This window comes from Oryx dammah, unplaced genomic scaffold, assembly GCF_014754425.2.
Source record: "Oryx dammah isolate SB20612 unplaced genomic scaffold, SCBI_Odam_1.1 HiC_scaffold_28, whole genome shotgun sequence".
Lineage (NCBI taxonomy): Eukaryota > Metazoa > Chordata > Mammalia > Artiodactyla > Bovidae > Oryx > Oryx dammah.
Genome location: NW_024070212.1, coordinates 10,178,229 through 10,250,317, shown reverse-complemented (window position 1 = coordinate 10,250,317; position 72,089 = coordinate 10,178,229). Strand labels below are relative to the sequence as shown.

Genomic DNA, 72,089 nt, shown 5'->3' with positions numbered 1-72,089 from the left:
CAATATTGTATAATAACCTATATAGGAAAAATGTCTAAAAAAGAATGGTATGTATATGTATACATATACATACATATATATGTGTATATATGTATATACATACACTTAGCTGTATACCTGAAACTATATACCTGTATAACACAACATTGTAAATCAACTATACTCCAATATAAAATAAAAATTAAATTTAAAAGATTTAAAAAGAAATAAAATTTGGAAGCAGCTTGAAAGAAGCACAGTCTTTTCATAATCTAATCTTCTGTCACTTGTCTTGGTTCTGCTGTATTCTATTCATTAGTAGCAAGTTAGCCTACAATCAAGGAGAGGAGAACTATTTCAGACATATTTTTAAAACCACCCCAGATGCTTATGACTCAGGATATGCCTGGCACAAGGAAGCCCCAGGACTAGAGAAAGAATAGCTGGCTATGCTTATTACATGGGAACACCATTACCTCTCACCTGAGAGAACAAGAATGGCTATGCAAACCTTTTATTAGAAAAAGAGGATATTACAGGGGTTAGGGTGGTCATTCTCTGATCCTTCTCAATCTTTTAGTCTGGGCCACATGAGGAGAAATACAAAACTTTAGAACAATCTTGGACTTTACTTAGAGAACCAGTTTCTCCCAAACTGAGTTGCTGCTTTTGTGAAATTGCTGAAGTCTAATCCTCAGTTTCTTCACCTATGAAATGTGTATAAGAATGACATCAAACTAGCAAAGAGTTGTTTATGATGATTGAGTGAGATAAGTTTAAGGGAAAAATTTATGATGCAGAAGTGCTACCAAAAAAGCTTGGTTTTTATTAGCAGTTAAAGAGCATTAATGTTCTGGCACCCTTTTTTCCCCTCCCTTTCTGTTATATCCATTAAGCACAACCCCGTCTTCTCAAGTTCGAGACACTTCTCTATTGTATCACTATCAGTGAAAAGTTATTCACAACACCACTCTCTGGCTAACTATGCTATTTTACTCCAGGTCTGTATACTGACAAGGTCAGACATCACGCATCGGGTGATATTTAGATCACTGACATCTCAGAAGATGATCAGCATTGGGAGAGGACAGGATGCTACAAACTTTAACGTTTACACTCCAGGAGCCAGCTGTTTCATTTTCTGTGGCTGGAGTTTGTGTTCTACTTAGATGAAACCTGCAAAGCAGATGACAGTGGGGGTTGCTAGAGGACACCTTTAATTCTCCTTTCTATCAGAACAACTGTATCAAAACCTGCCTTTTAACACATTTTGCTTATGCAAATAATGCACTTATAGGCACCTCGTGAATGCTGAATGTACTCTATCAAGAAGCAGTCCATGATCTGCAGTGAGAGCAAATCAAACAAGAGAACTGAAGACTTTTTGTCATACTGCTTTGTTTTTTTCTCCTCCACAGACTTGAGAGGGAAGGTGTTCATTTTCCCTGAAGAATCAGACACTGCCTACGTGACCCTGATTCCCAGGGTGAGGAAGCCGCTGAGGAGTTTCACTCTGTGCCTGAAAGCCTTCACAGACCTCACTCGCCCCTACAGCCTCTTCTCCTACAACACCAAGTCTAGAGACAATGAGCTGCTTCTCTTTGTCCGCAAAGTGGGAGAGTACGAGCTGTACATCGGGAACACTAAGGTCACTTTCAAGGTCCCCCAACCCCCTTATGGCCCGGTCCATCTCTGTGTCAGCTGGGAGTCTGTCTCTGGGATTGCTGAACTCTGGGTGAACAGTAGGCCCGTGGGGAGGAAGGGCTTGAGGAGAGGGTACACTTTGCGAGAAGATGCAAAAATCATCTTGGGTCAGGAGCAGGATTCATTTGGGGGAAACTTTGATGCCAAACAATCCTTTGTTGGGGAGATCTGGGATGTGTCCTTATGGGATCATGTGGTCTCCTTAAGGAACTTGTGCTCCACCTGTTACACCAGCAACATCTTGAACTGGAAGGCCCTGATTTATCAAGCTAAGGGCTATGTGGTGGTGAAGCCCAAGTTGCAGGCTTAAGCCTCACTCCCTTCAGACATGACTTGTGTTTGATAATAATCATCCACATAGTCTCTTTGAAATTAAATACATTGATTTCAATTTTTCTGGCTCTGTTAAGATGGTGTAAACTACATTAAAGACACAAGGGTCAGGTAGACCTTTAGTATAGTCTCTGTTGTTGCAAACATTACAACATTTTCTTCAGTGTCAAGCTATAGGAACTCCAGGGAACACACGGCTTTCAGTATGCGTGTCAATATTCTAGAGCCCTGGACAGTTCTGAGAGGCCTCACCGAGGTTCTGAGTGCAAAAAGTTCATCAGTCTATAAAAATTATGTGACCACTGGGAGGGGCCTGTTAGGAATGGGTTGCTCTCATGAGCAGGACTGCTTAAGAGACAATCTCAAATCGGGCTGTCTCAGAAGCAAGGTTGTGAGTGTTTCCCTTGAACCTAGCTCAGAAAGGATTCAGAGGTGTTCTCAGGGAACATGAATGAAGGCAAGGATTAATTGCCTTGAAGACCCCTCTTCTCATTCACTCTCTTGCAGGTAGTTGCTCTGGGGAGGCAAAGCTTTTATTCTTTCAGGTAATGTCCCACGAACATGAAGACTTCCCTTCTTGGCTCTGGTACCATTAGGGATTCCCAAGTCCTCTGACAGGCGCTTTCAGTACATCCTTGATGGGGACACTTCAACTGTCCTCAAGAAGAAGAGAGGTGGTGGGTGGATGACATGGATTAATTTTTTTTTCCTTTTAATATCAGCCCTTTATGGACTGGAAGAGATTGGCAATAACAATAAGACTCCCAGACTCTTGTTTAGACAAGTGTTTGATCTCAGAATTTGAATGAGGTACCCAGCAGTTCACAGAAAACAAGTTCATCAGTGTAGAAATGAATAGGGCAAAGGCAAGACCCAGGTATCACCCTGGGCTCCACGTAGAGATGAATGACAATCATGGACTAATTTCCAGATTTAAGACAGCCAGAGTTAGCTGGTATTAATAAATTTAATTTCTTTTTATTTCTCCTTTGGCTGTACCACACAGTTGGCAGGATGTTGCTTCCCCAACCAGGGATCAAACCCAGGTTCCTGGCAGTAGAATCATGTAGTTCTAACCAACCGACCATCAGGGAAGTCCCTTATCAAATTTCATTTCAGAACAGATCTTCAGATATCCCTATACTTCCCTGGTGGCTCAGACAGTAAAGCGTCTGTTTACAATGTGGGAGACCCAGGTTCGATCCCTGGGTTGGGAAGATCCCCTGGAGAAGGAAATGGCAATCCACTCCAGGACTATTGCCTGGAAAATCCCATGGACAGAGGAGCCTGGTAGGCTACAGTCCATGGGGTCACAAAGAGTCGGACACGACTGAGCGACGTCACTTCACTTTGTGAATACAATATAACATACATGTTACTCCCAGAGAAAGCATGTGTAACTCCAGTGAAATTCGGCTGCTGGGTGTGACGTTACTTTTTTGTTTTTGTTTATTTTCTGAAAATTTTTTTTTCTCCCCACAAAAGTCTGGGTCAGACCTAGAGAATATGTTTTGGTCAAGATAATGCTATAGTCCTTAGTGAACCCTTTTATTTTTTTTAATTAATTTATTTTAATTGGAGGTTAATTACTTCACAATATCGTGGTGGGTTTTGCCAGACATTGACATGTCAGCCATGGGCGTACATGTGTCCCCCTATCCCACACCCCCTCCCACCTCCTTCCCCATCGCATCAGTCTATGACCCTCTGGGTAATCCCAGGGCACCAGTGTTGAGTGCCCTGTTTCACACATCGAACTTGGACTGGTCATCTATTTCGTATATGGTAATATACATGTTTCAGTGCTCTTCTCTCAAATCATCCCACCCCTGGCTTCTCCCACAGGGTCCAAAAGTCTGTTCTTTATGTCTTTCTTGTTGTCTTGCACATAGGGCTGTCATTACCATCTTTTGTTACTTTATATTAACATATAAATACACAAAACTAGTCCCAATGTGAGCTTCAACAAAATTGAGGGGAAAATGTCATGGGTCTCCAAGGTAGGTGAGAATGTTTTAGGCTGATAATATTTCTTCTGGAATGTTACTCTTCCACTGTCCAAAAGAAAAAGTGATGATAAGTAAGAAAGGTGGTTTTGACTGTGCTTTCAACACATCCTGTTCACTGATCACACTCTCACTAAGGCTTTAGAGCTCAATATCTATTTGACATTTTAGTTGATCTTTCAACCCATTGCTTCAAGCCGGTGTCACACAGCCCACTTTTCTGCCGTTAACAAAGTGGAAACAATCAGCCACCCTCTTGCTTATTATTCCCTACCAGCTTTCCACCTGGTGAGCAGCCCCTGACCATGTCTCTGGTGGTAACCTCTCAGATGAACAGAGAGTATAGGAGAATGGTGTTAAAAACAAAACTCAAGTCAGGGAAACTCTTAATTCTTTCATTCAGGCTTGCCACCAAATTGTGCAACTCTGTCTAGGTAAAGGAAGAACGATAGGATCAATTTTTTGTATGTGTGATTACAAAAATACCCAGAATATGACAGGCTATATATCAGACTACCAAAGATTCTAAGCAAGAGTTTTTTTGCCAATAGCACGGCAAAGGGCATCCTTGACCTCTTTGTTCCTTAGAGTGTACACCACAGGATTAAGGAGAGGAGTGAACACTGTGTAGGTCACTGAGATCAGCTGGTCCTGATCCCTCATGTTCTCTGACTTGGGCTTGAGGTAGGCGATAGAGGCACAGCCATAGTGGACAATAACCACAGTGAGGTGGGAGGCGCAGGTGGCAAAGGCCTTCTTCCGGCCCTCGGCAGAAGCGATCTTGAGGATGGTGGAGATGATGAGGATATACGAGATGAAGACCAAAACCATGGGCACCACAATGACGAGTGAGCTGATAAGGAAATTAATTATGTCATGTATAGTGGTGTTGGCACAGGAGAGTTTCATGACCGGGCGGATATCACAGAAATAATGGGCCACCTCTCTGTAACAAAAGGGCAGCCTGAACACAGAAGAAATCTGAATTGTGGCCACAAACAACCCAAGGCTGCAGGCCCCCCATACCAGCTGGGCACACACCCTCTTGTTCATGATGATCATGTACCTCAAGGGGTTGCAGATGGCCACATAGCGGTCATATCCCATCGCTGTGAGCAGAAAGCAGTTGTTGATGGCCAAAGTGATAAAAAAGAACATCTGGGTGGCACAGCCAGCCAAGGAGATGGGTTGGCTCAGACCTATGAGGCTGGACAGCATCCGAGGTACAATGACCAATGTGTACAAAGTCTCTGAAGTGGAAAGCACAGTAAGGAAGAAATACATGGGGGTGTGAAGGTGTCGATCAGTGCTGATAATTGTCACAATGATGACATTGCCAGACAAGGTCAAAAGGTACAAGGTAAGGAAAACCACAAAGAGCGTGAGCTTGTGTTCATGAAAACTGGTAAAACCCTGGAAAATAAATTCCCTCACCCCCGTGTGGTTCTCTGTCTTCATTGATAAATTCCAGGAGACTTAGGACAAGCAGTCAGAACACAGTGCCCAGCGCTCTGAGCGGGAGAACACAAAGGCAAGGAAATAATTAGGATCTGCTCCTGATGGATGCCTGGTTAATGGGGTCTGCTGTTCACCTAAAAGATAGAAAAACACAATCAGGAAACAATTTCACATATGGAGACTCATACAAAAGAATGAATGGAGATGGGATGAGATAGAAGGAAGGAAGGCTGGGTCAAACGTGGAAAAGATTTCCTGGTGTGTTAGAAACGTAATGTTGGGAAAAATGGAGGCTGGAGAAATAGGGAATGTGTAGTTAAATTTGGAAAGATTTTCTTTGGATTACAGTTTCAGATTTTTTTTTTTTAACTTAAATGTTCTAACTTTGCCCACAACTCTTCCTCTGTTGTTTAAGGCATGTTCTCAAGTATCTTCCCTGTTAAGTTGCCAAACAAGACAACGCTATCTGCTCCAACAAGACATAAGTGTTTGCTTTCTCCCTGTCCCACTTGTTTGCATCTTTCATGAACCCTTTTCACAAATTATTCAGCAGCTTCCAATCTGATGGCCCCCGACCCGACCCCCACCCCCGCCACATACACATTTTTGTTAACAAGCCACTTTGCTTTCTTTATTTTCCAAGACTCCTCTTGCCCAGCAAGTCTTCTCAGAACTAAATATGACCTATAGAGCCAAGCTGTCTACAGTGTAGTTCAGTTGCTCAGTGCTGCAATGTAACTGGTTCTCATGGACAATGTGTATTTCTGTGTGTATGCTGCCTTACGTTTGGATTTGGATTTTCACAAGCAGTTTGACTCACTACTAGACTCTGAATTCTCTTTTCTGATGCCTTCAGAATTATAAACAGGTTTCTTAGGGAAACCAGTTTGTACAACTATTTCCTACTGGGGAGTTACTAGGGATCAGAAAGTTTTCATTAATAAAAATGTTTAATAATAATAATATCAATAATAATAGTCCCTTATGTCACTTTTTAGTTTATAGAGAATTTTTACCAATATTATTTAACAGCATAGCAGTCTCATATGTTAGATAAGAATTATCTCCATTTTGCAGGTGGGGAAGCTAAAAACACATAGGATTAGGTGATTCAGCCACAATTATTAACTCCTTAGATCCACACTTTTAATTTTAAAGCCAGTGTAATTTGTTCTGCACCATGAGTGCCTGAGAAACATCAAGATTACAAAGCAGATGAGGAAGAAGATACTTTTGTTTTGCTTTTATTAAAAGTAATTAATGCATTTTCCTCACTCTTAGAATGAGATTATATTAGGAAAAACTTGGAAAAGCTGAAAAACTATGTGAAAACTAGAAAAATTTGGAAGTGTCTAAACAAGAGTCCGAAATGCAGTACTTGGATGAAATCTCAAAAACGACAGAATAATCTCTGTTTGTTTCCAAGGCAAACCATTCAGTATCACAGTAATCCAAGTCTATGCCTCAACCAATAACGCTGAAGAAGCTGAAGTTGAATGGTTCAATGAAGACCTACAAGACCTTTTAGAACTAACACCCACAAAAGATGTCCTTTTCATTATAGGGGACTCGAATGCAAAAGTAGGAAGTCAAGAAACGTCTGGAGTAACAGGCAAATTTGGCCTTGGAATGCGGAATGAAGCAGGGCAAAGACTAACAGAGTTTTGCCAAGAAAATGCACTGGTCATAGCAAACACCCTCTTCCAACAACACAAGAGAAGACTCTACACATGGACATCACCAGATGGTCATCAGATTGATTATATTTTTTGCAGCCAAAGATGGAGAAGCTCTATACAGTCAACAAAAACAAGACCAGGAGCTGACTGTGGCTCAGATCATGAACTCCTTATTACCAAATTCAGACTTAAATTTAAGATAATTAGGGAAAACCACGAAACCATTCAGGTATGGCCTAAAGGAAATCCCTTATGATTATACAGTGGAAGTGGGAAATAGATTTAAGGGCATAGATCTGATAGATAGAGTGCCTGATGAACTATGGACAGAGGTTCATGACATTGTACAGGAGACAGGGATCAAGACCATCCCCATGGAAAAGAAATACAAAAAAGGAAAATGGCTGTCTGGGGAGTCCTTACAAATAGCTGTGCAAAAAAGAGAAGCGAAAAGCAAAGGAGAATAGGAAAGATATAAGCATCTGAATGCAGAGGTCCAAAGAATAGCAAGAAGAGATAAGAAAGCCTTCCTCAGCAATCAATGCAAAAAAATAGAGGGAAACAACAGAATAGGAAAGACTAGAGATCTCTTCAAGAAAATTAGAGATACCAAGGGAACATTTCATGCAAAGATGGGCTCAATAAAGGACAGAAATGGTATGGACCTAACAGAAGCAGAAGATATTAAGAAGAGGTGTAAAGAATACACAGAAGAACTGCACAAAAAAGATCTTCAAGACCAAGATAATCATGATGGTGTGATCACTCACCTAGAGCCAGACATCCTGGAATGTGAAGTCAAGTGGGCCTTAGAAAGCATCACTACGAACAAAGCTAGTGGAGGTGATGGAATTCCAGTTGAGCTATTTCAAGTCCTGAAAGAGGATGTTGTCAAAGTGCTGCACTCAATATGCCAGCAAATTTGGAAAACTCAGCAGTGGCCACAGGACTGGAAAAGGTCAGTTTTCATTCCAATCCCAAAGAAAGACAATGCCAAACAATGCTCAAACTACCACACAGTTTCACTCATCTCACACGTTAGTAAAGTAATGCTCAAAATTCTCCAAGCCAGGCTTCAGCAATACGTGAACCGCGAACTTCCAGATGTTCAAGCTGGTTTTAGAAAAAGCACAGGAACCAGAGATCAAATTGCCAACATATGCTGGATCATCAAAAAACCAAGAGAGTTCCAGAAAAACATCTGTTTCTGCTTTATTGACTATGCCAAAGCCTTTGACTGTGTGGATCACAATAAACTGTGGAAAATTCTGAAAGTGATGGGAATACCAGACCACCTAACCTGCCTCTTGAGAAACCTATATGCAGGTCAGAAAGCAACAGTTAGAACTGGACATGGAACAACAGACTGGTTCCACATAGGAAAAGGAGTACATCAAGGCTGTATATTGTCACCCTGCTTATTTAACTTATATGCAGAGTACATCATGAGAAACGCTGGGCTGGAAAAAGCACAAGCTGGAATCAAGATTACTGGGAGAAATATCAATAACCTCAGATATGCAGATGACACCACCGTTATGGCAGAAAGTGAAGAGGAGCTAAAAAGCCTCTTGATGAAAGTGAAAGAGGAGAGTGAAAAAGTTGGCTTAAAGCTCAACATTCAGAAAACAAAGATCATGGCATCTGGTCCCATCACTTCATGGGAAATAGATGGGGAAACTGTGGAAACAGTGTCAGACTTTATTTTTGGGGGTTCCAATATCACTGCAGATGGTGACTGCAGCCATGAAATTAAAAGACGCTTACTCCTTGGAAGAAAAGTTATGACCAACTTAGATAGCATATTGAAAAGCAGAGACATTACTTTGCCAACAAGGTCCGTCTAGTCAAGGCTATGGTTTTTCCTGTGGTCATGTATGGATGTGAGAGTTGGACTGTGAAGAAAGCTGAGCACTGAAGAATTGATGCTTTTGAACTCTTGAGAGTCCCTTGGACTGCAAGGAGATCCAACCAGTCCATTCTGAAGGAGATCAGCCCTGGAATTTCTTTGGAGGGAATGATACTGAAGCTGAAACTCCAGTACTTTGGCCACCTCATGTGAAGAGTTGACTCATTGGAAAAGACTCTGATGCTGGGAGGGATTGGGGGCAGGAGGAGAAGGGGATGACCAAGGATGAGATGGCTGGATGGCATCACTGCCTCAATGGACGTGAGTCTGAGTGAACTCCGGGCGTTGTTGATGACAGGGAGGCCTGGTGTGCTGTGAATCATGGGGTCGGAAAGAGTCGGACACGACTGAGTGACTGAACTGAACTGAGCTGAACTGAAACAAGGATATGAAATACTAGCATATTAGTGTCAATGCATGTCCATTTTCCTTGGCTTTACATTTCCACTTCCAATTATTTAAGTAAATTATCAGAGATAAGCACCTGGATATACAAAAAGCTTTTATGATATTATTTATAATATAATAATGAATACAAAAAATAATGTATGCTTAAATAAGTTATATCCATCTGCTGGCAACCAAAGAGCCATTATATTTAAAAAAGGGGCTGATATGGAAAGATTCAATAGAAAGATAGATACAGAGATAGACAAATAGATCAAATTTTGTACAAAGGAAAGGAATTAACAAAAGAATGAAACACATTCAACAGCACACATGCTTTTGAAAAAGTCTGAAAGTAAACATAACAAAACATTAAAAATATTTTTTCTGAGTAATGAATTAAATTAATTTTCTTTTTATGTTCTCTATGTAATCAAGATTTTCTTCTTAATTATTCTCTTCTAAACACAAAGCAAATTTGTTAAATTTTTGGCCAAAATGGAACTTTCTAATGAGGCTGCAGAGAGGACTACTGAGAAGAAAGGGGGAAAGCAGTGGGTTAATTTACCGTGGAGAAGAAAAAATTGACAGTATAAAGTACCACTAACTTAAAGTCTCTAAACAGGCATTTTATAGAAATTTGAGCACCCAAAGGTGAAAGGAAATTAACTTCCAGTTTTTAAAGGAAGGCCACAGTTGCTAAAAAGGAAATCTTCCTGAACAGTGCTGGAAATAGTGTAGCAAGTGAGGCAGAATTTAAGGGAATACCAAAAATATTTTAAAAATTAAGAAAACAACACAGTAATCAAGATGAATAAGATTTTAATGCAGTGTTTTAAAAAATGAATGCAAAAATCCATAATGAATGAAATATTAAAATCTGAAATAAACACAGAACCAATTTTGACTCTTGTTATTGTGGGATTCAAGTAGTTAAATGAGGGCAGATTTTGAAAAACAGAAAAATAGAAAAGATTTTCAATAACAGAGAAAATGTAGACCAAATATGTGTTCCTTTTCCACTGAGATGTGGTGATGGGCTAATCCTTAACCACTTCTGTTTAACTGAGATTCATGATGTATTACTGAGCAAGATAAAATTCAAAGCTTATATAACTGGAAAAATCAATCCTACCTATATTAAGGGGCATGAAAGAAAAATAAGCTAGGCTATAAGAGAGTGAAGATTGAATTGAGCTTGTGCATACCTGCAATTCCATCTCCTCCCCCTTTATCCTCTAGGGGGAAATGGGGACAAAAAGAACAGGTGGGTGATGACGCCAGGATGGTAAGGTCGGGATAACTGAAACAAAATGGCAGCCTCCTTCTACAGAATTCACCTCACTGAAAAATGCAACACTCCTAACCACTTTCTGTTTCCTTGGATTCTGGATCTTTTGGCCAAAATATCTCTCCGTGAGAAAATATAAAAATATTTCCTTCTAGAGACATCATCTTCTGCTTAGACCTAACAACCAATCCTAGGCAAGGGGTTAACCGTGTTCATCATCCAAGTCTTTGCTTCCAACTGGAACAAGTTGGAAAAATTCATGTAGCTTCAAGTCCTTCAAATATAACTGAATCATAGGACCTTAGAGTTACGAGATAATTTTAAAAGCACAGCACTCCTCACAAATAGCCGCCAAACTCTGCTTCCAATTATTGCAAATTCATTCTCTTACAAGTTAGCATCCGCCTCTTAAGAAATTAAGTTTACTTAAAGAAATAAAGCTGGGCTTTTCATATTATAAAAATGCTTAAGGCAGAAAAAAAAGCTGTCGGAGTAGAAGGGCATAACTAGAAAAGTTAGTTTTCTGTTTCCTTGCTGTGCATTCTCTGGTCCAGAAGTAAACATAATTTATGTTTGTTTGTTTATTTTACCTGGTTTATTTCTGTCTAGAAAATTTCTATGTTCAATTATGTATATTTCTGTATCATTTCAATTTTGTACAAATGGAACTAGACTGCATATACCAATTTACAGCTAGTTTTTTTCCCCTTAATATCTTGAATATTTTCCATACCAGTACTGTAAATCTATCTTACTCTTTTCCTTTCTAATGGTGCATACTACCTCATTACACAGACCCACATAGATATATGGTCATCAATTCTATTTTTGAATGGTCTTAGTTCTTAGAAAATGTTACTTCCTATTGACTCAATACCTGTCTCCCTGCAACTTACCACATCCATACATTATCCCACCTTCTATTTCCTTTTCAATCTGATAATGTTTTAAATACTTGGAGATCATTGTAATGTCTCAGCTAAATTTCATGTCCTTGAATCCATTACCACAACAAGATGAGCATGAAGAAATATAATATTAATGAACATGAGAATCAATACAACCAAAAAATATTGCAAATCATAGAGGGAAAATAATAATATTTTAGAAAATACACATGGCATTCCATTTTCACTTAGTTCTGCCAACAGCTGCTTGCTGTGCCAAACCTTAGCAATAAGGAAAAAGAGTCACTTTTCAGACAGAGACCTTTAAAAGACATTGAAAGGCTGAATCTATTCAGAGGAAACAGGTGAAAACACCATATATTCAAGAGGTGTTTAAAAGGAAAGCTAAAACCCACAAAGCAAGAAAAACTCAGCTCTTCTAGTATCAAAGCATGTTCAGTCTTTCTGACGTCTCCAACTCTTAGAGAATCTCAAATTATTGCTATGTATTCCTTGAAGTTGGGGACAATGGTCCCTTTGGTTTGAGAAGTGACCCAGGGGGAAAAAATGCAGTCTGTTGAACTCCAGATTTCAGGAGTATTTCCTCCAAGACGAGCAAATCCCTCTACCCCAAGTCTCCTGGGACCATCTGTTTCAAAATCCCTCCAGGGTACTAAGAAGGAAAGGATGAGAGAACCCTAGAGCTTATCTCAAGGGCTTTGTTAGGAACTTGGGTGGTAGATGAGAGAGATGCTCTCATTTGCTTGCTAACTGTTGGGGGATTTTGAAAGTTTCACAGACTAATACTGCATTGATTTTAGTCCAGTAATCCATAGGGTTACTGGATGAGCTTACAAAGAGAAGACCCTAAATTTTAGCTTTTCAGTATTAGAAAGCAGCCAACCTCCTGAAACTTATTCAAATCAGATCATGGCAAGGAGAGGGTTACAGGAGCCGGGGCTTCTCTTGTCCAGTTTCAGCTTACAGTCAATTTCTTAACACCTCACTGACATACATCTAAGCCTAACTCTCCCATTTAGAGAGATCCATCTCTTTGTTTGGAGAGAAGATACTTTCATACCCATTCCTCCTGTTCCCTTTGGTTCATTCTTGGCTTATTCTAGAAAGAGAATGAAACAGCAATAGCTTTCCATTTCAGCAAGTTGAGTTTCTGGGTCACCACGACCTCTTCATTGAGAAGGTCTCTGTACTCTGGCCTGATCTTCCCTCTAACTCACGTGGTAAAAAATCTGCCTGCAATGCAGGAGACCTGGGTTTGATCCCTGGGTCGGGAAGATCCTCTGGAAGAGGGAATGGCAGGCCGCTCCAGTATTCTTGCTTGGAGAACTCCATGGACAGAGGAGCCTGGCGGGCTATGGTCCATGGGGTCGCCAAGAGTCAGACACAACTAGCAACTAACACCACTACTACTATTCCTGTTACCTTCTCAAGCCCCTAGTGAGCCAGGGTGGAATCTTCTTGGCAAATTGTATGTGCATCCATTGAGACACTGAACTCATCTGTACCCTTGGGAGTTGCTTGAGAAGCTCTTTTAGAAAAGAAGGCTGAGTGCTGAAGAGCTGATGCTTTCAAACTGTGGTGCTGGAGAAGACTCTTGAGAGACAGCAAAGAGATCAAATCAGTCAATCCTAAAGGAAATCAATCCTGAATATTCATTGGAAGGACTGATGCTGAAGCTGAAGCTCCAATCCTTTGGCCACCTGATGTGAAGAACTGACTCATTTGAAAAGACCCTGATGCTGGGAAAGATTGAAGGCAGGAGGAGAAGGGGACGACAGAGGATGAGATGGTTGGATGGTTTCACCGACTCGATGGACATGAGTTTGAGCAAACTCTGGATGATAGCGAAAGACAGAGAAGTCTGATGTGCTGCAGTCCATAGAGTTGAAAAGAGTCGGACACGACTGAGCGGCTGAACAACAGCAATGTAAAAGAGAATGGCCGTAAGGATCTTCAACTCTAAGAATTTTCTTTCTAAAATAATTGTATTTTCCCTCTGATTAAAATAGCAATATAGATGTCTAATCACCATATATAAACACAAGAAAGGAAAAATAAGACAATGCAAATTAGTTATGATCTCGAACTTAGAAACACGAACACTGAATTTTTTTCAAACATTTAATTCATTATTTTACCTTTTTGGCCACACGGGGTCTTTATTGCTGCCTGTGGGCTTTCTCCAGTTGTGGAGAGTGGGGGCTACTCTTCATTGTGACGCGCAGGCTTCTCATTACGGTGGCTTTTCTTGTGGAGCATGGGCTCCAGGGCACTCAGGCTTCAGCCGGTGCTGCGCAAGGGCTTAGTAACTGCGACTTGGAGTCTCTAGGGCACAGGCTCAAGAGTTGCGGCACATGAGCTCAGTTGCTCCTCAGCATGTGGGGTCTTCCCAGACCAGGGATCAAACCCTTGTCCCCTGCATTGCAAGATGGATTCTTAACCACTGGACAGGGAAGTCCCACCCCTATACACATTTTGATGACTGGTTTTCAGATTATTTTTCTATGCATTTATATGTTTGTAACTGTTTATACATGTACACTTATGTTTATGGAAAAAAAGAGATGGTTATTATTTTTGTATTATTTTGGACTTCCCCGGTGGCTCAGGTGGTAAAGAACCTGCCTGAAATGCAAGAAGCCCAGGTTCTATCCCTGGGTTGGGAAGATCCTCTGGAGGAGGGAACAGCAACCCACTCCAGTATTCTTTCCTGGAGAATCACCATGGACAGAGGAGCCTGGAGAGTTATAGTTCCTGGGGTCTCAAAGAGTCAAAGATGACTGAATGACTAACACACACAGTATTTTTGTAGCCTGTGCTTCTTTTTAACAACATGAGGTTGTGTTATACATATTCTTTATATGCAGCCTGTTTCTCTCTTAGCAATGTCTTATGAACCTTTCCCATATAAATAGCAATTTTTTTCTACAGTATTATTCTTAAATAGCTATCTTGCCTTCTATCACTGAAGTACTCTATATTATAGTATGGTTTCAAGACTTAAATGAGCATCATGTATTACATGTGGTTGGTAAGTCTTCAAGGTCTTTTTTAGTCTATACCAGGGTTTCTAACCAGAAGTACTGTTGATGTTTTAAGCCTCATAATTCTTTGTTGCTTTTTGGGGAGGGGAAAGGGGCATGAGGGGGGAGGCCATCGCTGTGTAAGGTTAAAAGTGTTTAGTAGCTTCCCTGTCCTCTACCTACCGCTTGCTAGTATCATCACTTCTCCCTCCCCTACATTCAGTTCAGTTTAGTTCAGTTCAGTTGCTCAGTCGTGTGCGACTCTTTGCGATCCCATGAATCACAGCATGCCAGGCCTCCCTGTCCATCACCAACTCCCAGAGTTCACTCAAACTCATGTCCATCGAGTCAGTGACGCCATCCAGCCATCTCATCCTCTGTCGTCCCCTTCTCCTCCTGCCCCCAATCCCTCCCAGCATCAAAGTTTTTTCCAATGAGTCAACTCTTCTCATGAGGTGGCCAAAGTACTGGAGTTTCAGCTTTAGCATCATTCCTTCCAAAGAAATCCCAGGGCTGATCTTCAGAATGGACTGGTTGGATCTCCTTGCAGTCCAAGGGACTCTCAAGGGTCTTCTCCAACACCACAGTTCAAAAGCATCAATTCTTCGGTGCTCAGCTTTCTTCATAGTCCAGCTCTCACATCCATACATGACCACTGGAAAAACCATTGGAGAAAACCAAAAAATGTTTCTAAATATTGTCAAATATCCCCTGGGGGTAAAATCATCCTCTTTTGAATATCTTTGATCTGCAGCATTCTGCCATTCTCCTCCCCACCACCCAAATCTTTTTCCATTTCATTGACAGGTGTAAAAACCAGGTCAAAACTTCACTTTTGGATATCAATTTACTCATTGTATCATTTAATTTGTTCTTCTATATCCTGTGTTTTTTGCAGATTAAAAGTCAGTTCTAAAGTTTTAATTAGAGGTAAGTTCAATTTATTAAACTATATTAAACATATGTACTATAAAATGTATTATACTACATTAAACCATATGTAGTTAGATATAGCTGTGCAAGATTATATAATATATATTAAAATCTTGTACCATATCAAGTAGGATTATCAAATTTAACACATCCATATACAAATGCATGCTTGTGTTTAACATTTTGTGACCTTATGGACAGTAGTCCACCAGGCTCTTCTTTCCTTGGTATTTTCCAGTAAAACATACACAAGACACCTAGTTAAATGTTAATTCTAAATAAACAACAAGTAACTTTTGTAGGATAAGAATATCCCAAATATATCATGGGTCATATTTATATTAAAAATTATTATTTATCTGAAAATCAACTTTTACTCAGCATCCCATAGTTTATCTGGCAACCCTCATCAGGAGGCATATATTGTTTGATTATACTACTCTCAGCAATGTGAAATTGATCAGTGTTTCAGGGAGCAACAGTCTGATGCTCTATTCAAATTGATCCCATCAATTTTTTATCATTTCATCTTTAATGACTTTTGGCTAAATCAATTTTTTATTAGGGGATGAAAACAATGCTTTTCTAATCAAGTCAAGTCATTTCTTCTACATTTATTCCATATACTTTTTTTTTGTATAGAAGTTTATTTCATCAATTAGGCCAAGAGTACAAGGTAGAACAGAGTATAGTCAAAATTCAAACTGGGTCCTCTATTTCTGAGTCTAGTGGGCATTCCATTACATCCAGGGAAAAAATACCATTCACTTTTGATTTGTTGGTGATATATGACTACAAATAGTCACAATCCAGGAAGCCTATGTCTCATAATTAGTGGAGATGTAAGATGGCAGAGATATAGCATGGAGTGGGAGTGGTGCTTGCAAACTGAAGCAAATTCAGAAAAAAGTTCTCTAAGTGGGAGAAAAAAAATCTAGAAATAAGGGGTAAATGATGGCATTTGAAGGAAAGAGAGTGATGGATAATTTAAAGAATCTGGCATTTTTTATTTTCTTTTCATTCTGGCCATACAATCTGAGTAACACATTTCAAACTAGTCCACATAGTCAAGTACATATCCATGGATGTACTACAGACAGTCAAATTGCTTGTGGTTTCTGAAAGGTCTGGGCTTCTCTGGTGGCTCAAGCAATATAGAACCCGCCTGCAATGTAAGAGGCCCAGGTTTAATCCCTGGGTCAGGAAGATCCCCTGGAGAAGGGAATGGCTACCCACTGCAGTATTCATATATCTCAATAGGGCTGGCAGGACATCTGTTATAAAAGAAAATATTCTATGATACTAATTACCATAGGAATTCATTTAAGAGTATGTCAAAGAGATGCAAGAGATTAGTGATTCCATGAAAGATGAACAACCAGAGATAAAAGAGTTGTCTAGAATGTCTTTAGTACTTTTCCAGAGATTTTTTTTTTAAAGCAATTATCTCTAAGAAAGAAGAGGATAATTTATCAGGTTGCAACATCATTATAGAAAAAATTAATGAGTTAATTGCTCATTTATATCTCAAATAAATATTTATTGAAAATCTAAACATGCTCTGCATCATGCTAAGCACAAGGTAAAAAGAACAATCAATCAAACACATACATAGTATGTGACGCGAAACAAGACAATGCAATTCATATACAGTTTGACACATGCTTTGATAAGGTAAGAACAGAGTATTACAGGAACAATAAGTAACCTTCTGATGTGCATTTTAATATACTAAATTACTTATATCCACCAGGGAAGCAAAAGCCACTTGGAGATGACTGACCTGAATTAATAACCATCAAAAATGAATGAATTGGCATTTTGAATTATCTTGTGAGTTTGAATAACGTCTCAGAGATTGGTCAGTTTTAGTGAGTTGACCATTGAGATTTGGGGCTTGTGTGGCTGAGACAGACTCTGGATGATGGGGGCTACACCAAGGTTTTCCTAATTACCAAATGCTGTTTTTGCTTCTTCCCTTACTTGATAACTCTGATCCATTCAACACTGCTTGCTAATTATACCTTATCTTGAAATTTTCTTCCGCGTTCATTCTGTGATACCATTACTATCTCTTGGCCTTTCTAAATTTAAAGAGAAGCTTACCATTTAGCATATGGGTGATTTAGCATACGGGCCTCCCTGGTGGCTCAGACAGTGAAGAATACACCTGTAATACAGGAGACCTGGGTTCGATTCCTGGGTTGGGGAGATCCCCTGGAGAAGGGCATGGCAACCCACTCCAGGTTTCTTGCCTGGAGAACCCCCACGGATAGAGGAGCCTGGCGGGCTTCAGTCCATGGGGTCACAAAGAGTTAGACACGACTGAGTGACTAAGCACTGTACTTGTATGTGTCCATCTGTTTTACAGAGGGGACAGTGAATGCCTTTTACTCTAGTGAGCCAGTGAACTTGGGGTTGTTAAGAGAGATTCTACTGCACTCTTTTCATTTCAGTATGTGATTAACCTAAATATCGAAATTAACCACCTACTCAGTCACATCACTCTGATTTAATTCTCTGCCTGGTATGTTTTTGTTCATTTCTTTATTCATTTCATCACTCTTTCTCCCATATTGAGTTATGAGTCCCTAAGAGCTCTCAGTCTCTCATCCTTTTCTCAGTCCTAAACCTTCAGCCAAAACAAACAAGCAAACAAACAGAACCCCATAATTTAGCTCTGTGTTTGCCACTGATGAATGGCTTAGATATAAAACTTGCACAAACCGTGCTTTGATGTTCAGATTTCTCAATCCTTAAAATAAAGACATTTAAATTTTCTCTAAAGTATTTTCCTATTTTAAAACTTTGATATTTTTCTGTACTTTGGGACTTCGGATAAAAACTGATGTGTGCTGGTGTGCTCAGTCATTTCTGACTCTTTGCAACCCTATGGACTGTAGCCTGCCAGGCTCCTCTGTCCTTGGAATTTTTCAAGTAATAATACTGGAGTAGGTTGTCATTTCCTCCTTTAGGGGATCTTCCCGACCAGGGATCAAACTCACATCTCCTACATCGGCAGCCAGGTTCTTTTACCACTGCACCATTTGGGAAGCCCCACTGATAGGAAATTGAAAATACCATTTATCTCTTCTTCAAGTCACTTCTAACTGATGTCCCATGGTTATCATCAATCCCACCATCCTTTCAGTATTCTGCTTTAAACTCCTTTCTTTCTTCGATTTCTTTCAAATCTACCACCACCTCCTGTGGCTTTTTCTTTTCACCTATGCCAGCTTTGAGACAGTATCATAGAAGGCAAGGTTACTATCCTGAACTATCAACCTAGCAGACCAGGCGGGGGAATGAAGGACTCATCAACCAGGCAGCGGGAATCACTGCTCTTTGGGAACCGCCACAGGGCCACACCGTTCCAGTGACTTATCTTCTTGAACTCCTACAATCCTAATTGCCAAAAAAGGCTCAGATGTTAGAAGTGGAGGAGACCTTACAGTTCATGCAGTCCAACCTTTACATTTCATAGACACAACTTTTTGGAAAGAAGTCTCAACTTGTGAGGTATAATCATAAAATTAATTTTTTTCAAAAACCCCTACTGCAGCCCCACGCCTGCTGGGCAGCAGGCTCCCGTGATGACATCGTAGACCAATTTAATAAACTTCTAATCTGTTTTTTTGTTATTAAATTATATCATTGGAGTTATTAAACACACTCCTCCTATTTCCAAAATTTATATTTTCTTTGAAATTCTCTCCAGTCTCCATCAGCCCCTACCCTTCCACCTTTCCCCAAGCATAGAATAGGCTTATGGCTCCAGTGTCTTGAGATGTACTAGGAAGTGAAGGGTGGTGACCACACAGTCCCCTTTCCTCCCAACATCATCGCCTTCCTTCCTGAAACGTGAGAAGAGAGAATGGAGAATGAAAAGCAATTATCCACAGTGTATTAGCTACCAGCTCCTTGTTTTGTTGTTGCTGCTATTCCTGAAATGAACGCCACCCTATAAATGGAGGTGCGGATACAGTAATGTCCCCTTTTCATTAGTTGTCACTATTTTTTTTTTAGCATTGTTGATTTTTCTTTTTCCTTTGTCAGTTATTCAAAAGTAGGTGTTCTCGCAGGAGTACCTCTAGACTTTCCAGAAGGACCTGTGTTCATTGATCTGCATAGTTCCAATTATCCATCTAGCAAGGTTCAATCTGCTTCAGCTTTCAATACAGGCAGCCTACTCCACAGCCTCTTGCTATTGGAGTCCCCCTCAGCCTCTTGTTATCAGAGGAAGACAGGTAAGATAGCATGCCTCTACTGCCTTCTGTTTTTCTCACCTAACCCCTGGGACCTTTGCTTAGCTTTGCCACACAGAATGTTGACAATAAGGAGTAACTCCTAGCACAACCCCTCTCAGGTTCATCACTTCTTTTTGGACTTTTCCTATAAGCTCTAGCAACATTAGACGCTCTTTCAGAATAATGCCTCGTAAGCCTTAAGGCAAAAGATGACCATGAGTTCTCAATTTTTTGGAGGTAGAAGGAATGATTCAATAATCCCAGATGTGGTGGGAAAAGTGTTTGAGCACCGTGTTGAATGCCTTCCTTCCTTCCACATTTTAAAGAACCTAGCTCTTCAAATCTCTAAGCTTCAAATCCTGGCTCTGTCATTCAATAGTTGTATGATCTTTCTACTTCATGGAAATCAGGATGCTAAGGGTATCCACTTCATAGGGTTCCTGTGAGTATTAATTGGGTTAAATCACTCTGATATAGAGTAAGTTCTCAGTAAATGTTAATAGTAAATGTTAAAAGTTTATTATTTTTATTGAAACACATTGTAATTTTTCCTTTTTTATTTCTGTTTGTGGAAATCAAGATTTTGACAAAGTCAAATGTGGTTATGTTTCTGAACCCAGGTCTGGCTGTTTGCTGGTTGATAGCCAGTTCTCGAGGGACGGGGGTTAGGAGGAAAGGAAAGGTAGCTTTATTTCAGATGCTGGCAACTGGGAGAGAAGGTGGACTTGTGTCTGAGGGTCAGCTTCCAATTGCTGCTCAGGGGGCAGAAGTTTTTAAAGGGGAGTTTCAGGGTTGTATGGGAGGAGGGAGGGGGCAGGATGGCACAGGCAGTTCCGACAGTCATTTTGGTATCAGTGATGTGGTAGTCTGGCCAGCATCCTCTTTAGTTGTTTTGAGGACTGTGAACCTCTAGTTTCAGCATTTGTTCCCGCTTCTTGGGGACAGTTCTCAGAACTGCGTGAAGCGGAGTGGCTTATGTCACAGCTTTTGTCTGGTCAACATGTAATCAACCTCTTATCATGCAGTCACCTTCTTCCACCTGGTGAGGCGGCTTCAATGTCTAAAAAGCAGCTCACAAGATACAGCTCAGAATATTATCTATGACTCTTGAGAAGTAACTACAGGTCTTTGGCTCTGCTTGGTGACTAAACCATTGTTTTGTCTTGTGTAAAGGTTTAGAGTGTGTGGCATAACTGAGTTCTAGGGCGAAGGTTGTGCTTATAGGTAGAGGGACCTACATTTTTTGCATCTTTGATCCTGCACAGTGTTCAGTAGGTTGCTATAATGTAATAGCTGCTGAACAAGTCAAGAAATACAGTTTCTGTGATACAGTAGATGTTTCTGCAATGCAAATATTCCACATACTATTGGTAAACCAAGGATAATGTCAGTATAATGTGGGAGTTAGTTCATAATAGATTTTTCTGAGCATGTTAATTTTTTATTATTATCAAGGAATAGTAGCTGAACATAGATCTTATTAGCACACTGAAACACAGCAATGAACAGAATACCCTACACAAAAGTCATTCACTTAAAGGTTTTCTTCCTGGCTTAGCTTTACCGCATGTCTGTCTCGAGACTGTTCTTACATAGTTTTCTCTGGCTTGCATGCATTTTCTCCCTGTGACATTCTTCCATCAACCTACCTTTATCTTTGAAGAAGATCAAACCCTATGTCTACTGTTGATTTTATTCACTTAATTAGAAATTTAACATATCCTTTTAACCATTTAATTTATTTAGTAGAAATGCTAATGTTTTTGTTAGTGCTCCGGTTATAGGATTTGAATGATCTGCCACAATATTCTTCCCCCAAAAGACTTGTTATTTTTAGTGTGTGTTTTTGCAGAATGCAAGGACTTTTAAAAATAAATGCATATGACGTTAAAGTAGAAACACCTGTGTTGTGTTCAGACCTTTTAATTGAATTGAAAGAGTGACACCATTTCTCCCTTTTTGTCCATTCAAGGACTTAAGTCTTTCAACTATTTAACTTTGTCTTCCCTCGTTACCTGCCCTGCTTCCTATCAGCTAACAAATATCTAGCCTCTCCTATAAAATCCAAAAAGCAAAGGTATCACTTTGTTAACAAAGGTCCATATAGTCAAGGCTATGGTCTTTCAACATTCAGAAAACGAAGATCATGGCATCTGGTCCCATCACTTCATGGGAAATAGATGGAGAAACAGTGGAAACAGTGTCAGACTTTATTTTGGGGGGCTCCAAAATCACTGCAGATGGTGACTGCAGCCATGAAATTAAAAGACACTTACTCCTTGGAAGGAAAGTTATAACCAACCTAGATAGCATATTGAAAAGCAGAGACATTACTTTGCCAACAAAGGTCCGTCTAGTCAAGGCTATGGTTTTTCCAGTGGTCACGTATAGATGTGAGAGTGGGACTGTGAAGAAAGCTGAGCGCTGAAGAATTGATGCTTTTGAACTGTGGTGTTGGAGAAGACTCTTGAGAGTCCCTTGGACTGCAAGGAGATCCAACCAGTCCATTCTGAAGGAGATCAGCCCTGGGATTTCTTTGGAGGGAATGATGCTAAAGCTGAAACTCCAGTACTTTGGCCACCTCATGTGAAGAGTTGACTCATTGGAAAAGACTCTGATGCTGGGAGGGATTGGGGGCAGGAGGAGAAGGGGACGACAGAGGATGAGATGGCTGGATGGCATCACTGAGTCGATGGACATGAGTGAGTGAACTCTGGGAGTTGGTGATGGACAGGGAGGCCTGGCGTGCTGCGATTCATGGGGTCGCAAAGAGTCGGATACGACTGAGCGACTGAACTGAACTGGACTGAATGGTCTTTCCAGCAGTCATGTAGGGTTGTGGGAGCTGGACTATAAAGAAGGCAGAGGTCAAAGAATTGGTGCTTTTGAACTGTGGTGTTGGAGAAGACTCTTGAAAGTCCCTTGGACAGCAAGGTGATCAAACCAGTCAATCTTAAAGAAACCAATGTCAACATTGATTCCAACATACACATTGGAAGGACTGATGCTGAAGCTGAAGCTCCAATACTTTGGCTGATTCATTGGAAAAGACCCTTCTGCTGGGAAAGATCGAAGGCAGGAGGAGAAGAGGGCAACAGAGGATGAGATGGTTGGATGGCATCACCAATGCAATGGACATGATGAACTTCAGCAAACTCTGGGAAATAGTGAGGGACAAGGAAGGCTGGCATGCTACAGTCCATGGGGTTGCGAAGAGTCAGACATGACTGAACAAAAACAACATAAAAACCAAACCCTCTCTCAATCCCACATCCTCTTACATCACCATTCCACAGCAAAACACAGAAAGTGTTCTACACATGGTGTCTCTACATTCTCACTTATTTACTTTTCAACATCCTTCAACCTTTCTTCTGATCTACTAATCCACTGAAACTGCTGTTGTTAAGATCCCCAAATTTTCCATATTGCTAAATCCAAAGAACAATTTTATTCTCTTATTTTACCTCTCAACAAGATTCTATAATCAATCATTTCCACTAGAACTATATTCTTCAGTTTTAGTGACTGAGATTGAATTCCCTGAGATGTATCCCACTTTCCTGGCTGTTCGTTCTAGTCTCTTTTCTGGCTCTTCCCATTCTATCTCTCTTCTAAATATTGGGATTCTTTATGCTTTGTCCTGGAATCATCTTTGTTTTCTAGCTACTCTTCCTCTCTCCTTAACTGACCTCATCTTATTCCCAGTGGCTTTATAAATTTGCCAATGATTTTCAAATTTATGTCTCTAGTCCTCACATTGCTTCTCAGCATAAACACTTTGATATCACAAAGACACTTCAAACTACAATATCCCCAAACCAGAAGACTCGATTTTCCTCCTAAATCTGGTACTTTCTCAGATTTTACCATATAATAAATGGTATCAACATTTACCCAATGATTACAGCTGAAAACTCAGGAATCGTATTTTATTCTTTCTGCACTTTCCAATCTATCAGCAGGTGCTGGAAGAGATCATATGTTTCTGTAACATTTGTAAAAGTAATATATTTTAGCTACATTTGGATAAGACCACTGTCTTCTCCCCATCAGACTTCCCTCTGTCATACTTTTTTTTTTATTGGCAGCATGAGAGTAGCTGCAGAAAGCTTTTGGAATACAGACAAGACGAACTTGAGTTGAGGATGTGTTTAATTCTGGTTCAGTGTAATAGGTGCAACATGGTTCATAGTCACTTCCAGGTATGGGAAAGTACCTCAAGCCAGCCTGGAGTAGAAATGGCTATCAAAAAAACTCCACCAAGGGCCAGGTGTCCTGACTTCAGGACAGCAAAGGTGGAGGGGCAAAGGTCATGATGCAGCTTGAATGCATCCTCCAGTATTTGACACTGGAAATTTGTGGGCGGTGAAGGAAGACAAGGTTGAAATATCTGGAGTCAGATGTTAATCTTGTCAAAATATTTTTCTTAGCATCAGATGTGTGTAAAATTGTAGGCAGAGGATTTGGTTCATTCCCCCATCTAGTGAAAATGGAAGTTATCTCCTATCAGGAATCTACTCAATAATGTAGAATACACAATTATAGGCACACTGTGATGATTTTGTCTTTTTTTGATGGGGATAAAGCAGTATAGAATTAATCATAATTTCTGTATGTGTAAAGCTCAAACCTGCAGCAGTACTACAAAGAGTGGAACTACTGATGTGAATGGTGTGAAAGAAAAAGGAAAATGGAGTCACTATTGCTAAAACAGTTTTCTCAGATGGAGTCAGGAAGCCACTGAGGAAGTGAGGCTTATGCCTGTCTCAGTCTGAATGGATTCTATCATTTTGCCCTATTGTCCTCTCAAGATACTTATTGAACCCCTGCTCTAAAACAGCATGTGATTCTGTAAGCACAAATATTGCCTGACTTGCTTCAGAGTCAGTCACAATTCTTGCTAGACAATTTAGCACCATTGTAGTTTTTATCTTTACAAGCCCCTGACTCTTTCTCTTCCCTGGAACACTCCTTAGGTTCTACCCAAATCTCTGTCTCCAGAATCACGATTCTCAACCCCAAATAAAGCTCTTTTCCTGTGTAAACTTAATATTAATTATTGCTTGGCAACCACATTTTCCATGCACCTCAACTAGCAATAATACAAAATAAGTGCAGATCAGTGATGCTGAAGAATGAATTATATTTCTAGTTTATCTTGTAGAGAAGCAAAAATTGCTACCCCCAAATATGTCTCTTTGGCAGATTAAGTATTTTAAGTTGGTTATTTTCTAGTAGAAAACAGCGGGGGGCGGGGGGGGGCGGAATCTGAAAACCAAGTAGAAGTTAATCTTTTGTAGGAAACGTTTTTAAGGGAAATCTCCATCCGAAAGTCTGTCTCCCTCTCTGAAACAGGAAGAAGAGGATGACAAAATCTCTAGAGATTCTTATTAAGGGAGAAGGCACAGACTTAAACCTGCATAACAATCTTACCCTTTTTTACTGTGCTTTTCCAGGTAACCTTCCACAGTTGACTCTCTACACCCTCCACAACCTTTTTTGTCTTTAGCTGAGGGTGGTATTTTAGGTGAGGGCTTTTGCCCTTTTCATGAGTTTCTCAGTTCTCCTGAGTTCCTCCCGTGTCTACATAATATTAAACTTTTGTTTGATTTTCTCCTATTAATCTCTCTCATGTCAATTTATTTCTTAGCCCAGCCTGAAAACCAAGAAAGGTAGAGGAAAATTTCTTCTTTCCCAATGGAGAAGGCTATGGCACACCACTCCAGTACTCTTGCCATGGACGGAGGAGCCTGGTAGGCTGCGGTCCATGGGGTCGCAAAGAGTCGGACACGACTGAGCGACTTCCATTTCACTTTTCACTTTCACGCATTGGAGAAGGAAATGGCAACCCACTCCAGTGTTCTTGCCTGGAGAATCCCAGGGACGGGGGAGCCTGGTGGGCTGCCGTCTATGGGGTCACACAGAGTTGGACACGACTGAAGCGACTTAGCAGCAGCAGCAGCAACATTCTGTAAAATGTGATATTGTGATATCACTGTCCAGTGAAGAGGAGACCAGAGTATGTTGTAAAGATATGTAGGAAGAGTATTTCTGGATTTTATAATATTGATGTCCTTTTCCAGCTTTTATACTTTGCAATTTGTTGAGTTTGTTTTCTTGTTTTAGATAAATAGTCATTCTAATACCTAATACTGTATTCATAATTTTCTAATCATGTTTTTAAGGAAGATGCTCCAAATTGTGGAAGTTTCAGGTACTTGAAACTGGATCCCTCACTTCTACCTATGCACACACACATATTTTAAAATCAATATAATTTCCAGCCTTAATATAAAAAAGAAATAAAATGAAATAACTTACAGTAAGAAAGTATATCCATGATAAATGTGACATCTATAGTAGCCCTATACAGCAGTGAGGTATTGGTGATACAGTTACCAAAACTGTTGCCCAAGAGTCATACCTCTGCTCTTATCTAAGATTCAGAAGGAAGCTGCAAAGAGAAAAGCAAGAACTGATTAGAACCAACTAGACCCAAGACAGCAGAAGATTTGACTTCTAGTGGTCCGTAGAAGTGGTCCTAGAGTCTCAATCTATGCTCATAGTAATATATTAGCATAGGCTAAGTGACACACCCATAGGTGCTGTGACAGGTAACAGTTGCCATGACAACAACTGGAAAAGCCCATACAAGGACTGAACAGGAGTGCTGCATCAGTTCCAGGTGCAAACCACACCCTTGTGCTTGGGTTCCTTATGGACATTCCTCCCACACTTTCCAGTCCCTTTCCTTTCACCTCGACCTTCTGACATACACAGTTTCTCTGTCTAAACTAGGCTGAGATGTTGATTTGTGAGCCAAGTTCCTGCTTCTTCATTCTTTGACCATTGAATAAAGCTGATGCTATTCTAATCTCAACATCAGTTTCCTTATTGGCAGCACAGATCCAAAAAGAAAAAGAACCTCCCTGGCTAAGACAAGGGATGGCTAGGATCCTGGTGGGGTCTAGTTGACTAATCTGGTAACAATACAATGATCAGGAACAGTGTGGCTGTTGGTGATCTGATTTGGGGAAACAGTGAACGATCCAAGGATGCTCTTCTAGGAAAACCAAATGTAAGCAGATAATGTAGGGGATCCCTGGAGAAAGAGAACCAGGATTGACTTTCTTAACGTGAGAAGCCATTTTGTGATCTAAGCCTGGTCACAATGTTTACCCTTCAACAGGTCTCACTAATCAATGATCTTAAGTGAGGGAATCTAAGAACAAAGGAAAAGCAGTCAAGAAACAAGAGTTCAGCTATAAGACAGGGTTCTAGTTCCTTCTTAAGAGATATACACAACAATCTGATATGGTCTTTGAGTTCTGCAGTAACCAAGGTGGAGGACAGAACAATGATGCTGACCCTCTTGACTTCAATCAGCTAAAGCTTGTACTCAACTTTGGCCGCAATTGTATGCTGATTCTCTTCTGCCCAAGCCCCTTCATGAATATATCTGTTCCCTTAGCTTAAAACTTCCCCATTTTTGCTCTTCGGGGAGATACTGTTTTGGGAAAGATCTCCCTATTTACTGCTAGCAATAAGAAATCGTCCCTCCTCCCAAACTTTGACTTGGTTATTATATCCACCAAAAGGCAAAGCCAGTTTACAAGTGACACAAGAATAATCTTCCATCAGAGGACACAATAGTTTCTTTCCTATAGAATCCAGTATATATGAAAAAATGTAAAAATGCTTTGCATTATTTGTCAGATAGATTCAGGGCTTGAATAATTATAAAATACCTGGATGGACATTTGAAAACAGTGTAAAGGCAGAACAATTCTTTATATTATGCAAGGCTGCCCTGGGTATTACAGGACATTGGGTTGCCTACTAAATGCTAAAAATGTATCCTGCGCACTCATCACTGAGACAAGCAACAAGCTACTTCTCCTAGCTTCCAAAAGTTACTTATTAAAATGCAAATCTCCTTGGCTGGACTAAGACCTCTTATCCTTATCTGCTAACAGCCTAAAAGGGATTCCTTTAAAACAAGAATTGTTGCCATTTTAAACTGTGTAATTCTGTAAGGAAGGGTAAAACAAACCTAGCCTACACTATATATGGCTTGAGGGCTGACTCTGCAAAACTGTACTTAGTCTAGAACCACACCTGGTAATGCTCTCAGGACTCCCACAGAGCAACTTCTCTCCTCTACCCCCTAACCTGTGAGTGGAGGAAGGGTCTCCTTGAGGCACAATTACTCCTATGTGATCCAGGCTGCACTGCCTTCCGGACTAGTAGCCTTTCCTGCTCATTTTCCTGTGGACAGAAAGAGTTTCTCTCTGCTGCTCCAAAGTCCAAAGGATCCTAATAAAATGATTGTAATAACAGTAATAAAATCATACACAGCATTTACTATCTACCAGCCTCTCTTATAAAGCTTTTACTATATTAACTCATTTAATACCCTCAACAACAAGTGCTGCCACTATCCCCATTTAACCAGAGAAGATGCTGAGTCACAGAGAGATTTAGTAACTTGTGGAGAGCCAGGTAACCAATATGTGATCTAAGCTGAGAATCAAACTCCAGGGCCTGCTCAGAGCCTGAATACCTAATCAGTCTTACACTTAATCTCTTTAAAATATTCCTGGATAATAATTTTTTTCTTTTAATTTTTAAATTTAATATAATAGTCCAGCATTCATTTTTCTTTCTTTCTTTTTCTTCTTTTTTTACATTACCATTCTTCCTAGGAAGCTTCTTCAGCAGGCTTATAATTCTGTTCTGTCTATTCTGAAGGAAAGATCAGGTCACTTACTGATTGTATCTGTTGGAGGCAGAAAGGCAAGTCAGAGGCCCTCTAGGTCTCTTGGCTGGAACATAGTATTTATAAGGCAAAGGTCACATTTGCTTGAGTGCACCTTATGGTTCAGACTGTTCCCTTTCTACAAAGTGCCACAGAGATGCCTCATCTGGACACCTTACAATGAGTAGATCCTAATAGTTCATGCATGGGAAGTTGAGTTTCAATTCCCCACTGATACAAGGTAAAGAACAGATAAAGGTTTGGGGAACTTCCCTGGTGGTCCAGTGGCTAAGACTCTGTGCTTCCACTGCAGTGAGCCTGAATTCAATCTCTCACTGGAAAACTAAGATCTTGCATGCTGTGCAGTAAGGCCAAAAACAAAACAAAACACCCAAACCACTAAGGTTTCTGAAAACCAATAATGGGTCAAAATTTGGGACAGAGACGTTGTTAATGAGTGTTGAACACATGAATGTCTGGATTCAGTGCTTATTATAAGAAGTGAGATTAGGACAAAATCTGTGGGTCCCAGTGAGCACGTTTCTGATATCTACGGCAGAATGCAAGAAATCAATAGCACACTCCACCTAGGTAGTGGACAATAAAATTTAGAGAATTTTAATTTTATAATAAGATAAAGGATGTGTGGGACTTGACTGGTGAATCAACCAGTTATGTTAGGGTAGAGCAGAATTATGATGTAATCTTGTGTGTATTTGTCCCTTCTGAATTCTCACTTTGTTCCTTTGGGTACCTGCGGTTTTATAGTATGGGAATTAGGATATGGTTTATCCTTCCTGATGTTGATAATTTTGGTTTTGTTGTTGTGTGCGTTGAGGATGAGTGGCTTGGTTTGTTTTTAAGCTTTAATGAACTGCTTTAGTTGAATCAGTTAAATCATTGCTATTACTGCTACCAAAACACTACCTTCATTTCACTGCTGGACACTGAAGCTTTGCTTTAGGATGGTAGAGAAAATGAAAATACTGTGTCAACGACAAACCTTATTCTCTCTATATTAAGAACTAGTAGTACATCTTGAATTCCAGTCCACCTCCCATTCAAGCAGGGAATAACTGAAGACTTGGGGGAAAGCTTTAAAATAGACTTTTTGAGTCACAGTAAAGTGACTGTCTCCGAAGGATAATTTTACCGTAGAATCGCTGCCCTAGGGTAAAAGAATATCTGGCATCTCTCCTGGACAAACTCTCAACAAAGTGGTGAAACGTCTCTTTTAGGATCTTGGTATGTATGTACTGCCTTCTGACAATGCCTCAAAAATTGTATCTTCCCCATTTCTTTCTCCTCCTCTTCCCCAAACAATTTTTTTCCATTCTATTCTTCCCTATAATACTCTCTTCTTCATCACTATGGGGAGGAGTGAGATTAGTTACATAAATTATATCAGCATAACATACTGGTTATCAAGTAAAACATCCTGTATATTTGTTGATCGCCTTCAGTTCAGTTCAGTTCAGTTGCTCAGTCATGGCTGACTCTTTGTGACCCCATGGACTGCAGCTCGCCAGGCCTCCCTGTCCATCACCAATTCCCGGAGTTCACTCAAACTCATGTCCATCAAGTCGGTGATGCCATCCAGCCATCTCATCCTCTGTCGTTCCCTTCTCCTCCTGCCCCCAATTCCTCCCAGCATCACAGTCTTTTCCAATGAGTCAACTCTTCGCATGAGGTGGCCAAAGTATTGGAGTTTCAGCTTTAGCATCAGTCCTTCTAATGAAAACCCAGGACTGATCTCCTTTAGAATGGATTGGTTGGATCTCCTTTCAGACCAAGTGACTCTCAAGAGTCTTCTCCAACACCACAGTTCATAAGTATCAATTCTTTGGTGCTCAGCTTTCTTCACAGTCCAACTCTCACATCCATACATGACCACTGGAAAAATCATAGCCTTCAGTTCAGTTCAATACATTCTCTCAGTCGTGTCCGACTCTTTGCGACCCCATGAATCGCAGCACGCCAGGCCTCCCTGTCCATCACCAACTCCCGGAGTTCACTCAGATTCACGTCCATTGAGTCAGTGATGCCATCCAGCCATCTCATCCTCTGTCATCCCCTTCTCCTCCTGCCCCCAATCCCTCCCAGCATCAGTCTTTTCCAATGAGTCAACTCTGCATGAGGTGGCTGAAATGCATGTTTCTCCTGAGTCTTTATTGAATAATGGTAATAAATGGAATCCAGTCACATCACTTCCTGGCAAATAGATGGGGAAACAATGGAAACAGTGACAGGTGTTATTTTCTTGGTCTCCAAAATCACCATGGATGGTGACCATAGCTATGACATTAAAAGACTCTTGATTTTTGGAAGAAAAGTTATGGCAAACCTAAACCATGTGTTAAAAAGCAGAGATATCACTTTGCTGATAAAGGTCTGTATAGTCAAAGCTATGATTTTTCCAGTAGCCATGTACGGATGTGAGAGTTGGACCATAAAGAAGGTTGAGCACCAATGAAATGATGATTTCGAATTGTGCTGGAGAAGACTCTTGAGAGTCCCTTGGACTGCAAATAAGGTCAAACCAATCAATCTGAAAGGAAATCAACCCTGAGTATTCATTGCAAGGACTGATGCTGAAGCTGAAGCTCCAATACTTGGCCAACTAGTGGGAAGAGCCGACTCATTGGAAAAGACTCTGATGGTGGGCAAAATTGGGAGCAGGAGGAGAAGCGGGCAATAGAGGATGAGATGGTTGGATGACCTCATCGACTCAGTGGACATGAGTTTGAGTGAACTCCTGGAGACAGTGAAGCCTGGAGCACTGCAGTCCATGGTGTCACAAAGAATCAGACCTTACTTAGCAACTGAACAACAACAGCAACAACAATAAAGGAGGGGAAAGATAGATTTATGGAGCATCTTTTACATATCAGATGCTGATCAATGCATTTTACACGTTTATTACCTTCTTAAACCACATAATAAAGACATGACCTGGATATCATCATTGTCTCTATTTTATAGGTGAACCCTAACCACATAAATACTTAGGAGTATTTGAATTCAGATCTTTAAATACTTACACTTTCCAAAATAACTCTCTGCTTTCTTTAAAGATCTGTCACTAAGATATTGCACAGCCTGGGACTGATCACAATCTTTCTTATCTGAAACTTTCTATTTAGGAATCTGTAGACTCATATTCTCTAATTTCAGAGAAGCTGAAAGCTTTGGTTAGATCTTGAAGTGCAGCGACGTTACGTTTAATTCGTTAGTCTTAATTCAACAATTGGTGGGGTTTCCCTGGTGGTTCAGTGGTAAAGAGTACTCCTGCCAATGCAAGAGACACAGGTTTGATATGTGGTCCGGGAGGACCCCACGTGTTGAGGAGCAACTAAGCCCATGGGCCACAACTGTTGAGTTTGTGCTCTAGAGCCCAGGAACTGCAACTACTGAGCCCATAGGCAGCAACTACTGAAGCCTTCAGGCCATGCTCCACCACGAGAGCAGCTACCGCAATGAGAAGCCCATGCATTGCAACTACAGAGCAACCCCTGCTTGCCACAACTAGGAAAAACATGTGCAGCAACGAAAACCCAGTACAGCATATATATACAGAAATACATATAATTATATATATTAAAAAAATAAAACAGTCAGCATGCAAAAGCTGGCATGATAGAATGGGGCCTTGCTGACTTCATATTGCTTCTGCTATTTCAGAGCTTTGGCAAGGGCCAAATAAAAATACCACACATGAAAAATACTTTGTGGAGGGCAAGCCAGTGTAGATATTTATAGAGGTATTATCTCCAGTATCATTATCAATATCAAATCCTGGAAGAAGGTGACTAATTCTGACCTAGAATTAAAAATTAGTCATTGAGGTCCTGGAGGGAAGAAAACAGATGTGGATTTAAAGGAGAAAGGGTGATCAGGCTAGAGGACTAGAAACATAAAAATGGACAAAAGCTGGAGCAATAAAATAAAATAAATTATATTACTGAGATCCCTGTAAGTTATGGTTTAACATCTGCCTTCCTGTATTGTAGACCTCATCAGGACCCATGGAGAGAAGGAGTTTCCAAAAATATCTCCAATTTGGCTGGTCGGACAGTGGGTCATCAGGGAAGCAGAGAAAAATTTGTGGATTTGTGCACTAATGGATCAGCAGGAAATTAGGTAACAAGAGGGTTGGTAACTCTGGAGAACCACAGCAGAATTTCAGCTAGAATTCTGGCCATACTTGTAGACATGCATAAACAGGAGACCATCATGATTGTGAGTCTTACTCTAGGATTCGATTTTTCAAATGTTTGAGTCCCAAATTAGCCATTTACTAGGGAGTACTCTAAGATAAATGACTTTACCTCTCTAAGCTCCAATTTTCCTTTCTATAAAATGTAGGTAACGATGGTACCTCTTCATAGAATTGTTTTGAGAAATGAATGAAATATAAGGTATATTTAGCGTAGTGCCTGATCTATATGAGGTGAATAATTAACTGTTATTTTTATTCTTCTCTCCTCTGCACCCCACTTTTCTAAGTTGCAAACAAAATAACTATACATTGATAGTTTAAGAAAGTTTTGTTCCTGCGTGCCCCCTCTGCCCCTCTCCAACTAGATTCCAGGTGTGTGCACGGAGGTGGAATGGAGAGTATGGGGGTAAATATAAAGTTGCCCTGGAGACCTCCCTGGTGGTCCAGTGGTTAAGACTGTGCGTCCACTTCCACTGCAAGGGGCATGGTTTCAATCCCTGATTGGAGAACTAAGATCCTGAATGCTGTGCAGTGCAATCAAAAAAAGAAAAAAGTCAATAAAGGATTTTAAAACTATATATATAAAATTGCCCTTTTAAGCACCACTCCTAATGTTATCTCCAGAGAAGGAAGCAAACCTAGGTGCAGCTGATGCGTTAACCAGATATGACACAGAGAACGTTTCCTTCTCCTTTTTACTTTCAAGTTTATTCTAAGGCCCTGGATCTCTGCAGCTCAGTTGGAGGCCATGGAGAAGATGCCTACTATTCCCGTGGGAGCCCCTGCCCTGCTGTGGATAGCTCTGCTGCTTTTCTGTAAGTAGAGTTATCAGCCCCCTGAAGGGGCCGGAACAGATTGGGGGAGTGGCTGGTGAGGGAAAGTTGACAATTTTATTGCTGACTTTTTCTAGGTTATGAGCAAACTGTGGGTCATTTCCCGGGGATTCTGTAGGGAGGACAAGCTGGATAGCAGAAGAAGGGGGGTTGGGCATCATCTAAGGAGGAAGCCGGACTGAAAGTCTAGTCCTTGCTATCAAGCTGGCTTTCCCTAGAGGGTAAAGGAGGGACAGCAGAGGAAGGAGAGAGGCTCCTTCTCTTCCTTGAACAGAGTCCTGAAAAAGATGGTTGGCCCTTAAAACTCCATGGATGTAGACCTCAGCATCATAACCAGATCCCAGTCTTCAGGTATCCAGAAGGCTGGGGTCAGATACTAACTTATTGTCTCTGGATTTTGCAGCTCCAGATGGCATGTCAGCAGGTGAGTCTTCTGTCCTTGTTCTCTCAGTATTTCAATGGGTCTGGAAATTGCCCGCCCTTCATCCTTTCCCTTCATCCCATCATCTATTTTTTAATGATTATTAATCTGCTCTTCCCTGTTTATCACACTTCCACCTGCCTCGTGTTCCTTCTTTCCCCCATTCAAAAGCTTCCCACACAGTGTTTCATTCTCTCAAGTCACCCTTTCCTCTTTTATGCAAACAGTCATGTCTGCTGAGCATCTGTCTCAGCCTCTGCTCCAGATACCATGATATAAACTCATTTAATTCTTACATCATCATCCCTGTTATTATTATTGCCATTTTATAATTGAGGATACTGAAACTCAGATTAAGTAATTTGTTGGAGGTTACATGGCCAACAAGGCACTCGATTCTAACGTTAAGTCCCTTAAATCCAAGTCTAGTTCTCTTTTGAACATATCACCTCTTCCTCATCACCACCTGGCCACTTCTGAAGTCTTCGTTCAGATTTGTACCACATCTCTTTGTCCCTGAAAGCCTTTTAAGACTGATCCTCTTGGTGATTCTCAGTACCTTCCAGAATTGACATATAATTTCCATTCCCTATTCACTCACAATTAAATAGTCATAAAAATTTAGAGCTGGGAGAGGCCATGTATTTCATTTAGTCCACTACCTTAATTCATCCATTATTCACTCATTCATCAACTTGATAAATATTTAATGAATACTCACTATGTAGTAGTCATTGTGTTGAACTATGTATGAACATCTCAGACATAATCTCTGCTTGAAAAGAGAATTCAATCCTCATTTACAGATACTGAAACTGGAATCAAGAAAATTAGAGGGGTTATCCTCTTTGTTTTTTAATATCTTACATTCATGTCCTGTTTTTTCCTAGGTTGGGAGCTAGGGTCCCTAGGTGGGACCACAAGATTCTTTCTTCCTTCCTTTAATTCTAGGACTCAGGATAGATTCTTATCACCAACAGTTTAAGGGTAGATTGACCATTGATTGACTATTATTATGTCTGTACTCTGGAAGCTGAACAGATTTCAATGATATTTTCCCTCCTTCCATATCTCTTTCCACAATCTGTTCTTCTCAAAGCCATCTGGAAATCTAAGCTGTCCTTGAATCCACCATGGAGAAAAATATTTAGAGGAGAAACTGTGACTCTTACATGTGGTGCTAACAGTTCCTCTGAAGATGAGTCCTCTGTGTGGATCCACAATGGAACCACTTTGAAAGTGACAAATTCAAGATGGGACATTGTGAAAGCACGCATGCAGGACAGTGGGGAATACCAATGCCGAAACAAAGGACTTGACATTAGTGAACCTGTGTACCTAAACGTCATCAGTGGTAAGTTCCAGGGTTACAGAAATACCAGTTCTCTCATGTGTGGAATGGCCCATCTGAAAATGGGGAGAAAGCAAGTTATTCCAAGGCTTAGAAAAGCAAGGTTGAACTCAGGGTCTCTCTCCACATACAGGTTCATCTCTCTTCTTCAGCCTCTACTCCATCTGCCCTTCTGCCTTCTTTCAATATTCTAGCAATCTCCCAATGTTACTCCACTAGACTGTTTCATTTCTATCTTCTCTAACTTGGTACAGATGCATATTACATGGTCAGATGGCATATTGGATATGTGAACATTACAAAGAGCTCTTTGATTTAAAGAGTTACTTTGCCATTTCCATGTGTCATGACCTGAATATTAAGTTGTACTCTTTTGTTTAATTTATTTATTTATTAACTGAAGGATAATTGCTTTACAGAATTCTGTTGTTCTCTGTCAAACCTCAACATGAATCAGCCATAGGTATATATATATATATCCCTTCCCTTTGGAACCTCTCTCCCATCTCCCTCCCCACCCCACCCCTCTAGGTTGATACAGAGCCCCCGTTTGAGCTTCCTGAAACATAGAGCGAAATTCCCCTTGGCTATCTCTTTTACATGTGGTAAAGTAGTAAGTTGTACTGTTGATTCTGAAAGCTATCTCTTTACATTCCTCCTGTACTCTACTTTTACTTAAGAACAAATCTTATGTTTGCTTCATCACTCTCCTACTGTCAACAATTAGTACAGTGTGCTCAGGCATATGTGGGTTACTTTGTAAATGTTCAGTGAACAAAGTAATGATTTCATTTGAACAGCTAGGTCATTTATATTTTGTTTTATATTTTTAAATATAAATATTTTTAAAGTATAAGCATATTTTGTATTTTTTCTCTTGAGTGAAAAGAGATGTTTCAACATCTGTGTACAAATTCTAAGTAGAAACTAAAGCAGTGTAAAATAGCTTCTTTATTTTTTTTGGAGTCGATTCTAGAAAAGTCCTCAAGGATTGCTCCTAAATAAAATATGCTTATGCAACCTAGACATGTTTCTATTCTAAATTTTGAGTTCTTAAAATGACATTAGCCATACAACCTGACTCTTATATTTTACTGACTCATTATTGACAAACATTCATTGAGAATCTACCGATTCCTAGGTATTATTAGGCACTGGAGATATGATGAAAGGAACAGACATGATCCTGACCTCTGAAGTGGAGAGCCCAATGAGGAAATGGACATCCAATCAATAGTTACACAAATAATTAATTCAAATTGTGATGCATGTTCTGAGGAAGCTGGAGGCTTACTGTGATTAATAGAACGGGAAGTACCTATAAGTTTAGAGAGGACAACTCTGCTAGGCTAGGACTCTCCAGGCAGAGTAGGTTTATTTCCCCTTTAGTGACCAAATGCAACAATAGAGCTGAAAGGGATAATGGGTTTCAGACCTCCTATAGGTGGGCTGATCAGAAGCGTCAGCAATGTTGTGGCCCCAGAATTACCTTTCAGGAGGAGAGAATATTTATCAACAGAGGAGACAGGCTATAAGCATTATTTTGTGTTTCCTTTTTATTGATCTTATGAGCCAAGAAATGGATTAATGATAAAGGTTTCTGATATGTACTCTTTGCATGATTGTTTTTATTTATCTTATTTTTATTTTATCTGTCATTGTTAAATAAATATCTTAATGAATATTCTTCAGACTGGTTGATCCTTCAGGCCTCTGCTGAGGTGATGATGGAGGGTGAGTCCCTCTTCCTCAGGTGCCACAGTTGGAAGAATCTGAATGCCTTCAAGGTGATCTACTACAAGGATAACAGAGCTCTCAAGTACTGGTATGAGAACCACAACATCTCCATCACCAATGTCACAGAAGGGGACAGTGGCATCTATTACTGTGTGGGCAGAATTCAGAGGCTCAACTACACCTCTAATAAACTCAAGATTATAGTAAAAAAACGTAAGTTGGTGAAGGAAAGGGAACGAGTCCATAGCAGGGGAAAGGAGAAAGAACATTTGAGCTTAATGCAGTTGAAGCTATAGAATGCAAGCAACTGTGATTCCCTGAAAAGTCTACTAGATTTGCAATGAGGAGACCAGGGGTAGAGAATATCCCTTAGTCTCTGTCTCAGATTCCTTACTTGTTCAATGGCAACAGTAATACCTTCTCACATTATGTAATGTTTACAGATGTTAAATGCAATAGTTGTAAAATGGATTTTTAAACTGTTGAATACTAGTCAAGCAAAGTCATCTATTGCTTCTGGGGAGAAACTTACATTTATCAAATAGAAAAAGAGTTTCAAAGTTGAAGGAACAAACTCTTTATAGCTTGAAGAGTCTATTCTAGCCTATGAGGAATGGGAAAGGAAACCAAGTCAACCGGCTGTGTGCCTGTGATTTCGGAGATGAGAAAGAGGGCTTGATATGGAAAGAGTAGTCAGGCGGGCTGCCTCTGTAGTCAATGAAAGGCTGCCATTTCCAAATTTCATATAAAAGAAGGAGCCTTTAAAATATTTGCTTTGCAGTGAGGAAATAAGACATTTGCTTGGTACACTTTGCTCATGCCAAAATCTTAAAAAACCTGAGACCAGAAGCCACAATTAATTTCTAATGGTAGTTCTCTGTTAACTAATTTGAGACCTGTTGTTTGATTTTCACTGTGCTTCCGGTATCCTTATCTATAAAATAAAGGGTTTGGACTAAACTTCATTAAAATTGCTTGGAGAATTAAAAAAAAAAATACTGATGTCTGTATATCAGCCCTTGAGCTTCTAACTTAATTAGTTTGGAATGACACCTGGTCATCAATATTTAAAAGCTCTTCCAGGTAATGGTAATAGGCAGCTAGTGTTGAGAGTCACCAGTCTAGGTGACCTGTGAGTAATTTCTGGCTATAATACTCTAGGGTTCTAAAATTCTAGAAAAATCACAAAAAAATCACTACTTTGTAAATAGAATAGCAGAATCACAAAACAGTGGAATTGAAAGGCAATTTACTTCTTGCCTTGCTTGCCTTGCTCAGTCGCTCCATTGTGTCTGACTCTTAGCAACCCCATGAACTTAGTCTGTCAGGCTCCTCTGTCCATGGGATTTTCCAGGCAAGAATACTGGAGGGGTTGCCATTTCCTCCTCCAGGGGATTGTCCCGACCCAGGGATCAAACCTGTGTCTCCGCCATCTCCTGCACTGGCAGGTGGGTTCTTTACCACTAAGCCACCTGGGAAGCCAACTTATTAATATTTATGATCTAGCCCAATATCTTAATTTCCAACAGACATGCAATGAATGATGACTGTTTGAGAAATAAGGCACTGGTGACCCCCTGCCCTTACTCTATCTGCTTCCCACCTCCATGTCCTATGTGGACACTGGTCTCGTGAGGCTCCAAGGAAGGGATCATCTTTCCTATGACCTTTCCCATTAGGCATATTGGCCAGACAAGCCAAGGGATTGTGGGGGAAATACTTAGGACTCCCTAGGGCTTCAGGGGGCACAGACTAAGGAACTCAAACCTGTGAGTGTTTTGTCTCTGCTCCTGGATGTCATTTCATGCTAGAAGGTGAAGGACCATGTTGGATCCTTGTTTTAGGGGAGATGAAGACTTTAATCTCACTTTTCAATTCCTAATTTGAGTTACGTTTCTTATTACCTCTAGAGTACACTCAAAGGAACTATTTCTGGCTACAATTTATTATCCCATTGTTGGTGGTGATTCTGTTTGCTGTGGACACAGGGTTGCTTATCTCGACCCATAAGCAGTTCACGTTACTCTTGAAGATGAAGAGAATGAGAAGACGCAACAGATTTACGGACCCACAGCCTAAACCAGATCCCCCAGGGAACTGATGTCACTCCTCAAGAAACCTCTGCAATAGCAGAGGTTTTTGGCTTTAGTAAACGCTTCTCAGTTGTCAAAGACAACTCACAAGGTACATAGAAAAAGCTCACGGCTTTATAGAACTGCTTCATTAAACTGATCGAGTGGCATGTAATAGGAAGTGCTCAATAAGCATCATTTATATAAGTAAAGAAATGAATAGATTCATTTATTAGAATCTGTAAAAGAGATATACAACTTGAATAAAAGTATGAAACCATGTAATGTGACACTTTTAAGTATTCGAGGCTTGCTAGTTTTGAGGCATAACCATGAAGTCCTAGATTAGAAATGTTCTCTTTTGTAATGTTCTCTCCATTGTAAGTCTGACCTACGAACAAGAAGACAGGGAAGGATGTGCTGATGAAGCTGATCATTTTTATGCTCTCTCTTCACTTACTATCACATGAACTTTTAGCTCTTGGCAGAATCTGGGGCAGACTTGAGCCCCTGAATTCTGGGGGTGAGGCTCCATCTAAGAGTTCCCTGTGATTGTTTCACTTCTGTCTTATCTCCCCAAATTAAATCTTGTATATCCTCTTACAGTACCTGAACGAAGCATCTTAGAGAGACTCGCTCATAATAATAACTCTCACAATGAAAAAGTGCAAGACTGAATAAGATCTCAAAGTCCCAGTCTTTTCTCTCCCACCCCTGCCCCACCTCTTCTCATGGAGACAGTTATGTGGGGCCTTGGGGAAAGCATTAGAAAAGAGAGCAAGGTACTGTCGGTGCTGACCAGGAATTCACAACAGGAAATGGGAGATCAGAGCACCTTTAGTTTATCTGTTTTTTTGAACAATTAAAAACATAAGGAAGTGAACTAGGGGGAACGTTTGTAAATATTCATAAGACTGACAAGTCCCATTTTCTCCAAAGGGGTCATAAAAAATAGAGAAATTATTAAAGCTTTTTTTTTAAAATATAGGTATCTGCTGTTGGCATGAGGGAAACCCTTTCATCCCCTTGAGTTCTCGTGGCTGAACTAATAATAAAGTTGACACGAGACAAATTAACAGGAGAAAAAGAAAGAAATTTTAATTCATGTGCTCAAAGGTCTCATAGAAATGGGACCTAACAAGCGACCAAAGCAGGCAAACTTTATACTTTTTAGACAAAGAAATGATACATTTGAAAGGAATCGACAGGACAGAGAAGCTTAGGTTTGGAGTGCTCAATTCATGAAGAATCTAAACAGAGATTGGGCTTGAGGTATTAAATAAAAGAAGAAACAAGATTTTCTTCTTATTATTATTTTTAATTGAAGGATAGTTGAATATATCCCTTCACTCCATCCCACCTATCTAGGTCCTCATAGAGTACTGGGCTGAGCTCCTCGTGTTATATATGTACACACTCATTTCCATTTCTTTTCCATTATGGTTTATTACAGAATATTGAATATAGTTCCCTCTGTCATATAGTAGGACCCTGTTGTTTATCCATCCTATATATAATGGTTTGCATCTGCTAATCCCAAACTCCCAAATCCATCCACCCTGCTTCTTAAGTAACTTTAATTCAAAATATTCAATATGTCATCATGGCATAATTAGAGACAACCCACATTGAGCCCTAACACTGATATGAACCTCCTTAACACTGTCCATGCTTTTTTTGTTTTTAATAATTTCAATGAGACAGTGACCAGATTCCCAGGAAAGGGCTGTGGCACTTGGCTTTGTGTAAAGAGGCTTTATGGGTGGAGAAGGGATTTTTTCTGCAACAATAGGCCAGGAAAAGTCCCTATAGGAAGCTCCTTGCTGCTATTCCTAGATATTCCCCTACTTTTAAGAAAAGATAGAAGGTCTATTATAGTTACAGCCTTGGGACCAGAGTCATACAGAACATTCATTAAGAACATCCAGTCTCATGATGTTTTACACACAGCTATGCATCAGGCTGAAGAGCAAGTTACTTACTTCTGTATTTGGTCTGAGGCTAAGTGACCCAGAAGAATTGAGAGAGATTGAACATGGATAACCCAGGCTTTGTAAGCTTTAGATACATCTTTCTGAGTCTTGACTGTTAACACTTCATTTTTACTTCCATTTACATTCTCACCCCAGCTTGCAAGCACTATGGACTGAACACAGACCTAGAAGTTCGAGCTGTTGATAACTAGCTGTGTGACTGGGGCAAGTTCTTATCAGTCTCAGATTCCATTTCCTCTTTGTAACAAGGGAGCTTTGGACTAGGTGGTCTCTAAGCTCCCTTTTAGCCCAGACATTTTGTCTTTCATTACATGGGAACCTGGCTCTATGTGGTGACTCTCCAGCACAAAGGTTCAGAACACATTCCCCAAGAAGCTCCAGTGTGAATTTTCTTTCATTTTCCACATACCGTTCTCTCCTTTCACTGTGTTCTTCCATATATTTATATTTCAGGCTTGTATCAGACTTAGGTCTACCATTTATTTCCACAATTTTTCTTCCCAATAGTCATACATCTATTCTGTAGGGACTGTGGAACACATAGTTGGATCTTGAGTACTCTGTGGACCCTCCAAATATGGCACTTATAAAGATGTCTTTTAATATATATGTATATATACATATATATATAATCTATCTGTGACAGAGAGATAGTATGAATGTCACCAAATGATTAGATAGAAATAATTCATCCCAGCTTCACCCTCTGTTACCTCCAATCTCTTCCCATAATGGTCTAGACTGGCTCATAAAGCAAATTTCTTTCCCATGGTTGCTGTTCCAAATTATCTGCCATAAACCATCACAAACTCCCAATAATAAAGGATTTGTTTTTGAATATCAAGTCAGTAGCTCCCTGCTACTGGCCAGCGGAAGACAAATTTCCATGGCCCTCAGGAGTAGGAGCAGACAAAAGATACACCTTGTGAGTATTTCAGGAAATTGAATACTTGAAGAAAGGCTCTGCTCTTTCTTTTCATTAAACGGAACATGGAACACCAGAACATCTCCTTGAAGTCAGAAATGGGAGCTTTATGTTGAGAACGGCAGAGGCACTTGCCAGCCTGGGTCCCCAGAAAACCTCAGAGAGGAGTATTATCTCCTTGCCTTAAGTTGTCTACCCAGCCCTGGGCAGTTAGTCACCAAGCCCAGGTTCCCAGCTGATGCCTTATCAGCTTCCATGACATTCCACCACAAGTCTTTTACTCTGTAACTGTGCCCAGGATCACTGTTAAAGCCACTTGCATATGTCACTTACAGCATCCACAATCTTTCCCTTCTTGAAGACTTTCCTGTTTTCCCTGTTATTTTCAATTTTTGAATTATCACTGAGACAAATCAGTAATCTCACTGCAAGGTAAGGAATGCAATGAAATTGAACTTGCTTACAGAGAAATTTTTGAAGACCAAGAAATGACTTCCTGTAGATTCTGAGAAAAATGCTAATTTTTATTTATTTGTTTATTTTTTTTTTTACCAGTTTGCAACAAGGTAATACTGCACTGCCACAGACTAAGCTGAACCAAAGCAAATACCATTCAATTAATAGGATTAAATGTTTGAAAATTAACATCTTTTTAAAATTAAAATATAGGAACCACTGATTTTCTACCTTCACTAGCTCATATCAAGGCTGAAAATTTGGAGTCTCCGTTGACCAACCACTGTTCTAGAAATGGGATCCTAACATGTTTCAGACTGGGATCTCTAGGAAACAGAGTCTGAAACAGAGATTTGAAAGCAGCAAATGTATTAAGGAGTGCTCTCAGCATAAACACCCATGAGGGATGAAGGTAGAAGGGGGAGTGGAAATGTGATGGAGTCATGCAGAAACCTCAAATCATCTCACAGATAGGAATTCCGGAATCTGGGAGTACCCTTCATAGCTGTCTTAAGTTGAGGAAAGGTTGCCAGTCTTTATACCCTGAAAAAGATAAGTCATTGGAAAGGCTACCCATGGGAAGGGGCTGTGACTCTGGAGATGGCAGTTCTTTAGCATGGTAGTTCCTGAAGTGGGACTCAACTGCAAGCTGTCAGCCCAAGACATTTCCAGCAGCTAGGGAAATAGATGTTTGGGTCCTGAAGGGGCCGCACCAGAGCAGCTACCAAATACAATTTCAAATTGAAGTGAGTGTGTCACTGGCCATCAGATCTTTACCTAACAGTTTTATCTATACTAAACAGAACTACTAAGAAAAAAAATATAACTGTTTTCTGGCTATCCTAACAGAAATAAACTGACTCTGTCATTTCTAAAAATATGGTCACCAAGGCAAAGATATTTTTTTCTTTTATCTCTGGTCAGATTTTATACACCAGTGTTTTTCAGCAAAGCTAGATATGTTAAGTTGACTTAGAAGATTTGTTAATTTCCATCGGTTTGCCCCATTTTCAGCACCTAGCTAACTTCATGACACTCTTACAAGTGACATTTTGCCTCTGCAGGATCACCACATGAGATCAGCTAGATTCTGGAGACTGAAGAAGCTGGGTCTGAAATGCAAACTATACCTGTTCTTTAGTATAGAAGGCCTGAGTGGAGTGAAAGGATGAGGGAGAGAGAACCAGAGCATATGCTTTCACCTTCTGTGATGCTCAGACATAAAATGCTGTTTTTTAAACTCAGGTTTTAAGTTGGGAATATCTAAGAAGACATTTCTGAAGATTAACGTCTGAAAGCTTAGGTGGTTTTTGTTGTTAAGTTGGTGAGTTGTGTTCAATTCTTTTGTGACCCCATGGACTGTAGCCTGCCAGGTTCTTCTGTCTGTGGGATTTCCCAAGCAAGAATAGTGCAGTGGGTTGCCATTTCCTTCTCCAGGGGATCTTCCTGACCCAGGGGTCAAACCTACCTCTTCTGCACTGGCAGGCAGATTCTTTACCACTGAGCTGCTGGGAAACCATGATAGCTTAGGAGCTGACTGGAATATTTTTCATTAAATCAAGCTTCAGACTTCTTCTCATTAATAAATGACTTCAGAAGCTGTTGTTAAAGTGCTTACATTTATAACACTATTTCAAAGATTTAGGGCTACTCTGCAAAAGGAACTCTGATTCTTCTTGGCTCCTCCCAGCCTCCATCCTCTTTCTCTCCTGTGTTGGAGGTGTGAAAGCATTAAACTGTTCATCATGATCTCCTTTCCCAAGGAGTTTTCTCACTAGTTTTTACCTAGGCATCTTGGGGCTGGACAACCCACCTCTATGCTCTCAGTAGCTGGAGATCTTTTGCATTACCACATTTGTACTCCTCATTTCCAGAAATAGTCAGTTAGGGCAGTTCTATCCACTTGGAGAGTGGGTTTTTTGTTTGTTCGTTTGCCGTTTGAAGATCCCTCAGGCTGTGGTGGGATATTAGCAAGCAGCAAAATCAGATTACAAAAAGCCTTCAACATCCACAGAAAAGGACATGCATGTGTCTCCACACTTACTTGTTAAATAAAATTTTGCACAAATTGCTCCTATGCCCTTAACCACCACAACAGAGGTTTTTCTGAGGTGGTTTCCAAGCACTTTATTCATTAGCTTTTTAGAACTCTGCTGAATTTTGTGTCTTATTGTAGTTGTATAATCCAACATATTCTCAGGACATATTTAGATATGTACATGAGTGTGTGATAGAATATGGGTATGAATGACCCAAGCAGATTAATCTTTTCCCTGTATTCTTAAGGGTATGATAAGTCATTTCCTATCCTCTCTTAAGGAGAACACAGAGAAGCACAACTAACTCAAATGGAAGCCTCCAGTGTTAGCACCCAATTCAGTCTATTCTTGATCCCATACTTAGCAGCATTACTAAAACAGCATTAAAATTAATATATGTTTACGAAATGAGAGAAAAGGCCTTCCACAACTCTCCTCACTGAGAGGAGAGGGGTTTTTGCCCCATGGCTCTGCACAAAGCATCTTTGATATCCTGGTTCCTCAGACTGTACACGACAGGGTTTAGCAGAGGGGTGATCACTGTGTAGGTCACTGAGATGAGTCTGTCCTGCCCCAGGGAACTCCGGGACTTAGGCTTCAGGTAAATGATAGAGGCACAGCCATAGTGGATGATGACCACAATGAGATGGGAGGCGCAGGTGGCAAAGGCCTTCTTCCGACCCTCAGCTGAAGCAATCTTGAGGATGGTGGAGATGATGAGGACATAAGAAATGAAGACCAGTCCCATGGGTACAACAAGGACACAAATACTGACAAAAAAGTTGATGATCTCATTGATAGTGGTGTCTGTGCAGGCCAGCTTCAGCAGGGGTCTCACGTCACAAAAGAAGTGAGAGATGACAAAGGCATCACAGAAGGGCAGGCCAAACACAGACGTTGCCTGGACAATGGCCATACTCAGGCCAATTCCCAGGGACCCAGTTGCCAACTGGATACAGGCCTCTTTACCCATGATGACCGAATACCGTAGAGGGTTGCAGATGGCCATGTAGCGATCGTATCCCATGGCTGTGAGCAAGAAGCAGTTATTGATACCAAAGGTTAGATAGAAAAAGAGCTGAGTGGCACAGCCTTGGAGAGAAATGGTCTGATGAGGACTCAGGAGGCCAGAAAGCATACAGGGAATGATGGCCACAGTATAGCAGGTCTCAGAGATGGACAACATGCTTAGGAAAAAGTACATGGGAGTATGAAGATGACGGTCCAGGCGAATAATAGTCAAAATAACAGCATTGCCAGAGAGAGTCAGCAGGTACAAAGTTAGAAAGACAACAAACAAACCAAGCCTGTGCTGCCGCCCAAAGCTGGAGAAACCTTCAAAAAGGAACTCAGCCACAGAAGTGGAGTTTGGCTTTGGCATTGAGGGAGGTTGAGGTCTAAAAGAGCTCAGCAAAGGAAAGAAAGGTATGATGAATTAATCATGAAAGATAGTAGGCTGGACCAAGGCCTTCAGGGAAGGGGGTGTCCATTCTCTGAGCAATGCCTGAGCCCTCAAGAGTCATCAGTGTTCAGGTTAGACCACATGCTCAGAGCCATCACTTTCCCCCTCTTTTCTTTAGTACTATAAAGGTTTTACCCCAGGACCCTGGGGTTTATGGCAGAAATAGATCTGAGAAAGAAAAGAAGGGCACATCAAAAGGCAGATTTGTAGAAATAATTACCCAGCCATTGAAGAGGTGAGTTCAGGTCCAGGAAGAAGCCCAGCTCTAAAGTTCTTCCTCCTACACTCTTATTTTTTTGCAGGAGAGAAGATACTTACAGCCAATAAACATATGAAGACATAGTCAAATCTCAGTATTAATCAGGGAAATGCAAGGCAAGATGGTGACATATCATTTTAGACTCATTCAATTGTCAAAAATAAACTGGCCAAAGCAAGTGTCCTCCTCCAGCACTTTTGACTTAGCCCCCTCAGCATTCAATGGTGAACAGTGATCTAAGTGAAAGACAAAAGATACTCACGGCTGATATTCTATCAACACTGTCAGAATGCACTATCAAGACCAGATGTCCTGCAAGCGTCCTAGGATGACTTCTCCTCAGAACCCTTTGTCCTAGGCTTTACTTCTCTAAGTCCTGCACTAAAATCTACTGTGATCATGAAAGACTCAAAAAGACCGTGCAGGCATGTAGCTTATTTCCCTGAATTCTAGCCAAAGGCAAGGAGAGAATGAAATAAATGAAATAAATATGAACTTACCCCTTCAAGTCACTTCAAGTATGAAAAGATAAAACATTTAATCAGAGAAGATGTTCTGTAACAGATGTTCTATTTTTCATTTCAATATTGTATATTCCAAGTTACGATTGGAGACCATACTTGAACAGTTAACATTGCCCATAAACCCATATCTACTTCTGATTACCCACCATTTAACAATTACTGCCATTCAGGAAGCTAAGATAGATCCTAATTATATTCCTTTCCTGTTCGTTCCTCAAGACAGTGCTTCCCGAAATTCTCTCCACTCTGTCTTCTCTCCATGCTTCTTACCAAAACTCAACTTTCAACCTCAAAAAATTTTCCTAATTAATCCCCTTTATTTCAGCTGACCTTAGTCCAAATCTTCCTCCTGAATGCTGTCATAACATTCTTTTAAAAAGTCTGCTGATGGAGATTTCTTGCACAAATTCCTACATGCGTGCATGCTAAGTCACTTCGGTCATGTCTGACTCTTTGTGATCCCATGGACTGTAGACTGCCAGGTCTTCTGTTCATGGGATTCTCCAGACAAGAATACAGATATGGGTTGCCATGCCCTCTTCCAGAGGATCTTCCTGATCCAGAGATCAAACATTTGTCTCCTACATTGGAGGTGTATTCTTTACTCACTGAGCCACCTGGGAAGCCCCTAAATTCCTTCATTAGCCTCTCTAAACTTAAGGCATAATATTTAAACTTATTTATATATTGAAAACAGTAATGCTCCACAAAGTTGACATAAGCATTACATGAGTTAATATATTAGAAGAGTTTGATACAGTACTCAACACAGAGAGAGCCTTTAATAAATAATAGTTTTATTAGTACTTTCTTCTGTGGGATCTTAGTTCTGCAACCAGCAATAGAACCTGAGTCCTCAGCAGTGAAAGTACTGAATTTTAACCATTGGATGGCCAGGGAATTCCCTAGTATTTCTTTTTATTTTCCACGTATTTAAATGTTTAAACCAGTTTAAATACTTCAGAGAAGCAGGATAGGGTGGACAGGCTTGAACCTAGCATTCTAGGTTATGTAAATAAGCCTGTGATTCTAGTCTTGATTTTATAAGTTTTCTTATTTACCTTCCAATTGTTCATATGGACTTTTTCTTGCTCTTTAAAAATTTTTCTTGAGGTACATTGAACAGAACATACACTGTTATATGTACTATGTCAACAAAGGTATGAATTGGGTACAATAAGACTTTCATCTTTGATTCTAATCTCCTTGAAGATGCCCAATATTTTACTTCTCCCTTAGATCATGTTAGTCCCCTCAGCTAATATATATCTAAGACTAATCTGTGACTTCCAGATTGTGTTTCTAGTTTGGAATTCACCACTATAAAATCACAGTTTTCACTATACTCACACATTTGATTTGAAATTCATCCAGGTTATTGAGGATGAATAAGTTAATTTCACTTTGTTGGCCAGAAGAACTTACTCATGCTGGTAGCCTAAAATATTTCTGTTTCCCTCTCCTCCAGAGCATTAAACAGCTCTTAATTGCTAACACTCTAAAAAACTGAACCCCAGCACCATCATATGGGAGATTCTAACCAATAGAACAGTCAGCAACGGGGTGCAGAGTGGGATGGGGAAATGAAAAACATTGGCAAGGGTAGGATTACTCATCTAGGGTGTAGGAGGAAGCATGAAAGACCAAAAAATAAGGAAGGTACAGATGGACAGAAACCTCAAAATCCAGATAATTTCTTTGACTGTGGAGTCTTTGCTACTTTTTATTTCAAATAAATGACTCCCCCCTACCACCAAAGTGAAACAATCCTGCTCCTGACTCAGTCGTGGATGAATACACTATTTACATTTTGTCTTAGTGAAGAGAGCTTTTTTAAATCTCATCATTCCCTGTTTTTTTGCTTTGTTTTGTTTGTTTCCCATAGATAGTAAAACTTTGTTTCAAATCCAAACAAAACCATTTCTTCAGTAGCCCTCTGTGTTGAGTAGTCACAAGGTGTAAGTACTGTGCTAATACTCAGAAAGCAAAGATGACCAAGGAATGGTCCTTGTCCTCATGGAGCTTAAATTTTTGAAAATCTTTTTGTACAGAACCCAACTGAAGGCCTTTGAAGTCTTATGTCTCTCTTCTCTATGTTAGTTTATACATCCATATTTCCTAAATCAGAAATCACAATAGTTTCTAGGAAGGATCATGTTCCCCTTTGTATAGACTTATCACTGGCTGTGTGATAACTGAATATATACTATAAAAAATATTCTATATACCAGGAAATGAAACTCACCAAGAGGCATGTTTCTCGGGTCTTCTAGAGAGCTGTGTTCATGTTCAAGAGTCGCATTCCCCACTCTGGGACTTTGAATGCCTGCAATAATAGATATGGATTTTTACTAAATAGTTATAAGTTTCCCAGATCAGCACAGTCTTTCCTAATAGTTATTTAAACCGATCAATTATTTAAGTTTAGACCACTGTGTAAAAATTTGCCCTTTTATCAAGTAGTCTATAAGCTTTTTCTTTTTATCTGAAGGTCACTAACATCTTACTGAGCAGAGCTACAGTTTAACTGGAATTCCACCTTAAGTGGCAGATCTTTAGATACCTCCCAGGATGTAATATGTAAAAATACTGGACAGGAAAAAAAACAATGCCTATCCCTCTCTTCCATTGCCTGAGATTAGAAGTGGAGGACAGACAATTAATTTCCTGAACATTAATTTCCTCTAGGTTCTCACAGCCTGTACTCCTGGAAGAAGCTTCTCACTGAGTCACAAAGCAGTAACTCTGGCTTGAGGTTTCCTAATAATGTGCAAATGGTCTGCGCAAACTCTGGGGTCTCCTTCCCCAAAAGAGCACCGACTACTCCCAAATGATCAATAGCAGAAGACGTAACCCAAACAGCAGAGTACCTGGAGACCTTATTAGTCAGGCAGCTCACTTCCTAGTCCCAAGATTAATGTCTGGGAGCAGAGAGTTCCCTTGGTTATTAGGAGGAATATCTGGGGTAGGTAAAAAGTCTGATTTCAAGTTCTGTTAGGGCTGGCCACGGTCCTGCTAAGATACACATCCTGCTCTCTGTCCATTTCTCTGGTGCCAAAGGAGAGTGGCTCAAGATCTTGTGGAATGACTCTTTGTAAGTGGCAGAAGAGAAACAATAATTGCCCAGTAGGGTTTGGAGAAGGAAATGGCAACCCACTCCAGTGTTCTTGCCTGGAGAATCCCAGGGACAGTGGAGTCTGGTGGGCTGCCGTCTATGGGGTCGCACAGAGTTGGACATGACTGAAGCGACTTTGCAGCAGCAGCAGGGTTTAAGCATGAATCCCTCCTGCCTCTTGCACACATGGTTGATGATCAGATACTATGACACTTGAAGTCAGACTAAAATCTTAGGGTAGAATCATCAATCCAGTCCTTGAATTATGTTGTAAGGAGTTTTACAAACTGACCTTTCTCAGCTTTGCTCTGCTCACCATAACTTACTTATTTAAAAGTCGCTCAGTCGTGTCCAACTCTTTGCAACCCCATGGACTGTAGCCCACCAAGCTTCTCCATCCATGGGATTTTCCAGGCAAGAATACTGGAATGGGTTGCCATTTCCTTCTCCAGGAGATCTTCCCGACCCAGGTATTGAACCTGGGTCTCCCGCATTGTAGGCAGAAGCTTTACTGTCTGAGCCACCAGGGAAGTCCCAATATATAGGATATATGCTCACCATATATCCTATGTTATTTAGGAGCCTCTAACTCAGTTCCATCAGGGCCTCAGTCTTGCCAGGTCACCTTTCATATACTTACAAAAAAATTCATTATGTCACATCATTATATCATCACTCAATGATGAATAAACAGAGGCCCAGATAAAAAAGTGTCTACTCAAACAGTAATCAAGTCAGTAGCCGATATGGAAACTGAAACCTGGGTAAACAGAATTGCTTGTCTAACACTTTTTTCACCACAACCAAGGTGTCTTTTTAGATTGCTATCACTAGTAGTGCCACCATACAATTTCAAATTAAATTCTATCTAGCCACTGTTTATTGAGAATTATTTTGTGTTTAAAAATAAAATTTAAAAAAATTTTTTTAATTCATAGTCTACCTAGGTGTTTATGAGTGTTGATAACCTTCAAATATGTAAAAGCTAACATTGAATTGTCCCATATTTTTAACTCTTTAATCATTTTCTTTGTATTGGTCTCATATCTCTAACTTGACTGAGACTACCTATAGACAGAGACTCTCATTCATCTTTTGTTCTCTGATAGTACCTACGGCTACTACCACTAATAAAAACAGTTGCTAACACTTTCTATATGTGCTTACTATATGCTAGGTACTAGGCTCTGCAATTTACATATATTAATATAATCCTAACAATAAATATATAAGGTAACATAATTATATTTGTTTTCAGAATAGAAAACCAGCATAAAGACATTATGTAACTTTTCTATGACACTGGGGTGATAAATGTGAAACCAGAACTTAAATTCCTAAAATCCAGGTTCAGAAGTCACCCCAGCACAATTCTGGATACAAAATAATTCTCAATAAATCATGTCAATGTCTGGCAAAACCAATACAGTATTGTAAAGTAAAATAATAATAATAATAATAATAATAAAATAAAGAGCAAAAGTAAATAAATAAATAGTGGCTAGATACAATTTAATTTGAAATTGTATGGTGGCACTACTAGTGATAGCAATCTAAAAAGACACCTTGGTTATGGTGAAAAAAGTGTCAGACTAGCAATTCTGTTTACCCAGGTTTCAGTTTCCACATAAGCCACTGACTTGATCACTGTTTGGATAGACACTTTTCTTATCTGGGCCTCTGTTTATTCATCATTGAGTGATGATATAATGATGTGATGATGATGACAATAATATCTTGCCAAATGACAGCTCTCATTCTGCATCCTTCATAATGTTTTATATAACCTCACAGTATATATATATACATATATATATGTGTGTGTACACAGCATATATAACCTCACATGATAAAGTAGTTACATATTTGAATACTATTATCCCCATTGTACAAATGGAGCAGCTAAGACTAACTAAGAGAACTGATTAATAAGCTACCATTACCTGGGTTCTTTCCACCTTGCTGCTCCTCATATTCCTATAGAATTTAAGGAAAGAACTAGTTTTCCTCTTTCCCTAGAATGATATTATAATGACTATATGATGAAAATATAGCTTCTATGTCAGTGAAAAGTGGAGGAGTCAAGATTCCAGAAAGAAAAGATATATGGAAATGTTAGCCGGATACTCACTTCTCTGTAGTTTCCTTGTGAAACCATGACTTAATGTCTGTCATCTTTGGTCAAAAGCCTAAAAGCTGAGCAGAGCATCTAGCAGTATCCGTATGTGTGGTCTATACCTTAGGCAAAAGGGTAAAATGGAAATAAATCCACCCTCACAAAGATTGAAACCAGCTCACTTTTACTTAATCCCTGCATGTGTGACTCGATGGACGTGAGTCTGAGTGAACTCTGGGAGTTGGTGATGGACAGGGAGGCCTGGCGTGCTGCGATTCATGGGGTCGCAAAGAGTCGGACACGACTGAGCGACTGAACTGAACTGAACTGAACTTTGACTAACTATCCAACAGGAGGTAAAATAAAATCTTTTTTAGAGGAGGACAATATAATGTAAAGTCTCAATTTATTTCTACAGTTTACATTTTTTTAAATTTAGAACAGGGATAGGCAAACTACAGCCTAGTTACCCATGAGCCAACCAGTGGTTTTTACATAGCCTGCAGGCTGTATAATGATTTTTACATCTGCAAATGATATAGAGTGTCCAAGATGTGATAAAAATACACCAAACATACCAGGAGAAAAGATTGAAAAGCTAAAGAGCAAAACAATTTCAAAAAAAGAGGAAACAAGCACTTGACTGAAACAGACCCATAAAAATCACTGTATTAAAATTATCAGACACATGTTGTGGAGAGGGGGGTGGGAGGGGGGTTCATGTTTGGGAACGCATGTACACCCGTGGTGGATTCATGTCAATGTATGCCAAAACCAATACAGAATTGTAAAATAAAAATAAATAAATAAATTAATTAAAAAAAAAAACTTTAAGTTAAACATATAATAGCAGATGCATCTAAGGTGACCCTCAGTGAGCCACACCCATGTATAATCCTCTCTCCTTGAATGTGGGCAGAACTGTGACTTGCCTCTACAAAACAGAATAAAACATAGGTGATGGATGTCACATTCATGTCACACTCATCTTTAAAAATTCATCTCAGCAAAAAGGATCAAAAGATCTTTCCTTGATGGCTCTGAAGAAGTAAGCTGTCAAATTTTGAAAGAGCTTATAAAAAGACAATTTGGCAAAGAATGTGGCCAACCTCTAGGAACAGAGCAATCTCAGTTGGCAGCTGCTCAGAAAACACAACCTCAGTCCTATACCCAGAAGGAATAAATTCTGCTAACACCTATATGAGCTTGGAAGAGCATATGAGGCATATGGAACCCAGTCAAAAGGTTAAGCATATGTGTAATTGAAGTTCCACATAGATAGAAGAGAGAGAATGTATCAATAGCAATATATGAAGAAATAATAGCTATATGTTTTCCAAACCTGAGGGAAACATCAGATGCAGATTTGAGAATCACTTTGAACCAGACACAGGATATACACACATATACCTACACACAAATGCATGTAGGAATACCACGTAAAAGGACTGAAAAACAAAGATTAAAAGTTTTTAAAGTAGCTAGAGGAAAAAAAGATACATTATTTTCAAAGAATAACAAATCTCTATCATTAAAAAATTTTTAAAAATACATTTTTAGATGGAAAAAAGTGAGAGAATTCATCATCAGATTTGCATTAAGGAAATATAAAAAGAGTTCTTCAGGTAGAAGGAAAATCCATCCTAGATGGAAACAAAAATGCAAAATAACAAAAATGAATTTAAAAATTATAGAAAAGATAAATGCATGGGCAAGTATCAGTTGATATTTTACTTAATATTGTACAATCATGAATTAATGTATTCTGAATTTTTAAATATTTATAGAATTAAACTATACAACAGTAACATGAAAATGATATAAATTCAGACTTCATATAGTCTTTTCATTGTCCTTGAAATGTAAATCTAAAATAACCACTTTACTGTTGTTGTTTAGTTGCTAAGACATGTCTGACTCTTTTGAAACTTCAAGAACCGTAGCCCACCAGGTCCTCTGTCTATGAGATTTCCCAGGTAAGAATTCTGGAATGGGTTGCCATTTCATTTTCGAGGGAATCTTCCTGACTCAGGGAAGATTGAACCTGGGTATCCTGCATTTCTGAAAGAGATGGGAATACCAGACCATCTGACCTGCCTCTTGAGAAACCTATATGCAGGTCAGGAAGCAACAGTTAGAACTGGACATGGAACAACAGACTGGTTCCAAATAGGGAAAGGAGTACATCAAGGCTGTATATTGTCACCCTGCTTATTTAACTTCTATGCAGAGTACATCATGAGAAACACTAGGCTGGAGGAAGCATAAGCTGGAATCAAGATTGCTGGGAGAAATATCAATAACCTCAGATGTGCAGATGACACCACCGTTATGGCAAAAAGTGAAGAGGAACTCAAAAGCCTCTTGATGAAAGTGAAAGAGGAGAGTGAAAAAGTTGGCTTAAAGCTCAACATTCAGAAAACGAAGATCATGGCATCCAGTCCCATCATTTCATGGGAAATAGATGGGGAAACAGTGGAAACAGTGTCAGACTTTATTTTTTGGGGCTCCAGAATCACTGCAGATGGTGACTGCAGCCATGAAATTAAAAGACACTTACTCCTTGGAAGGAAAGTTATGACCGACCTAGTTCAGTTCAGTTCAGTTCAGTCGCTCAGTCGTGTCTGACTCTTTGCGACCCCATGAATCGCAGCACACCAGGCCTCCCTGTCTATCACCAACTCCCGAGTTCACTGAGATTCACATCCATCAAGTCACTGATGCCATCCAGCCATCTCATCCTCTGTCGTCCCCTTCTCCTCCTGCCCACAATCCCTCCCAGCATCAGAGTCTTTTCCAATGAGTCAACTCTTCACATGAGGTGGCCAAAGTACTGGAGTTTCAGCTTTAGCATCATTCCTTCCAAACAAATCCCAGGACTGATCTCCTTCAGAATGGACTGGTTGGATCTCCTTGCAATCCAAGGGACTCTCAAGAGTCTTCTCCAACACCACAGGTCAAAAGCATCAATTCTACGGCACTCAGCCTTCTTCACAGTCCAACTCTCACATCCATACATGACAACTGGAAAAACCATAGCCTTGACTAAACGGACCTTAGTCGGCAAAGTAATGTCTCTGCTTTTGAATATGCTATCTAGGTTGATCATAGCTTTCCTTCCAAGGAGTAAGCGTCTTTTAATTTCATGGCTGCAGTCACCATCTGCAGTGATTTTGGAGCCCAAAAAAATAAAGTCTGACACTGTTTCCCCATCTATTTCCCATGAAATGATGGGACCGGATGCCATGATCTTCGTTTTCTGTATGTTGAGCTTTAAGCCAACTTTTTCACTCTCCTCTTTCACTTTCATCAAGAGGTTTTTGAGTTCCTCTTCACTTTCTGCCATAAGGGTGGTGTCATCTGCATACCTGAGGTTATTGATATTTCTCTCAGCAGTCTTGATTCCAGCTTATGCTTCCTCCAGCCTAGTGTTTCTCATGATGTACTCTGCATAGAAGTTAAATAAGCAGGGTGACAGTATACAGCCTTGATGTACTCCTTTCCCTATTTGGAACCAGTCTGTTGTTCCATGTCCAATTCTAACTGTTGCTTCCTGACCTGCATACAGATTTCTCAAGAGGCAGGTCAGGTGGTCTGGGATTCCCATCTCTTTCAGAATTTTCCACAGTTTCTTGTGATCCACACAGTCAAAGGCTTTGGCATAGTCAATAAAGCAGAAATAGATGTTTTTCTGGAACTCTCTTGCTTTTTCAATGATCCAGCGGATGTTGGCAATTTGATCTCTGGTTCCTCTGCCTTTTCTAAAACCAGCTTGAACATTAGGAGGTTCACGGTTCATGTATTGCTGAAGCCTGGCTTGGAGAATTTTGAGCATTATTTACTAGCATGTGAGATGAGTTCAATTGTACGATAGTTTGAGCATTCTTTGGCATTGCCTTTCTTAGGGATTGGAATGAAAACTGACCTTTTCCAGTCCTGTGGCCACTGCTGAGTTTTCCAAATTTGCTGGCATATTGAGTGCAGCACTTTGACAGCATCATCTTTCAGGATTTGAAATAGCTCAACTGGAATGCCATCACCTCCACTAGCTTTGTTTGTAGTGACGCTTTCTAAGGCCCACTTGACTTCACATTCCAAGATATCTGGCTCTAGATGAGTGATCACACCATCTTGCTTATCCGGGTTGTGAAGATCTTTTTTGTACAGTTCTTCTGTGTATTCTTGCCCTAGACAGCATATTAAAAAGCAAAGACATTACTTTGTCCACAATGGTCTGTCTAGTCAAGGCTATGGGTTTTCCTGTAGTCATGTATGGATGTGAGAGTTGACTGTGAAGAAAGTTGAGCACCAAAGAATTGATGCTTTTGAACTGTGATGTTGGAGAAGACTCTTGAGAGTCCCTTGGACTGCAAGGAGATCCAACCAATCCATCCTAAAGGAGATCAGTCCTGGGTGTTCATTGGAAGGACTGATGTTGAAGCTGAAACTCCAATACTTTGGCCACCTGATGCGAAGAGCTGACTCATTGGAAAAGACTCTGATGCTAGGAAAGATTGAGGGCAGAAGGAGAAGGGGACAACAGAGGATGAGATGGTTGGATAGCATCTCCGACTCAATGGACATCCAGGAGTTGGTGATGGACAGGGAAGCCTGGCGTGCTGCAGTTCATGGGGTCGCAAAGAATCGGACACAACTGAGTGACTGAACTGAATCCTGCATTGCAGGCAGATTCTTTACCACTGAGCCACCAGTGTAGTGCAAAATAACCATTAAAATTATGTAAAAGTAATGAATGAAAAAGGAAATAAATAATTTAAAAAATTCTTGATTACTATCTCCCTCCAAAAAAAATAAGATGAGAGTACAGGTACACACAAAAAAAGTGGGAAGAATACAATTTCTAAACTTGTTATTTAAACCCAAATATATCAGTAATTTTATTAAATTTAAAGTTTAAGTTTCATTAAATATAATAATCCCATTAGTAGACATAAATTGATAGATTGAGTAGGAAAATAAGGTTTTGTTAATAAGGATCATATATTAATTATCAGAATATAGAACAACTGAAAAAAGAAAAGAATGAAAAATATATATAATACAAACAACATTTATTAGGAGATTATTGTTTTGTGTTAATATTAGTCAAAGAAGATTTCAATTTTTAAAAATTTTGGTGGCTTTTGTTGTTTTTGTTTTGGAACTTTTTAGCCACACCACATGGCTTGTGAGTAGTTTCATAACCACAGATCAAACCCAACTGCCTGCAGTGGAACACAGAGTCTTAACCACTGGATTGCCAGGGAAGTCCCTGGAGACCTCTTTTGTGGCCTGACCGAGAGTCTAGAATTTACATAAATGTTAGTTAGGACAAGGTGGTTGATGATAGTGTTGTTCAAGTATTCTATATCCTTACATTTTCTCTGACCAGTTGTATTATAAATTACTGAAATTGAAACTTTATCAGAAAGTTTTATGCTGTTTGAAATCAGCATAGCCACTATAGCTCTCCTATGCCTTCTGTTTGCATGGTAGGACCATTTACAACCTCAGAGTATTTGTATACAGTGTATCTCCTATGGACAGCACATGGCTGGATCTTGCTTTCTTAAATCCAATATGACAGTTTTCCCTTTGATCAGAGGACTTAATGCATTCACTTTTAATGTAATTAATGATAATTTTACTGTTTGTTTTCTATGTTGCATGTCTTTTTAATTCCTCTGTTTCCTTTTTACTGCCTTCTCTGTTCAAATTTTTTTATTGTATCATATCAATCCCTCTGTTGATTTTATAGATAGATTTTTTAAAAATTAATTTATTTAAAGCAGTTTTTCTATGCATATTGAAATGTCAAAGTCTAGTTCAGGTTAATCCTGATTTGATTTCAATGACATATAGCAATTTAACCTCAATATATCTATTTCCTCCTCTCTCTCCTTTGTGCTATTATTATCATATATATTACAACTTTATTTTCTATAAATCTAAAAATATAATATTATAATTACAGAACTGTTTTAAATGGTTTTCTGTTTTTTTTTTTTAAAGAAACTAAAAGAAGAACACAGAAATGCAGATATATAAACAGCACATGCACACACACAGTCCTTTATAATTACCTACATGTGTTACATAGGTAGTGTTTCTGGTTTTTTCATTCTTCCCTGTGGATACAAGTTGGATATATTCATATAACATATAACATGGATATATGTTAAACTGCCATTTCCTTTCAACTTGAAGAACTTCCTCTTGCATTTGTTGTATGGCAATCTTTGTTTACTGATTCACCTTTATTTTTGTAGGATATTGTTTTTGAAGGATATTGTTGCTAGGCAAAGTTTTTTATTTTAAATGTATGTATGGATGATTCACTTTTCTCTGGCTGTTTTCAAGATTTTGTCTTTGTATTCGACTTTCAGAAGATTGACTCTGGAGTGCCTACATATAAGTCTCTTTGCATTTACCTTCAGTTCAATTCAGTCGGTCAGTTGTGTTCAACTCCCTGCAACCTCATGGACTGGAGCACGCCAGGCTCCCCTGTCCATCAACGCCCAGACCCTACTCAAATCTACGTCCATCACGTTGCTTGCATTTACCTTACTCAAGAATTATTGAGCTTACTGAATCTCTTAAGTTAATGTTTTCCATCAAATTTGAGCAGGTTTTAGTCATTATATATTCAGATTTTTGAATGCCCTTTTATTTCTGCTTTTCAAAGAATCCCACTACATCTATGTTGGAAAGTTTGCTTTTTTTTTCCCTTACAGGTTTCTGAGATTATTCATCTTTCTTTATTTTTCTGTTTTTCTGTTCTTTAGATTGGATAATTTCTATTGATTGATTTTCAAGTTCACTGATCCAGCTCCTTCTATCTCAAATCTCTGGATCATCCTTTCAGTTATTATAATCATCTCTAGAATTTGCATTTGCTTCTTTTTTATTGCATTTATTTCTCTTTTGAGATTTACTAATTGTGGACTCACACCCTGTTTTTCTTTTAATTCTTTAAACATTTGTTGTTTAGTTGCTGAGTCATGTCCAACTCTTTTGTGATCCCATGGGCCACAGCCTGCCAGGCTCCTCTGTCCATGGAATTTTCCAGGCAAGTATACTGGAGTGGGTTGCCATTTTCTTCTCCAGGGGATCTTCCTGACCTACGGATCAAACCTGCATCTCCTGCATTGTCAGACAGATTCTTTACTGCTAAGCCACCAGGGAACCCCATGTCCTTTAATTCTTTGAATATATTTATAAAGTATGTTCTCACCACTCTGTAGCCTCCCCTTTCTTCTTTTAAGAACCTGCATCTCTTTGCCAGGGTGACTGAGTATAAGAGATATATTTTAGGGAGAATACTGGACGCTATCTCTGAACTGACATTATCCCTTTGATAGCTAACACAACTTAATGTGAAAACCATGTTGTTGTTGTTCAGTTACTAAGTCCTATCCAACTCTTTGTGACCTCATGGACTGCAGCACACCAGGCTTCCCTGTCACTCACCATTTCCTGGAACTTGTTCAAACTCATGTCCATTGAGTCTGTGATGCCATCCAACCATCTCATCCTCTGTTGCCCCCTTCCCGTTCCTGCTCTCAATCTTTCCCTTTGCAGGGTCTTTTCCAGCGAGCTGGTTCTTTGTGTCAGGTGGCCAAGTACTGGAACTTCAGCTTCAGCATCAGTCCATCCAATGAATATTCAGGGTTGATTTCCTTTAGGATTGACTGATTTGATCTCCTTGCTGTCCAAGGGACTCTGAAGAGTCTTATCCAACACCACACTTCACTGCAACTAGAGAAAGTAGTGAGCAGCAACAAAGACCCAGTATAGCCAAAAACAAATAAGCAAATAAATAAATAATAAATTCTCAAAGAAAAATTCTGCATTTTTTCCTTATAGCATTTATTTTTGCTTGTACTATGGTACTTATTTGTGAGACTATTTGTTTGAAACCTGCCTAGTGTGCAAGTTGGGCACTGCACAGGGACGCATAATCAAGGAGGAGAGTGAAGGGTTAACTCCAGCCCACAGCCCACTTGACAAGTCTTACATCCTGGTTGTTGTTCAATCGCGAAGTCATCTCCACCTCTTTGTGACCCCATGGTCTGAAGCACACCAGGTTTCCCTGTCTTTCACTGCCTCCTGGTGATATATACATCCTGGTATACAGCCCCAAACATCCATTGAAGTTATGCTCTTTTACTAATTACACAAATATATTGTCTACTCACTGTGTGTGCACATGGGTTGCATCTATCCAAACAAGCTTTTTTTCCCCCTAATTCACACAAAAGATACCCAATGGATTAGCTACAGCTCAATATATGGACTTCCCTGTTGGCTCAAACGGTAAAACGTCTGTCTACAATGCGAGAGACCTGGGTTCCATCCCTGGGTGGGGAAGAATTTTTGGAGAAGGAAATGGCAGCCCACTCCAGTACTCTTGCCTAGGAAATCCCATGGCCGGAAGAGCCTGGTGTCCATGGAGTCACAGAGTCAGACACGACTGAGCGATTTCACTTTCACAGCTCAATATGCCTCCCTCTTTGATAAGCTCTACGAGAGCAAACACAATGGTGGTTTTTGTCATGCTTGCACCTCCAATACTCAGCATACTACATGCAGCATAAATAGTTGTTCATTAATAGTTATTGCTTCGTTAAATGAAGAAATAATCCTCAGGCATAGAATAACTGACATGTATTTTATTTTGCATGTTCCTTCCGGGTTCACTGTTTTGTTTGTCATGCTTTTTTTTTTTTTAACAAAACTCATTTCAGTTTCTACAATACAAACTGCTCTTGTGAGTCAGTAGCCAAAGGCAGTATTTTGTCCTACTAATTGCTCAAGTTCCTAATCAAGCCCCTGGGACAGAGCCTCACGCTCTTTCTTTGCTACCCCTTGTGCCCTGGAATGATTCTCAAGAGGAAGTCCTTAGAGTCTTGGATGGATCTGTTTCTCTTTTGGGAATAAGCAGAGCTCCCAGATTTGGGGTTTCAAGAGGCTTCCTCTCTGCAAGAAGATCCTCCCAGGCCAGAGGATACAATGCTCTGGCCTTCAGTTGGTCCCCATACCTCTGACATTCAGGAAATGCTGAAATTTTATGCCTGGGGTTTTCAATTTTTTTTTAATATAAATTTATTTATTTTAATTGGAGGCTAATTACTTTACAATATTTATTGGTTTTGCCAAACATCAACATGAATCTGCCACAGGTATACACATGTTCCACATCCTGAACCCCCTTCCTTCCTCCCTCCCTGTACCCTTATAGGCCTCTTGGAGAGAGTCTTATCTTTGTTCTTTTTTTTGTTGTTGTTCAGATGCACAACCACTAAAAGAACTTCTGTCAGATCCTTTGCCAACTTTGCAAGAAGTAAGTGGTGGCTGGTAGGAAAAAAAAAAAAGAGGTTTTAACTTTTCTAAGTTTCTTTCTTTTCTCATTCTGGTTTTCTGATGATTTTCTTAGAGTTTCATACTTGGCCTGTGTTTTGCATGATGACCTTTTTGAGACCAAGTGCCTATAAAGTGGAATAGAATATCATCATAAGTTTTATTTTTAAATAATGGAAGAGTCTGTTTGAAACTATGGAGGGAGAGATAGTAAATTGGAAAACTTTCATAAGGCCAGAGTTTTCATCTACCACTGAAGTCCCTGTTATCTTTCGAGTAAATAAGACTGAGGGTCAGACATTTTTCATACAGCTGTTGTCTTCTTCCCCTCTAACCTGCACCTCATTCCTAAATATTCAATCAGCAAAGTTTTGATTCAGTGAAGGCATGTAGAATCTGGAGTCACATATACTGTGTTTCACACCTGGTCTTACCAGTTACTAGATATATGAGTCTGACAAGTAGTTAATATTTCCAAGCTTCAAGTAGTCCATCTTTAAAATGGGAGTAAGTATTTTATTTCCTTGTAGGATAATTTCTAAGCTTTAAGTTGTGCAGACTGTCTTAAGAGGACAATATATACTATATTTTAATCAAGTGTTGTTTTTGCATTTACAAATTAACTCAGACATTCAGAGTCTAAGGACCAACTTTATTGTTCCATCAGGGTTTAAGGTCTATATGTTGTTTTGACTCCCCTTACTTATTTTGCTCAGTCTTGGGTTAGGCTCAGTTAGGCTCAGTCTCTGCTCTGCTTCCACCCAGCAATGTAACACAGGGGCATCCAGATGACTACTTCCAGAGAAATATGCTTTACATAATCTGTGTGTGAGTGTGGTGGGGTGTGTATGTGTGTGTGTGTGATGTGGACATGGATGTGAATGGGGCTGGAGCTGGAGTTTCTAGACAGATAGATGCTAGTCTTGCAGCAGAAGAAATACAGTTTTCTTCTGAGACTTGCCCTTCTACCAGACACTAGTAGCTGTGTTAGGAACTAACAGGAAATTGGGTAATACATATCAACCCATATCCTTGTTTCTGCACAGAGATATCAAAGCAACTCAGAAGAAGATAAAGTGGTTTCCTCTGCTTTTTAATATCTTCCTAGAGAAGGCTCATCAACTTCTGTCTATCAGTGGTACATGTATCAGTATCTCAGCTGAGAAGGAAAGGACATCATCTTCCTTCCAGTATTGAGAATTTTCAAGAACAGAGAACTCAGAGTACAAGCTAAAAAGAGCTGGGTTCCCAAGTCCTCTCTGCCATGAACTAAATATATGATATTAGACAACACTTTTATCCTTTTTGAAACTAAGCATCATCACATTTCTACAATATATTTATTTTTGAGTAGTAGATGTTTCATTACTTTGAAGAATAAAGGAAACTGTAAAATGGCCAAAATTCCTATAATTTTCTACCATAATTTTGGAGAAAGAGCTGTTCACCAAAAGTTAGATTAAGTATTGGAAAACTAACCCCAGATGAATTATCTATGTCCCTTCTTAATAATAGAAATTCCCCCATAGCTCAGTCGATAAAGAATCTGCCTACAATGCAGGAGACTAGGGTTTGATTCCTGGGTTGGGAAGATCCCCTGGAGAAGGAAATGGCAACCACTCCAGAATTCTTGCCTGGAGAGTCCCATGGACAGAGGAGCCTGGTAGGCTACAGTCTATGGGGTTGAAAAGAGTCGGACATGACTGAGCAGCTTCACTTTCACTTTCAATGGGACTAAGTCTAGATTTTGTCTTCAATACTTTGTCCTAGTTTCCATGTGCCCAAGGCAGTGCTGCTGTATATATCTGGCAAAGGTATGAGTCTCCTTCCCCAGACTAGATGTACCTCAAGAGTATTACTTCAATTATTGGTTCACATAGTTATCAAAAGCTTAAGAGAGGGCAAATATTAGGCTAGGTTCTGGGTATATGGAAATGACCAAGTACGATCTCTGCTATAAGAGGCTTCCCAGGTGACACTAGTGGTAAAGAACCCACCTACCAATGCAAGAGACATAAGAGACACAGGTTCAATTCCTGGGTCTGGAAGATTGCCTGGAGGAGGAAATGGCAACCCACTCCAGTATTCTTGCCTGGAAAATTCCATGGGCAAAGGAGCCTGGGAGGGCTATAGGCTATGGGGCTGCAACGAGTCAGACATGACTGAATCAGCAACATTTTCAACATTTTCATTATCCCTGTCATAAAAAAGCCTACAATATAGTTCAAAAGTTAGATAAATAATTTCAACTAAATGTGATAAGTGCCATCACATGAGAATGAAAAACGCCAACAGAACTAAGACTGAAGAGATACTTAGAGGAAAAGATGGTGATAAGAATAACCTCAAGTTTAAAGAATTGAACTTATCCTCCACCCACTGCCTACATTGTACATATTCATCATGGACACTTTGCAAAATTCAAGAGACGGTAGAAATTTATACCATGAGTTATACCATGCAGAATTGTGTACTACTAACATTTAGATGATTTCCATTTAGCTTTCTCTGTATTCTATACTTTTGATTAGTTGAGATAATTCTGCATATAGCATATCGTATCCTGCTTTTCAACCATCATTTTCCATTGAACTAAAAAATTTTCTTATGTATAATTTAAAAGGTGTGCAACATATTGATAGTTTAAAAATATTATACTAGTATTAGTTTCTGTTTATAAATATCACATATAATCATTTCTGTATTCTAAATCTTTTGTATATACATACGTATCCACATTTATGTGGGTATATCTCTTTGCTTTTCATTACAATATAGGGATCACATGACCTTTACTATTTTGATATTTCTTCCATTTAACAATATCATGAACATTTGAAGCATAACACTAAAATTTTTATTGTAAAGTATGGTATGCATTAAAAAGAGCATATAAAACAAATGCACGTTTTAAGCAAAATAATAGAACAAATACCTACGTACCCTCTGCCTAAGCTAAGAAACAGAAAGTCACCATAAAACTAGAAGTCTCACATATGCTCCTTTCAAATACTTCAATATATGCCAAATAGTCACTATCATGAATTTTAGGTTAAAGAACTTCCATATTTTAAATTTCTCATGTTTTTAAAGAACATACTGCTTTGAAGAACTTATTATTATTTCTAAATTATGTATTATTTAATCTTGCATTCTTTGGAAAATTAAATAAATAGAATGTTGCGTGTATGCTAAGTCGCTTCAGTTGTGTCTGTGTCTTTATGACCCTATGGACTGGAGCCTGCCAGGATTCTCTGGAGGTCCATGGGATTCTCCAGTCAAGAATATTGGAGTGGGTTGCCATGCCCTCCTCCAGGGGATCTTCCAATTCCAGGGAATCAAACCTGTGTCTTTTATGTCTTCTGCATTGGCAAGCAGTTTCTTTACTGCTGAGCTACTGGGGAAGCCCAATAAATGGAATGCACACACACAAATATATGTATACAAACTTTGGTTAGCTTCTATTATTCAACATTATGATTTGAGATTCATCTACGTTGATTTGTGAAAATATAATTTGTCCCTTTAAGGAGTCAGCACACTTTTTCTGTAAAGGATCAGCTAGTAAATATTTTAGACTGTGTAAGCCATATAATCTTTGTTGCCTCTTTTTAGTCTGTGTAGGCCAGACAATCTTTATTGCCTCTATTTAACTCTACTATGTTCATGCAAAAGCAGTCATACATAATACATAAAAATGGGTGTGACTGTGTTCCAATAAAGCCTTACTTACAAAAACAGCTGACCTGTGGGCTGTAGTTCACCTACCCCTGTTTCACAATTAATTCATTCACTGTTCTATAATACTTCATTGTAAGAATTTACTTCAATTTAAATATCCTTTCTGCTTTTGAAAATACTTGGTTTATATCAGTTTCGTTTTTCAACAATAAACAAACTTGCTATAATCTTCTTGCTTGTGACTCTTTAGCTTTTCTGGGCTAAATATCTAGTGATAGAATTGCATAGGACATGTTTATTTTCAGCTCTGACAGGTAAGATCTATTTTTCAAAATAATTTTATCAATTTACATACCTTTTATTAGGGAACCATAGCTTCCATTGCACTGTATCTGTGATAGTTTTGGTGTTTTGTAATCTGATAAGTATGAAATGGGCTGTGGTCTTAACTTGTAGTCTGTGGTCTTATGTCCTCTGGCTATTAACAATATTAAAAATTTGTTCACATGCTAACTGTGTTTCCTCATATAAAATCCCTGTTGTTTTCTTTTTAATCTATTATTATATTAAGCTATTCTTCTCCTTCTGATTTTTAGAAGTTCCAGGTGTTAGTATTTTATCTGTTATTTTTATTGTGAATGTTTTTCCTGTTTCTACCTTTTCCTTTTCTTGTGATTTATTTTTGAAAAATAGGAGTTAATTTTTCATGGGATAAAATTGATCATTATTTTCTTTTCTGTTTCGTATTTTTCACTATCCCAAATTGAAATATTCTATTATCTTCTAGACATTTTGTAGGATGTTCTGTTTGTTTGTTTTTACATTTTAATACATCTGAAACCATTTTTTTTTAAAAGCTGTGCGTGTTCATGCTCAGTTGCTCAATCATGTCTGACTCTTTGTGATCCTATGGACTATAGCCTGCTAGGCTCCTCTGTCTATAGGATTCTCCAGGCAAGAATACTAGAGTGAGTTGCCATTTCCTTCTCCAGGGGATCTTCCCAACCCAGGGGTTGAACCTGCATATCCTGTGTCTCCTGCATTGGCAGACAGAGTCTTTACCACTGAGCCACATGGGAAGCCCTTTAATGGTGTGCGTGCTGTCACTTCAGCCATGTCCCACTCTTTGTGACCCTATGGACTGTAGCCTGCCAGGCTCCTCTGTCTGTGGGATTCTCCAGGCAAGAGCACTGCTGTGGGTTGCCATGCCCTCCTCTTTATGGTATAAGCTCATCTAATTTCAGTTTTTTCCATATGGGTAAACCAACTATTCCAGGACTATTAATTGATGACTCTGTTCTTTCCACCAATCTGCAAAGCCAGCTTTGGTGCAAATTGTTTCTGTATTTCAGAGCTCAATTTTTTCCCCCATTGGTGTGATTGCTTATCCCTGTAATAATACCACATCTTCTTAATTCTTATAGCCTTAGGATAAGCAATGGAGAAGGCAATGGCACCCCACTCCAGTACTCTTGCCTGGAACATCCCATGGGCAGAGGAGCCTGGTGGGCTGCAGTCCATGGGGTCATGAAGAGTCAGACACGACTGAGCGACTTCACTTTCACTTTTCACTTACATGCATTGGAGAAGGCAATGGCAACCCACTCCAGTGTACTTGCCTGGAGAATTCCAGGGACGGGGGAGCCTGGTGGGCTGCCGTCTGTGGGGTCGCACAGAGTCGGACACAACTGAAGCGACTCAGCAGCAGCAGCAGTAGGATAAGCAACAGTATTTGAAAGGCAAACCCTCTACTCTTGCTTTTCTTCTTTAAGAGTGTTTTAGCTTTGGGCTTCTCTTTGTACTTCCATATAAATTTTAGTATCAGTTGTCAATCTGGCAACCAATGAACCAAAAACAATCCATTTGGGATTCTGATTGAGTTGCACCAGAGTTTTGATTAATTGAAATCTTTGTAATATTAGATCTTGCAATTCATAAGCATGGTGTACTGCTCCATTCATGTCAGTCATCTTTAGTGTTTATTATTAAATTTTTATAATTTTCTTAATAAAGGTCTTTATTCCTAGGTATTTTCTATTTTTAAGCTACCATAAATGATAGCTCTTTTAAGTTTAATTTTCTACCAATTTAAGCACAGAAATATGATGAATTTTTATATTTAAATTTTGTACCAGAAAGTTTGTTAGACTCTGTTAATAATTCTAATAGTTTATCAGTAGCTTCTCTTGGATTTTCTATGTTCACAATCACATTATCTACAAAGAATTTCTTTATTCTCAATTCTTGTATCTTTAATTCCTTTTTTCTTGCCTTACTGGGCTAGCTAAAATATTCAGTTTTAAATGTTGAATAGAAGCAGATAAAGCAGTCACCTTTATCTTGTTCTTAATCTTAAAAAGAATCCTTCAGTATTTCACCTTTAAGTATATGCTGGCTGAAGAATTGCTGTACATATGCTTTATCAGTTAAAAAAAATCTTTTATTCTTTGTTTACTAAGGGTTCTTATAAGTAGACTCTGAATTTTAAAAATACTTTTTTGGCAGCTACTGAAATAATCATGTCTCTTTTCCTTTAAACAATTCATTTGAGGAAAAACATAATTGGGCTGTTTAATATTAAACAAGCTTAGCGTCCCAAAATAAAACCAGCTTGGTCATATCCCCATTTTATACATGGTTGAATTTGGCCTGGTGACATTTTGCTTGAGAGTTTTGCATCTATTTCTATGAGTGAGATTGCCCTGATAAATTTGATATCAAGATAATTCCAACTTCATAAAATGGGGTTAGGAGTATTCCCTCATCAGGGAGAAAGAAATTTTATTCTACCCTTCTAGTTTCTTCTGACTGGTCTAAGAGTTAAATTGACCTGAGACATATTAGTGAGAGAAAAATCAAACAAAAGTTAAATAACAAGTACATATGTGAGAGATTCAGGAAGACTGAATAACTCACCAAAATGACTGAAACCCTCACCTTGAATATCATGTTCAGCTAAAGAAAAAGGAGGATGTTGGGGGTAGTGATTTGGGACTTCCAAGAGGAAAAAGACAATCCACAGTTCACAAGAAAAGCAAATGTTTGATAAACAAATGTTTGCTGGGCCAGGCAGAAACAATGGGACAGAGAAATTTTAATGAGTTGACTTTGCTAGGTTTCTCTCTACCTACCATACCTAGTTCATACCACATTTATCTATAGTGATGGCTCTCTTCCTGGAACAAGCCCTCCATCTACAAACTTTTAGGCATTTAGGGGGAAGGTCAAAGATTCTTCCTGAGTCTCTGGACCTTAAAAATAACTGGCCTAAATTAATCTTCATGCTAAAGATACACATCTTGGGGGTGGCAAATTTTGCTCCCCTACCCCTTCTTCTTTTATTACCCATAATAGTTTAAGCTATTTCAGTCTTAAGATTGAAATTAACTTATGCTTGAATGTTGTAAATTGTTATTGGTAAATTGTTCTTGGCCTAGAGGTTTGTTTGTAGACTTTTCACTACTGTCTTTATTTCTTAAAATAGTTTTCAGGCTTCTTCTTAATTCAATATTGATAAGTAATTTTTTTTCTAGAAGTGTATCCATTTCATTGAAGTTTAAAATGTATTGAGATAAAGTTTTTCATAAAATTGCTTTTCATCTTTTTGTGTCTGAAAGTTCTGTCTTTATGTTTCTTTATTAATTCTTACTAGAGTTTGTGTCCTCGTTTTTCTTTTTTTTTCTTCTCCTTTGAAGGTTTCACTAGCAGTTTACCTAAAGTTTATAAATTTTTACCCTTTTGGATCTTATCTGTTTTATCTTTCTTTTATATATTGTATCTTTTTTAACTTCTACTTTCTTCTTTTTAATCTTGTTTTTATAACTTCTTAGGGTGGATGCTCTATTCACTAATTTTCAGCCTTTTACAAAAGTAACAAAAAAGCATTTTAAACTACAAAGTTCCCTCTAATAATGTTCTAAATGTTGATATGTGATTCTCTTACTATTCTTTAGTTCTAAATATTTTTTAACTTCCATTGGTTAGATTATCAAATATTTGTAGTTTTAAAGTTTCTTTTTGTGACAATTTCTAGCTTAATTACATTGTGGGCTGAGACTGTGGTCTACAGAAAATATAGTTTTAAGAAAATTTTGAGACCAATTTCATGGGCCATACATAGGTTATCATTTCTTTTTAATGACTCAGGAGTACCTGAAAAGAAAGCTTTACCTCAAGCATTGAAATAATGTTGCACAAATTTTCTGTATCTCTTATTCCAGTTCTAGGACCTAGTCTGCCACATCTCTGGGAAAGGCAGTTGATTCATGAAATTTTGAACTGAATCTTTGTGGTATTGAATGTGTGCTCACCAGAGGGTAGGGCAGCACCAAGAGATGGTGCTGACTTTCTCTTTGTTTTTCAGCCCTGAGATCTCCAGTGAGGACAGCCAACCACACAGAGATAAGAGAGTTTATTTTCCAAGGTTTCTCCAACTTCCAAGAACATCAGCTGAGCTCTTCATGGTGTTTCTCATCCTGTACATTCTAACTCTGGCTGGTAATGCCATCATTGTGACTGCTATCCGTAAAGACCGTCACCTCCACACATCCATGTACTTCTTTCTAAGTGTCCTGTCTACATCAGAGACTTTCTACTCCCTTGTCATCATCCCATGCATGCCTTTCAGCCTTGTAGGTCTGAGCCAGTCCATATCCCTGGAGGGCTGTGGCACTCAGCTTTTTTTCTTTCTTGGCTTTGCCATCACCAACTGCCTCTTGTTGGCAGTAATGGGGTGTGGTCACTGTGTGGCTATCTGTAACCCACTTCATTACTCAGTCATCATGAACTGGAGGGTCTGTGCCATGCTGGCATTCTCTCCCAGTGCCACGGGTTCTCACTCTCACTGGTTCAGGCTGTGGTTATTTCCAGATTGCCCTTTTGCAAGGCACTGATTGAGCATTTCTTCCCTGATGTTCGACCTGTGTTGAACCTGGCCTGTGCTACCCCAATCATCAATGATATCCTGACCTTAATTATTAGTCTCTTGGCCATCACAGGCCCTGCCACCTTCCTCTTCATCTCCTACATCTTCATTATCTCCACCATCCTCAAGATCGCCTCAGTTGAGGGCCGGAAGAAGGCCTTTGCCACCTGGGCCTCCCACCTCACTGTGGTCATTGTCCACTGTGGCTGTGCTTCCATTGCCTACTTCAAGCCCAAGTCAGAGAACAGCCAGGATCAGGAGCAACTGATCTCAGTGACCTACACTGTCATAACACCTTTACTAAACCCTGCTGTGTATAGTCTAAGAAACAAAGAAGTCCAGGATACTCTGCAGAGAGTGGTGAGTAGAAATTCTTTTCCTAAGATGAGATCCCTACTCAAATAGGTGTGCATGCCTTCCAGGAGGAAGTCTATACCGGTAAAGTTACAAAGCCAGTATTTCAAATGATTGGCGAAGTTTCATACATCATATACAGGGCCAGAGCAAAAATGGAGCTGAGGGGCAAGCCTCTAACAAATGATTTTTCACTTTGTCAGCCTCTTTGTTAGCATAATAAAAACACAAGCCACTCTACAGACCTGTAAATAAATACACACTGCCCCTCCCTATTCCAGGAGATAATTTTAAGATCAGAATGTGATCTCATGTTCATCTTGAGGCAGGAGGTAGATGAGCCTCTTCCCTCTCCCCATGGTAAAGCTATTTGGGATTCATTCCCTGTGGATTGAAACTCCAAGTCAAGAATAGCAGGACAATTAAAGGAGGAGGCTGGGACCCACTCAGACCACATATTTTTCATTCTTGCAGTCAGGAGACCTCCTTGACTACACATGTGCAGAAAGACTCCTTGGAGGCCAAAGAGCAGTTATGCCAAGGGAGGTTCTACCCAGATGCCTTTTCAGTAAAATCTATCTTGGCTAAGAGATGTGTGCACTCACATGGGAGGATCCTAAGACATAGGAAATATGGACTATGAACCAGGCAAATCAAAAAGATTGGCCAAAGGAAACTTGGAAGAAATACCCAATAAAAGTAATTCAAATTACTACAGGGGTGTGACCCAGGAACTCTGAGTCTGCCTGTGTGTATATCCACAGATCCTGTCCTCTTTTCCTCTTAATAAATACTTTACTTGATTTACTACTTTCCTTCCTTGTGCTGATTCTTTTCTGCAAAGCCAAAGCAACAGGGCCCTTATCACTGACCACTTGTCTAGTGGCTAAGATCTGATGTTCTCTTCTCAACCCAGCCTCAATCTCTTTCTGGGAACCCAAGCCCCACTCCAAGCTGTTGTAGGCCAAGGCCACCCAAGGTCAATCTCAAACTTAAATTTAAAGTGACCGGTTCACTTTTTAACATGATATAAACCACATTAAAATCACCACTTCACTGAATCTTCTAACAAAAATTGGATGCTTGAACAAATGGTCACTAGGAAGGATACTGTGCAGAAATCTAAGTGCCTTGTGTTTTAATATGATAAACAAAGTGAAAATATAAATACCTTTTAGGAAATGGGTTTACAATCAGCTAGAATCTTTCTAGAGAGAATATTTTCAAGCATGCAGGACTTCAAAGGAAAGGAAACCAGGGTTGTGGGAGGTGAAGAAGTTGAGTGGAGAGAAGTACTAACCACAAATGACTTGTATGGAGCTTACGTGACTTGGTCTGATGCTTCACTTCTTCTGGCTAGAGATAAGTCACATGAAAAAGTCCTTGTGAGGCTTAAAGAAGGGCTCTTTCATGGGCAGGATATATAGCAGGCTCAAAAGAAGAGAAGACTAACAGCTCAGGGATCAAAGCATTGGAAGAATGTTATGAAATTAGCTAAGAAGAAAGAAAAATTAGAAGCAGATCCAAATTGGAACTTCTTGTGATAGGAGAGAAACCAGAAGGGCAAGGGGATGGTCAGGAGGAGCAAAAGAGAGTTTAGAAAAGGTTGTTCAGGTTGGGTTCTATCCT

At 39.5% G+C, this 72,089-nt stretch overlaps 5 protein-coding genes across 5 annotated transcripts in view; 3 read left to right on the top strand and 2 right to left on the bottom strand.

Annotated features, from left to right (window-relative positions):
• Nucleotides 1-2,143, top strand: part of LOC120855610 (mucosal pentraxin) — a 3,328-nt gene extending 1,185 nt beyond the window's left edge. Inside the window, exon 2 of the mRNA XM_040230153.1 lies at nucleotides 1,398-2,143. Coding sequence (XP_040086087.1) covers nucleotides 1,398-1,993 — 596 coding nt within the window. The 3' untranslated portion in view covers nucleotides 1,994-2,143. The remainder of the gene's footprint in view (nucleotides 1-1,397) is intronic.
• A 2,404-nt stretch (nucleotides 2,144-4,547) lies between these two features.
• Nucleotides 4,548-5,480, bottom strand: LOC120855609 (olfactory receptor 10J1-like). Its single transcript, XM_040230152.1, has one exon. The coding sequence runs from the start codon at nucleotides 5,478-5,480 to the stop codon at nucleotides 4,548-4,550; it is 933 nt and encodes a 310-aa protein (XP_040086086.1).
• A 28,091-nt stretch (nucleotides 5,481-33,571) lies between these two features.
• FCER1A (Fc fragment of IgE receptor Ia) lies at nucleotides 33,572-39,533 on the top strand. The gene is made up of 5 exons (XM_040230151.1): nucleotides 33,572-33,652; nucleotides 34,074-34,094; nucleotides 35,191-35,445; nucleotides 37,135-37,392; nucleotides 39,090-39,533. Exons 1-5 carry the CDS (start codon nucleotides 33,586-33,588, stop codon nucleotides 39,278-39,280), a joined length of 792 nt encoding a protein of 263 aa, XP_040086085.1. The 5' UTR covers nucleotides 33,572-33,585; the 3' UTR covers nucleotides 39,281-39,533.
• A 5,568-nt stretch (nucleotides 39,534-45,101) lies between these two features.
• On the bottom strand, nucleotides 45,102-46,046 carry LOC120855429 (olfactory receptor 10J3-like). Its single transcript, XM_040229899.1, has one exon. It carries the CDS (start codon nucleotides 46,044-46,046, stop codon nucleotides 45,102-45,104), a length of 945 nt encoding a protein of 314 aa, XP_040085833.1.
• A 119-nt stretch (nucleotides 46,047-46,165) lies between these two features.
• LOC120855428 (olfactory receptor 10J1-like) lies at nucleotides 46,166-71,887 on the top strand. Its single transcript, XM_040229898.1, is given in 6 exon segments — nucleotides 46,166-46,362; nucleotides 61,432-61,484; nucleotides 69,546-69,632; nucleotides 69,635-70,006; nucleotides 70,009-70,466; nucleotides 71,639-71,887. Coding segments are annotated over 6 exon segments (1,416 nt in total).
• The last annotated feature ends 202 nt before the right edge of the window (nucleotides 71,888-72,089 follow it).

Excerpts from the sequence above, each read along its gene's own strand:
- LOC120855609 (XM_040230152.1), bottom strand. The coding sequence starts at position 5,480 with ATGAAGACAGAGAACCACACGGGGGTGAGGGAATTTATTTTCCAGGGT.
- LOC120855429 (XM_040229899.1), bottom strand. The coding sequence starts at position 46,046 with ATGCCAAAGCCAAACTCCACTTCTGTGGCTGAGTTCCTTTTTGAAGGT.
- FCER1A (XM_040230151.1), top strand. The coding sequence starts at position 33,586 with ATGGAGAAGATGCCTACTATTCCCGTGGGAGCCCCTGCCCTGCTGTGG. Across the intron at positions 33,653-34,073 it reads GATAGCTCTGCTGCTTTTCT|CTCCAGATGGCATGTCAGCA; the intron begins GTAAGTAGAGTT and ends TGGATTTTGCAG. Across the intron at positions 34,095-35,190 it reads TCCAGATGGCATGTCAGCAG|CCATCTGGAAATCTAAGCTG; the intron begins GTGAGTCTTCTG and ends TTCTTCTCAAAG.